The 61,981-nt window shown below is 40.7% G+C and overlaps 2 protein-coding genes across 2 annotated transcripts; both read right to left on the bottom strand.

The window, feature by feature from the left end:
- Positions 1 to 5,394: 5,394 nt before the first annotated feature.
- LOC141631015 (uncharacterized) lies at positions 5,395 to 30,490 on the bottom strand. The gene is made up of 5 exons (XM_074443743.1): positions 30,278 to 30,490; positions 29,237 to 30,185; positions 6,928 to 7,167; positions 6,194 to 6,663; positions 5,395 to 6,126 (listed from the first exon to the last, which is right to left on the bottom strand). Exons 1-5 carry the CDS (start codon positions 30,488 to 30,490, stop codon positions 5,395 to 5,397), a joined length of 2,604 nt encoding a protein of 867 aa, XP_074299844.1.
- Positions 30,491 to 31,142: 652 nt separating this feature from the next.
- LOC141626811 (metal transporter Nramp3.2-like) lies at positions 31,143 to 40,964 on the bottom strand. The gene is made up of 5 exons (XM_074440445.1): positions 40,598 to 40,964; positions 38,638 to 39,211; positions 37,345 to 37,481; positions 36,609 to 37,261; positions 31,143 to 31,753 (listed from the first exon to the last, which is right to left on the bottom strand). The coding sequence occupies exons 1-5, from the start codon at positions 40,614 to 40,616 to the stop codon at positions 31,532 to 31,534; spliced, it is 1,605 nt and encodes a 534-aa protein (XP_074296546.1). The 5' UTR covers positions 40,617 to 40,964; the 3' UTR covers positions 31,143 to 31,531.
- Positions 40,965 to 61,981: the final 21,017 nt, after the last annotated feature.

Genomic DNA, 61,981 nt, shown 5'->3' with positions numbered 1-61,981 from the left:
GAATCGCTCTGATTAACTCCACCGGAACACCTCAATTAAATGGTGTGTCCGAACGGAGAAATCGAACCTTACTTGATATGGTTCGATCCATGATGAGTCACACCATAGTGCCTGATTCATTATGGGGTTATGCTCTTTTGTCAGCTGGTCTTATACTTAACCGAAGTCCGTCTAAAGTCATCGACAAGACTCCATATGAAATGTGGAAGGAACAATACCTAACTTGTCCTTTATTCGTGTTTGGGGCTGCGAGGCTTATGTCAAGTGGAGACACGAGGATAAGCTCGGCCCGCGATCGGTCAAGACATACTTTATAGGTTATCCAAAAGGAACATTTGGTCATTACTTCTATTCGCCAACCGAACATCGAGTTTTTGTTGCGGCTAGTGCGACGTTCTTAGAGAAAGAATTTCTCGAGAACAAGTCGAGTAATAGAACCTTCGAGCTGTCGGAGATTCCAGAACCAACAAACGAGGAACAGATGGAGGAAGCTGTACCTCCAACTGATGATACGGTTAATATTCCTGAGGAACCTAGGAGGTCGGGTAGAGACTCTCATCCTCCGGACAGATACATTGGTATGGTCGAGGAGAATGACGTTTTACTTCTAGAAAGTAATGAACCCGCAACCTATAAAGGTGCTATGGCTTGTTCCGACTCAAAGCTATGGCTCGAAGCCATGCAATCCGAGATGGACTCCATGTATGAGAATAACGTATGGGATCTAGTTGATTTACCTAATAAGGTAAAACCTCTACAGTGCAAATGGCTTTACAAAATAAAGCGTTCTGTAGATGCGCAACCAGATATCTATAAGGCACGACTTGTGGCAAAAGGTTTCACTCAAGTGCAAGGATTGCATTATGATGAGATTTTTGCACCTGTAGTCATGCTACGTTCCATTCGGATAATCTTAGCGATTGCCGCATTTCATGATTATGAGATTTGGCAAATGGATGTGAAAACCGCCTTCTTAAACGGTTATTTGGAGGAAGAGTTGTACATGGTGCAACCCGAAGGTTTCATATATCCTAAACATCCTAAGAAGGTATGCAAGCTTAAGCGTTCCATTTATGGACTTAAGCAAGCTTCTCGGAGTTGGAATCATCGTTTCGACCAAGTGATAAAAGAGTATGGTTTCACTCGATCGGTCGAAGAACCATGCTTATATATCAAGTCGAGTGGGAGCAAGATTGTGTTCTTAATATTATATGTCGATGACATACTCTTGATTGGGAATGACATTCCTCTCCTATCTTCGATTAAAGAATGGTTGAAAAACCATTTCCAGATGAAAGATCTGGGTGAGGCACACAGCGTTTTTGGGAATCAGATCTACCGAGATAGATCACGACGGACGTTATCACTTAGTCTGGAGTCTTATCTAGATAAGGTTCTTGAGAGGTTCAACATGACCAACTCCAAGAAGGGGAACCTTCCTATGACGACCGGGATGCGATTGAGCAAGTCTCGATCACCCACGACGCCTGAAGGTATTGAGCGCATGAGTCGTGTTCCTTATGCTTCTGCAATAGGATCGATCATGTATGCCATGATATGCACACGTCCAGACGTGGCATATGCATTGAGTATGACGAGTCCGTACCAAAAGACTCCAGGTGAAACACACTGGATAGCAGTCAAAAATATCCTCAAGTACCTACGCAGGACTAAGGATTGGGTATTGACTTATGGAGGCGATACTAAGCTATGCGCAACCGGTTACGCAGATGCTAGCTTCCAAACGGATCGAGATGATTCAAAATCTCAGTCCGGGTTCGTCTTCACTCTTAATGGTGCTTTGCGGTCACCGGAAGAGTTCCAAACAGAGTGTTGTAGTCGATTCTACTACTGAATCCGAGTACTATGCCGCTTCGGAGGCAGCAAAGGAAGCGATATGGATGCGTCAATTCTTACAAGGGCTTTCGGTAGTTCCTAGTTCGAATGACCCGATCACCATCTATTGTTACAATAGAGGTGCCATCTTCCAGGCTAAGGAGCCAAAGTCTAGCAACAAATCTAGACATGTACTTCGGAAGGCTCACCTGATCCGTGATTACGTGGAGCAAGAAGAGATAGTGATTGACAAGATTGCGACGGATGATAACATCGCGGATCCTCTCACCAAACCGTTGAATTATGATAAGCATGTAGGGCATGTTAAATCCATGGGAATTAAACATGTTCCAGAGTTGTAGTACTTGATTATGGATTTGATACATTATCTTTTTCATATATTATTTATAACTTCATCGTTTTATATATATAATATTTTGTTTTTCATGTGGATTGTACTGACAACATTGAACGCCACAAAGTGAACTGAATTACATTATATTTGTTGTGGTCCGTAATCGCCAATGTGAGCTGATAACTCCGGCTATTATATTGTGCAGTCGATTGATGGTGGGTTCAACGAGCCATAAGTTAAATTGTTGACTAATCGATCACAGATACGAGATTATGACGATACCTCGTAGGACAATTTCTATTTGTGACAACGTAATGGAGTCCTAAATGTTTAATAACATTCGGTGCCAGGTCGTGGATAGGACATCCATTGTGTACCTAGAGTCGATTCTTTTGACTATCAACTGTCTCTTGAGATTAAGGCAGTCTTTGGGTGACTTTGGTTTCTTTCTCACGGTCTACCGTAACTAGGGCTAAGTAGATTTTTTCTAGGTCATTTCATACTGTGCTTATGTCTGCAGGATTCGAGTTGAGGAAAATATCCATCCCTTATCAGGTATAATTATTTCTCAGGGCCACTCGAGGAGTTGTAACTGAAATGCATGGCCATGCTCGAATGTTGATTCGCTAATCAGTTAAGTTACTATCTAGTCGGGAAAACCACTCTTGATACTGATCGCTTGTAAAATACGACCTTTGTGAATTCGGATTTCCAAATTGTTTTACATTGAGTGGGAGAAATTTTAAAGGATATGAGAATCGGTTATCGCACATACACTTGTGAGGACAAGTGGGAGTTTGTTGGAGCTTGTGTCCTCCACAAATTAGTGAGATAACATTTGTAAATCTCTTACAGGTTTACAAGGGTATAATTCGTATATTTAATCAGTTGATTAACGTTTACCTAATAACGGTTGGCTTGCTAGAAAGTTTGACGTTATTATCATACAGATGGCGGTGATCAACTGGTCCCTAAAGGTCACACTTATAGGATGTTTTTGAGAAATGTGGTTATAGAAATATAATTACATTGATGCCCAAAATGACTAAAAAGTTAGTCAATGTGTTGATGAGATAATTATTTAATGAAAATTAAATAATATTAAGTTGAGACGAATTAACTGTCAATTCGTAAATTAAATATAATAAGTTATATTTAATTAAATGTATATAATGTTAGCTTGGACGAATTAATCTGTTAATTCGTAATTAAATATAATCAGTTGTATTTAATATCAACAAGATGAATGTGTAATAGTGGTAATAGTGAGGGTACACAAACCAAGAGGTTATGGGTTCGATCCTCACTAGATGACAATTCAACATATCATATATTTTTGGAAAGACCAAAATAAGGAAATTTTATTCCTTATTTCGGTCAACATTGGCCGAAAATTAGGAGAGTAATATCTTTCCTAATTAATTTGGTAATTCGGTCTATATAAAAGAAAGGGAGAGAATTATTTCTACCCTAATGCTTTTTCTTGACCTTGCCTCCTCTTTCTCATCACAAGAACACAAAGACAATAAAATTTTACAGAAAATTTTAGATTGATTTCTAGCATAATCAAAGGGCATATCTCAGATTGTCTTGGGTGCAACTAATAGGCGAATATCAATTTTGATATTGTTCTTAGGCCAATTTTGCTAGGACCTGAGGTTAATTCTAAATCCTTTTACTTTTGTTTATGTATTTTATTTTATGACCTTAGATCATCTTTGTTAAATCGTTATAATCCTTCATGTTAAAGGGAAGTATACAGATTATTTCCCACAATTATTTCAAAAATGGACTCTAAAAACACACACTAGAAAACCAGAACGGTACATTTAAGTTTTTATTACAATGTATGGCCGACAAGAAGGTTGTTGGCCCATCATAACAGGTAGGATTCCTCCTGCAGTCCTGCCCCTTTGCCTTGTCTTGGCTTATCCGTTGTTCTTATAATCTTACTTAGACCATCCTCAAGCAAGGTCAATTGCTTGGTCATGATTAATGGGGTAATTAAGGTACTTAATTGGTGATCAAAGATGTTAGTTTGTGACCAAAGGTCAATTTGTGACCAAACTTGGTCACTTTGGTCACAAATTGACCACTTATGTGACCTCCTATGTGTCCAAATTTGATTGGTGGAACAATAAAAAAATCATAAAAAAAAAGTATATAATATGATAGTGGGGTATGATTGGGAATGTTGTGAAGTGGAAAATGATTGGGTTGATGACCTAGGTCGCGACCTTCTGCTTGGGAGGGTAAAAATAGGTCAAAGTTAATAAGGTGGAATTAAGAGTAAAATCGGGTCGTGACCTAGTTAGCGTGACCATTGCTTGGGGATGGTCTTAGACCTAATTCCTGCATTATAATATTAATATATATTTTTGAACCTACTTAGAAGATCTAGTTCCTAATTTTGTTGTTTTATTATCCGTTATTCCTGCTGCCCTTCCTTAACCTACTAACATCACATAATTTTTTAAAATATTTTATTTTGTTTTAAATGGTAATACTGTAATAGTATACAAAATAAGTAACATTAAAACACAAATTCTCATTTGTGACGGTCAGTTTCTGTAACGGATCAAACAATACCTACATGGGTAGATAAAGACTGATCATTTTTTACTCTTTAGGCACTTTGATTTTTGTCTTATCTATCCATGTGAGTGATATTTAACCCGTCATAATTTTGTGACGAATATATCCGTCACTATTCGTCACAAGGGCGACTTACTGAAATTAAAATGAGTTTCAATGTATATCAAATACGGTCACTATTTGTAGAAAATGAAAAGTTATGAATATTGATATAATTTTTTATTTATTTTTTATGTAAAAATAAAATTTGATTCATGTTTAGAGTATTTTTTTTTTTTTTGGCAACAGTAAAAGAAAGTCTACATTTTCATGGCCTGGCGAGCCAGACCATGCGCAATGTTATTAAGATGCCTAGGTATAAAACTAAAACTCACACAATAAAAGTAAACCTAGATACTTTTAAGATCTCCGAGTATTCCTCTGACACTATGGCTTTCCTTCTCAAGACCTGCAATCTGATTTACCAGCCTTAAGCAGTCCGTTGTAACCTCCAGGTGAAGCTCGCCCCTATCTCTCGCCCAAGCACAGACCTCCCATAATCCTAGAGCTTCCACCTGTAGCGCGGACTCCGCTTTCCACTTCCTTTTTCCTCTATGGATCTCCACCCCCTATCTATCATAAGCCACCCAACCACAAGCTGCTTCGAGATTTCTTTCCCAGCTTGCATCAACCTTTACTCTGGTACCCCTACACTGGCCCTGCTTCCCAATCACGAAGAACGGGCGTCCTGCCTGTAGCTCCTTAGCGTCCTTCCTCCTAGGCATAGACCCCAACACCTGGTTGTTCTGCATCTTTTCCCATCTTTCCTCCTCAAGATTTAGTCCTTTCAGGCAATCCTGAACACTCAAAGCAAGGGTTCTAAAGAGGGTCAAGGGATCAACCTTCACCCCATTAAACATAACATTATTTCTTAACAGCCAGATTTGCCAAAGTGTAGCCATGAAATTGAGAACCCTTTCCTCCCCCTCCTCAAGGTTTGACAAGAAACGAACCCAATTTATAATCCAATCGCCAATGTTCAGCCCCAAAGCACTCTCTACTCTAATACCCAGCTCTGATCCTGCCCATATCCTAGCGGAGATATGACAATCCCTGAAGAGATGTTCCGACGTCTCCAGGTAATCCTCACTACCAGCACACAGACCACACCTAAAAGTCTCCCCAATCTTCCGTCTTTCAAACTCCTTACCTATTGGAAGCGTGTTGGTGATGATCCTCCATAGCAGGATCTTCCACATGGATGGGCCCGGGAGCTTCCAGAGTTTCGACTTACAGAAGTCTTTTCCTTTCTCATTTATCCTTGACCTGTCTTTCCAGGTTCCTTTATCTTCCATATACTCCTAAAAAACGATACCATACCCACTTTTAACAGTATATGACCCATCATCAGTGAGCGGCCAAAAAAACCTCATCCTTTATCCTGGAGCGACAAAAAGGAGTTGCTAGGATTTGCCTTGCCCAGTCCTCATTAAACAAGAAATTAACCAGATGAGCGTTCCAGTTTCCACCCGGGGAAAGTAAATCCTTTACCCGTAGGTCCCCCAAATGAAAGAACCGAGGTTCCAGGATACAATCCCGTGGTTCAGGTCTATGCCCATTAACCCAATTTTCATTCCAAATGTTAAGATTCGACTCGACTCCTGGTTTCCACCCTATCTTATCCATAATAAGTTCCAACCCATACTTGATACTACGCACCCCCCAAGACCCATTATTCCTGGATAATGGATAAGCTCCTTCCTTTACCTCATCTTTTCCGAAAATTTTCTTACGGAAGATCTTACCAAAATATGACTTGTCTCCTGAGATAAGTCTCCATCCATGCTTTGCCAAAAGAGCCTTATTTAAGCACTCCACATTTCTAATCCCTAAGCCTCCTTTACACTTAGGCATACTCATAAAGTTCTTACTACACCAATGGACCTTCTTACCCAATTTACACCCAGCCCATCAAAAATGTGACAAAATGGAATTAATTTTCCTTGCCACACTTACCGGTATTCGAAACACCGATAGAAAGTAATTTGAGAGATTTGATAAGACTGAGGAAATGAGAGTCAGTCGCCCAGCTGTAGAAAAAAAAATGCCATTCCAAGATGAAATACGCCTTGTAACATACTCAATAAGCGACTTAAAAATACCTTGCTTCGAGTCCTGAAATTCAGCCGGTATACCCAAATAATTTTCAATACCCGTACCCTTTCTTACACCGAAAATTTCCATAGTCCTCTTAGCCTTGGCTAAAGTTGTACTAGGGCTGAACAGAATGCCTGATTTATCCGAGTTCAAAACCTGCCCTGAAGCCTCACAGTACTTATCCATGATGCTTTTTAGATGACTGGCAGCATTATCCTTATCATGAAAGAAGAAAATCGAGTCATCTGCAAAAAACAGATGTGAAAGAGGTTTAACACCCCTGCAAAGCTGAATGCCCCTAATCTTACCCATATCAGTAGCATTTTCCACATTCGCCGCCAGCACTTCCATACACAAGATGAACAGAAATGGGGAAAGTGGGTCACCCTGGCGTAGACCACAACGTGGCTTGGACTGGGGCATTGGTGATCCATTAATGAGCACTTCATAGCTTACCGTTGAAACACAATTCATAATTAAGGTCACCATATTTTCCGGGAACCCGAATTTCAGCAGAACCGCTTCCAAGAAATCCCATTTGATTCTGTGGACAACGCCCGCGGGTTCTGCGTCCGCGGGATCCACACTAGGCATAATCCACTCGAGGTTCTTTCGAATCGAATTAAGACAAATTAGAGTCGCCACCAAGTTTTTTGGGAACTTGGAACCGTTCAAGTCAACTTTACACCTTTCATCGAAAAGCATAAAGCCAATCGACTACGAGTGATTAAAGATAAAGACTTGTACCCTATATCACTCGATTTGAATGACTCTCGTAATCCAATGGTATTTAGACGGATCCACAAACCATAGATCTTGAGTAAGGGGTGAGGGTACGTGTTAGGAAGCCCATAAGGACACCTAACCCCGCCCGTCGATAACGGCCTCTACTAAGTCAAGTGTCGGATTTCAAACAAGGTCATAGCTACTACGATATATGATATGCAAACATCGTTTTTAAAACCCTAACATGTGAAGTTTCTATGTCGATTTAGATGCAACTAAACTACCTTTGTCAAAGTTGAAATTTAGCATGTGGGTTGATTGATCTAACAAAATATAAACGAAACAAACAAGGCTTGATGGGAATGGGGGAGCCGTTGGGATCTACCCTATTACAACCTAGGCATTTCATGCCGACACAACGAGAAATTAAAGATACAACTCGATCTAAAATACAACGCTATACACAAAACCACACACGACACACTACACGGCCAACTCGGCCTAGGGAAACGTGCACAAGGGGGTGGCCCACGGCTTACATGACTCACGGCCTTGGGTCACTCCTCGTAATGCGTGCTTTCACTTAATCTTATCAAATTAGACATGGGGCTACGCACCAAAGCATGCATTAGCATAAATCGGGCCATGTTGCTTTAAACAACATGCGATTTACTACGCTCTTACATGCATTGGGGCACAACCATCTAACCAAACAAGACTTGAAAATTACAACTCGATGAACAAACTATAACTTACAAGCTACAAAACGACAAAGAACAAATGATATAAAACAAATGAAACAAGAAGAGGCACGGCCACCCTCACGGCCTAAAGCCATGTCCACCCTAGTTCCTAGGTTAGATTCATTAGTTAGATAGATTTGCGAAGCGATGCGGGATGTATATTAGAAAACGATGATAAACGAGGTCAGAAAGCTTTGCTTAAAACCGGGTGCACTACACGGCATAAAGGGTCGAATTAGGTCAATTTCGCTAATTAATTTAACTCATCGAGTGTTAATAAGAAGGTTCTAATCACGCACTCTTATACTAGCGAGAAATTAGGTGAAAAGAGAGATGCATTCAATTAGGTTATAGAATTGTTGGTCGATTTTAATGCTTGTGTCGAAGCACCCTAACATGTCTAATTAGGTTATTAAGTTGATTTAATACCGTCTAATTAAGTCATATGTTAACAATCAGAGGTCGAACTAATATGCGAACGGTCCTAGGGTAGGTCGAATTGAACGAAACAAACGAGGGGTCAAAAGCGAGGAACGAAGTTAGAATTCGTTTTATTAATGCCCTACCTTGAACACGAGGATATGTAAATGAGACGGGGGATACGACCGACTGATGTGGCGGATTTCTTTCCCATCTCAAGTCAACGCAGGTGTTCATGGTGGTACTTTAACTCATACTCGGACTAAACTAGTTTCATAGTTAACGATGTCAAACGATAAACAAAACGATAAACAATGTAAAACGAAACAATAAAAAACAAACATAAAAAGAACGAAATAAAAGGGAGAAGAGGAGGATTTGATGCACCCTCAACCTACATGTCTCGTTTACACCGTCTTGGGTCGTAATCGATGGTAGATTTTATCTCGAGAGGCCGTCGTCGACGAAGGAACAAAGCAACAACACGTTTTTTGTAAATCTGGACAGCAACTTTCAAACTGCAATTTATCTCTCGTTTCACGGTGAAAATTCGATTTAAAAGATGTTTTGAAAACTAGAAAGAGAGAAGAGCAGAGATCTTAAAACAATCCCTGCTCGTTTTGAGTTATTGGGCACGAAAAACGAGCACAAATAGAACTGGACAGACAGGAAAAGCCGCGAAAACAGAGCGTATAACACTCTGTTTTTCGAGGGGATTCGTGTACTCTCAAGGGCAATTTGGCTCGTAAATCTTTGCCTAAGATGTATATGGATGTTGTGTGGTTAATTTGGAACAAGATACTCGAATTTTAATGGAGGTTTGATGGTTGAACGAACGGTTTCGAAGAGGACACACAAACTGATTCTCAGTTTGTAAGTCGGTTTTGTCGAGGGTTTTTGAGAGGCAATTAGGGTTTGTTTCTGGAGTTTAAAGCTTGTAAGTGACGTTAGTATGTATGGAGAACTTAGATAAATGAATGTATGGTAAAGGGGGGTATTTATAAGGAGTTTCGAAGGGTAGAAGTAGGGCAACAAGCAGTCGGGCCTGTTTCGTATAGCTGCTGTCCATCAGCTATTTCGTGGGGTTTTTAGGGTTTGTATGGGGGTTTTCCTTGGTGTTTAAGATAAGATAATATGGGTAGGATACTAGGGTATGGTTTAGGGTTAATGGGCACGGGTTTAGGTGGTGTTTGGAGCGGGTTTTGGACTCGGGTTTGAGCACGCAAAACAGGGGGCCGCTTGTCTTTGTTTCGTTTTGGGGCCTGTTTTGGATGGAATTGTGGAAGTGTTTCGAGGTGGTATAGGTGCTGGGTTGTTGTGGGTAATGTGGAGCACGGTTTGGTGGTGATGGGTTGCGGGTTTGGACCAAGTTTGAGTCGGTTTAGAAGGGTTTTCGATGGGCTATACAAACACGGGTAAAGGAAGGAATTGGGCTGTGTTGGGGGGATGTTTGGAACGAGATTTGGGTAGGTTAAACAAAGGGTTTGGGGTAGTCTTTGGCTAAGAATCGAACGCGGGTTATGGGAGAGGAAGTTGGGTCGAAAGTGCATCGAAAATCGAGTCCAAATCAAGCATAAAACGAGCTCACAAATCGTGTGATTAAAACGAGTTTTCAACTTTCGAAATCGATTTTTCAAATCAAATAACACACTAAAATAAATGATTTTTCAAATCAAAAAAAATATATTTTATTTTCAATAAAATAAATTTAAGAAAATAAATTCAAATTAAAACAATAAAATGAACTCACTTTAAAAAAACATTTAATTTAAATATAATTTAAATTAATACTTCATCGACAACGCTCATTCTACATCGTAAAACGAGCCCAAATAATGACAATGACAACTAAAGGATACATGTGTCCTATCATCATCGGGTGTTTGTCGGGTTCTCTATAAATTCCAATATCGACGGATACGGGTATCTACAGAGCCCCCACTTTGACTGAGGCTTGGACAAGGCGAAAGTCAAAGTATACCCCAGGTCCCTCTCGACCTGAGGATTCTGCGGGTCGTTTATAGTCCATTAGACTTGCGTATATAAGCTCACCAGCCATAAGAAGATATCATACCTGAAACTTCGTTGGGGATTAACTCTTACTTCTGTTGTGTCAAATTATCGTTGTTGGTCGTCGACCCACAAAGTTGCATATATGATGGATTGAGCCTTATCCTTAGGCGCCTACGTATCCGTTTCTGACGGAATCAAACCCGCTTCGTAGTTCGGCCAGTGCTGACGCATGCCCAACGTTTATCATCTGCTGGCGTTTGTCCAAAATTCATCATCTGCTGACCTTTGCCCAAAATTTATCATCTGCTGGCGTTTGTCCAAAATGGGATGGGACTTTCCGAGGAGGTTGCCTCCGCTTTCATCATTTGCTTTCAGCTACGGAATTCGTCCATTTATTACTCTTGTAATTGAATTGAATTCTTGGTGGATGTCATCCTTTACATCTTGATAATGGTCTCTGAAGCCAACGCCAGAGTCCCTGATTTGATGGCTCTAAAGTCGAAGACTTTAGAGCCCCCAATTGAAGCATATCCTGCTATATTTGAAACATAGAAAATGTACGAGCAATAATCATCACATAAGCACATTTGGATCATCGATCCTAAAATTAGATCATTTGAAAGATTGGGCCATCGACCCGAAAATTGAATTTGAAAATTTTGAATAATTGGGTCATCGACCCGAATTTTGAATTTATCATCACTTAGAAATGTTGGGCCATCGACCCGAGGTTTGAAGTTGAAGTGTTGGAATGCTGGGTTGTCGACCTGAAATTGAATTTGAAAGACTGGGTCATCGACCAAATTTGAACTCGTTGAAGATTTTGAATAATTGGGCCATCGCCCCAAATTTTGAATTTGACATCCCTTACGATGTTGGGCCATCGACCCGAAATTTGAATTTGAAACGAATCATTTGGATGTTGGGTCGTCGACCCAAAATTTGATTTTGAACTTTGAGATTTGAACCTTGACTTGAAATGTACCACTACTTGGATAATCTATCCATAATTCGCAAAAAGTTTTGAAATTTCGGAACTCTGAAATATTTGGCATTTTGAAATCGAACCTTGACGGTGAGCAGAAATACGACTCGGACATTCTCAGTATGACCCGTAAATAACGTGGCGTAGCCCGCTACCGCAAAACAAAAAAGAAAATAAAACCGTAAGTGTGCACGAGTTTAAATTCAATTATTGACTTGTTGGGGGTAGAAAAGTAAATTGGCCAATCCGGCGCACCAAAATGGGAAATGAGAATCACAAGGTCGTCAACTTGGGATTGAGACATCGTATAACGTAGGCGTTCTCCCGAGGGCACCCGGGAATCAAGATGATCACTTGGTATTGACAAGGTGGATTAAACCCACGGAGCAAAAACATTGGCTTCGCCCAGACACTAAACACAGACTGATTTTATGAGAACACTTAGACATCACACATCACTCTTGTTGGGAACATTTTGTCACTCTTCTCCTCGCCTCCTTTCTTTTCAAATGTAGTATTCATCATTTCTTGCCACCGCCTTCTTTCTTTTCAGCGGGCTTTTACTATTTTTCTTCCACGCCTTCTTTCTTTTCAGCGGGTTTTTCATATTTTCTGTTCCCAACACAAACCTACATCTATATGACTCGGCATCTTTGCCTAAACCGTTCGATAAAGCTCATTCTGAAACTTGATACTATTCATCTGAACCTATATCCTCATCCTAGCCTACATCGAGTGCTAAGACCGACTCAAACAAAGGTGGCTTCATTTGGACTTTGTTAGGACCCGTAAGAAACCGACAAGATGACAACTTGGTTGATGAGTGGATTGAATCCCTTATTCTGAAGGACTGCCTACGTATTCGCGTGGAGCGAAATCAAATCCGACGTAGTTCGATCTTGGTGCATAAACATGGCATTTTTATTGTGTGTACATACTCAAAGGTTTCACCTAAGGTATCATGTCGTATCCTATTCTAGCTTGTAAGGTACCGTTGTATCCCGTGTCTAGGGTTGGTACAAAAGGTTTTGATTCTTTGGGATGTGGAGCTTGGTAAAAATAGGTTCGTAAGTTAAACCATCATTCTGAAGGTTCGCTTTGTGGTGCTAAGGCCAACAGCTATGGCTTATAACGTGGTTGGAAATGGTGTCTCAGGTTTGATGAAACCCGAGTACAAATGGGTTGGGAATCGATGTGGGTTCAAATTTCCATATCTGGACCCTAAAGGTCAAAATGTAACAAAGACAAGCGGAATGATTCTCAAAATGCCTGACTATCCCCTTGTAACCGTCTCAGGAAGGACTTAGAGGGTAAAGAGGTCACTACTTATGCTTTTGGGCTTCGCCCATTGAACCTCAACTATGGGTACTTGACTTGAATTCTGGCTTCCGTAATTTCAACATCTTTTTTCCTTTTTTCTTTTTCTTTCATCTTTTTTTCATTTTTCTTTTTTGTTTTTTCATTTTTTTTTTTCATTTTTCCAATTTTTCTCTTTTCTCATTTTTCATTCTTTTTCATCTTTTTTCTCTCTTTGAAAATGATCTTCTATTCATTCTCTTAGTCATAAATGGATACACCTTGAAAACTGGGCTTCGCCAACTAATTTGGGTAGGAACTAACAATTCCTTGTTAGAACGGGTTTATATCTTCTCTCTTCAAGATGGGATGATTTTGTTGGGGAAAAGGCTTGCCTTCCATCATCGATAGGGAAACAAGGAGCTAGTCCTGGTTTGTCATAGAATCATCTAAAAGCTTGTCACAAACATTGGTTCGAGATGGAGATTTTCTACCACCGCAGACAGGGGAATAGGTAAAGGAAATGTACACGGGATCCTAAAGTATCCTTGCATTTTGAAACGGGACATATTTCTACCCCGAGATGCCTTTGAGTGTCAGTGCATTTTATCATGTTTTCGGAATGATTGAGGATTGAAAACAAGAGATATTTGGAATTGAAACTGTAACTTTTGATTGGAAAGGCAATTGCTTAACAGACTCAAAGGAATGATTCCTAGGACACACCCTAGGTCATCGCGGGACAAACGACTCAACTTCAAGAAAAGAAAGTCCTAGACTCGACTCGACTAAGAAAAGAAAACAGATCCCGACTCATAATTTTTCAAATCTGGTCTTGAGCTTTCCCTTGTTCAGCCGTCAGCTTAGATGCTCGGTTCTAGTCCTTGATCCCTTCGATGGTCTGCCTCCATCCCGAGGTAGTCCTCTGAGGATCTACGCCAATGATGAAGGTTGGTGAATCGAATTGTCTTTTATTAACTTCGTTAACGAGAGGAGTACATTCTAGAGCAAGACTCCCGACTTGAATTTCATTCTTCGGGTTTGGCAAGAATTCAAAGCAATCCATAAATATTTTCCCGATAAACACTCCTTTCAAGTGACATGGGTGGATAAGATGGGAATAATCGACATTGTCTTCGACAGAAACAAAGTTGGCGTGATCGCCAAATGGATTCGTGATGTTATTGGGTTTAACAGTTGGGATCGGGAGCGTTCCATTCTCAATCATGTCCTGGATTTCGTGCTTCAGTCGATAGCACCTTTCAGTATCATGGCCTTTCCCTTGATGAAAGGCACAGTAGGCATTTGGTTTATACCATTTACCTTGTTGATCAGCGGGAGGGTCCAGAGTTGGACCAATAGGCTTCAGCTTTCCTTGGGCTATGAGCCTTTGGAGAGCGTATGTATAAGTGTATCCGATATCGGTGAATGCCCTAGGTGTTTGGCGCTGCGGCTTCTTCGATTGCCTTTCTAAGAGATTGATGGCTTCATCAATATGGGTCGTTGCTGGGGCTTTTGTCTTAGATGACGAGGCCCCTTGGTACCCTTTTGGCTTTTCAGCCTCTGCCCTTATGACATCATCTTCTACCTTTATCCCGATTCTTATCAATTCTTTGAAAGAGCCAAAATTCTGGTATTTCAGAGCATTGCGGTAAACAGGTCGTAGATTCTTCACGAACTTATCTACCATTTCAACTTCATCAGGCTTCTTGGCTAATTTCACGCTTTCAGCGCGCCATCTCGCAAGGAATTCAGTAAAGCCTTCTTTTTCTTTCTGTGTCATCACCTCCAATGTTCTTATGTTGGTTTGAATCTCGACATTGTCAAAGATAGTGCTTACGTAACTCCACCGTAATATCTTCGAAAGTAGGGAAGTTCTTAAGGTCCAGATTGTAGAACCACGCCTTCGGGTGTTCATCCAGAGATTGAGCGAAAATTTCAGAGAGCATGTCATCAGGTACTCCCTTCAGTGCTAAGTACCCCTTATAGGCCTTAACATGGTGGACCGGATCTTCTGTGCCCTTAAACTTTGGGATATCAGTGAGTACCATGTTTGTGGGCAACTTATCTCGAATCGGGCATAGGCCCTAGCATTTTCATAGTGGATGTTCTTCCCCTGGGAGAGTTTCAGACGGTCTTCGATGAACTTGAACCGTTTCTCCAGATCAGTCAGAGGTGGGGTAGATGAAGAGGAATCTTCACCCAGCTTGGATTCGATCACATCCATTCTTGCCATCATAAGGTTCACGGCCTTAGTGAGTTTGTTAAAAGCATCTTCCATTGCTTGACGTCGGGTTTTTGGCGGCCTTTCTACAAGAAAACCCTGAACTGAGTCAATATTCGAATGTAAGAGCCCCTGCACACTTAAGGACACGACACCAACTTGACTCAAACAAAAACTCGACTTGAGACGGATTAACCAAAAGGTTCGACTCACGGTTGGATTTAGACCTTGATTCATTTTGGACTCGACAAACGACACGATCCGAACCATCATAATTCGGTTCTAACCCGGACTCGGTGTGACTAAACCCGTGATTGGACTAACATAGCCCATAGGTTCGCATGAAACGTCCACAATGGCCTAGCTTGGGCGTTTCTGTGGACTATCCTAGACAAAAAGGTGGACCAACATGACTCGAATCCCAAGAGGTGAGCTTGGGCGACCCAACAAGGTCGGGTTCTAGACTCTCGGGGTAAAACACGCCTAGCCTAACACGGCCAGGGCCCGGACACGACTCGACGCATTTCATGCTTGGTTAAGGTTCGAGAAATATTTTGGATTGAATTTGAAAAAAAAAAACGAATGATCGATTTGAAAATGAGATTTGAAATGGGCAAATCATGCTATATAAAAAGCTTATTTTGGGCCGAAAAATCTAGTCCTACTTGGGCAGCATTCCGCGTTTTTAAAACCATGCTATTTTGAAAGTAAGTTGTTCAAAAGTTCAGTTTTGAAATCGATACGGAAAATTTGAAAAGACTCGGGAAATTCATTTCGCACATTGTCATTCTCATGTTAGAAGGATGTATGCTCCTAGACATCTTTAAGTCTCGGCAAGTCTTCTACAAGAAGGTCTATGCCCTCCATCCTTTTTGGGTCTTATAGAGCAAGGGCCTTTAGGTAGAGTACCTAGAATAGCATCCCCACCATCAAGAACCACGGCGAGGAGGAGCGGAAGCAAGCAATGTGCAAGTTCCTGGCATAGTGGGACGTCGCCCCTCACGCATCACAAAGAAACGCTGGGACGGCCCGGGAAAGTCCTTAAGGGTTTATGCATGAATCGTAGCACTATGAGTAATGTTTTACTTTCCAATACTTTGTTTTCAAGTTTCACCTCGGAGGAAAAGACCCTAGAAACAAAGTGTAACTAGTCCTCTTTTCCCCAGCGGAGTCGTCAAACTGTGGACAAGGCCGCGGGATCTGCGTCCGCGGGATCCACACTAGGCATAATCGACTCGAGGTTCTTTCGAATCGAATTAAGACAAATTAGAGTCGCCACCAAGTTTTTTGGGAACTTGGAACCGTTCAAGTCAACTTTACACCTTTCATCGAAAAGCATAAAGCCAATCGACTACGAGTGATTAAAGATAAAGACTTGTACCCTATATCACTCAATTTGAATGACTCTCGTAATCCCATGGTATTTAGACGGATCCACAAACCATAGATCTTGAGTAAGGGGTGAGGGTACGTGTTAGGAAGCCCATAAGGACACCTAACCCCGCCCGTCGATAGCGGCCTCTACTAAGTCAAGTGTCGGATTTCAAACAAGGTCATAGCTACTACGATATATGATATGCAAACATCGTTTTTAAAACCCTAACATGTGAAGTTTCTATGTCGATTTAGATGCAACTAAACTAACTTTGTCAAAGTTGTAATTTAGCATGTGGGTTGATTGATCTAACAACATATAAACGAAACAAACAAAGCTTGATGGGAATGGGGGAGCCGTTGGGATCTACCCTATTACAACCCAGGCATTTCATGCCGACACAACGAGAAATTAAAGATACAACTCGATCTAAAATACAACGCTATACACAAAACCACACATGACACACTACACGGCCAACTCGGCCTAGGGAAACGTGCACAAGGGGGTGGCCCACGGCTTACATGACTCACGGCCTTGGGTCACTCCTCGTAATGCGTGCTTTCACTTAATCTTATCAAATTAGACATGGGGCTACGCACCAAAGCATGCATTAGCATAAATCGGGCCATGTTGCTTTAAACAACATGCGATTTACTACGCTCTTACATGCATTGGGGCACAACCATCTAACCAAACAAGACTAAGGTTTTTGAAGAAGTTTTGACTCGATAAAAGTAAAACAAAACTTGAAAATTACAACTCGATGAACAAACTATAACTTACAAGCTACAAAACGACAAAGAACAAATGATATAATGTTGGGGTTGGTGTCCTTAACAGTTAGTGCAAGGACTTATAAACCTCTAAAAGGATCAAAGGGTATACTTTGTATCATAATCAGTTGATCCACGTTTATCAATAACGGTTGGCTTGCTAGATAAGTTTGACGTTATTGTCATACAGATGGCGGTGATCAACTGGTCCCTAAAAGTCACACCTATAGGATACGTCTTGAGTGATGTGACGGTATGAAAATACAAATCATGTAGATGCCAAATCGACTAACCAGCTTAGTCCGAGTTATTTGATTAATAATTAGTCAAAATATGATGTTGAGATATTATATTTAATACGGATTAAATATCATGGGCTAAAGGCGAATTAACTATTAATTCAAAATTAAATATAAACGATTTATATTTAATTAAATGTATATTGAATATAATTATACAATATCGCTTTTTATCGGACACGAATTAATAATTCAGCTAACCCGTATTATTAGCCGATGCCTTAATTTCCGATAACCGATAATGCTTATAATATAAACCCGTCATATACATTTTAGCATTTGCGAATCGGACCTCGAGCTAAAATTAAGAGGAAGTGGAAGCCCACTTCCCCATGCATGCACTCGTCCTTGAACCAAACAAAAGGAGAGACTCCTCTCCTTTTGACCTAGACAATTTCATTTGCGAAAAAACTAGGGTTTTGAAGAGCATTCTCCTCTCGAAAACCCGAGATCTCTCATCTCGACAAAACTCACATCGCTTCTCCCTATATTGCAAGGCAATCGGAGAACACTGTTCTAGCACAAGGGCATATCTCGGACAAAGTCTTGGGTGTAACGATTAGGAGGAAATCGCTTTGATTTCTCGTTTTTACGCCGCAATTTAAAGGACCCGAGGTTATTTCTATACATTAATCATTTCATTGTGTTTATCGTTTTATGACTATAAATTGCATGTCTAAATTTACGTTATAGTCCTGCAATTAAAGGGTAGTATACGGATATTAACCTACAAGTGGTATCGTGAGCGAGGCCACGTGAATTTTTCATGTGTTTTTCATAAAACGTTTTTGAAACGATGATTTTCTGCTTTGAAAACCGTGCCTAGTATACACGGCAGTTTTTTTTCAAACCGTGTCATGTATTACACGGTAATTTCATGTTTTTTCGATTTGGTTTTTGCATATTGTTGTTTTATACCGAGATTATAACAATATGTCATGTTTTGTCAATTGTCAAATTTGTTTTAATGCGTTTTTGATCATATTTGCAATTGATTTTGTCTCAAATATGTTTTCACGAGGGTTTTGGATTTTCCCAGAGATTTTTGCACTGATCGACCATGTTTTTAATCGATCGAGTGGCTTTTCTCAGATAATTTTTGCTCGATCGAGTCCCTGCTGTACTCGATCGACCCTGTTCCAAATTTTTTGCTTGATCGAGTCCTTGCTGTACTCGATCGACCTGCTTTCAAAACCCCTCTGCTCGATCGAGTTGTCCTCGTACTCGATCGAGTAGTTTTGCTGATATAGGTACACGATCGACCTCCGCTTTAGTCGATCGAGCACCTCCTGGTTAGCATACCTCTCGATCGACTTGCGTTCGATCGATCGAGTTTCCCTCCCCGTCCCTCGATCGAGCACTTATGTCCCTGGATCGAGGGATTTCGTCTTTAACAGCTTTGAAAATTTGTTTCTTTTGATTTAAATTTTCTTTTGGCTTAAATATGTACTTTATACGGATATAGTACACTCGCTTAATAGTGAATTGATTCACTCACGTACCATATAGTTGTTTTAAAGCGTCTTTAAAATGACGGATTATAATGGATTAAAATTAAATGATAGAAGCGGTTTTATCACATGAATTTTAATCATTAAAAGGTGGTTTGGATAAATTTAACATAATTACGGAATTATGTCACGAATGAATTTTTTTTTAGTTGATGCTTTTTTATTTATCGTTAATTTATGAATGCCGTGAATGCCTTTTAATTACGTATTTAATTTTTACAATTGATTGTAACTTAGTGTGGCCTTAGTAGAACGTGTTACCGTAATGATGGAACACGGTCTTGGTTGTATTTTGAGATCTTGTATCTCCGTTTTGGATTTTTCACTTGTAATTACAGTTTTAATTAGAATGTAAATAGGTTTATATTTTGTAATTATAAATTTGTAATTTTTGAGAAGACCAAAGATGGAGACCGATGCTCACTCCCGCTACTTGGATCAAGATGGAACATCAAGACAAGCTTTTCGGGTCCAACGGTGGATTCCAAAGTTGTATTATGTTCTTTTACTAGGATAGGCCACACTAGGAAATTTTTTATTTACGTATTGCATTACTTTATTTATTCATTGTTACGATAATTTGCATCATTTTCCGCCTAAAACCAAACCACCTAATTATTACATGAAAACTGACACATATAGAGGTCACGAGTTAGTTTTCTTTGACATTCGTATGTCACACGATCATGTTAAGCCATCACCCAAATTAATTCATTCACGCAGACGCTAGTTATTCGTTCACTTAAAATGAATTATAATTTAGTTGATGGGATCTTCCTCGTATAAACAAAAATTGAGAACGATCTTTATAGGTCAAACTCCAATGAGTCCCTTCTTCGTCGGTAGGCATACTATGACCCCTTCTACGTCGGGTAAGTTGGAACCGATTGACCTATTTTATCTCAACACTATGGTCACTCGTACGATCCTGTGACTATGGTGGACTATAGATAGGATTTACGGAAATCTATCGACCAAGAGTTCTTCCTAAGAATTAGCTAAACAAATTGGCTTATCGCTTTACAGAAATTGAGTCTTGGGATCACTTGTATCATTCTTGAGGGAGATCAATTATGCAAGTGGGAGAGTCTACATGTTTAAAATGAATTTTAAAATAGACTTAAATCACCTCGATGAGTTGCTTATTTCGTTTTGTTTTTCCTTCTTTTTCGGTGTAGATCACGTATTAAACTCGCTAAACATCAAATGGTCGGTTCAAGTGATAACCCAATGCCAAGTGCCACATTGGACCGTGAGTCCTGGCTTAGGATCTTCATGAGTCGGATGAATCGCCTACTCGATCAAGAATGACGGATCCAACTTCGCGGACTGGGAGGCGGCATTACGGAATGCCGCCGCCGACGGAAAGCTCGGATATCTGCTTTAGCCCATGCCGTTAAACCCAGGCCCCACGGCCGAATAAACGAGATCGACAAGTATAACGATTTCGCTTTAGAAGCGGGTGCGGTAAAGAACGTACTTATTTTTGCAATGGAACCCAATTTGCCGAAACGCTTCATAGCCCATGGTGCAAACAAGATTTTCACCACGCTCACTAAGGAATTCTCGAAAGCACCGAGAATCGTGACCTATGAGCATACCACTCGCTTCTTTGATGCGAGACTCCGAAGGGCCAACCGGTTAGCCCACACATTCTCGATGATTGAGAATGTCGAGAAACTCGAGACCTTTAACTCGTAACATCGCAAAGAATATTGTTATCGACCGTATTCTTCACTCACTCCACGATGGTTATTCGCAATTCAGAGCGAATTACTATATGAATGATTTGAAGAAAACTCCCCATGAATTGCACTCCCTCCTCGTACAGACCGAGAAGGACATGAAGTTCAGTGGGAGTTCGAAACAAGATGTTCTCGTTGTGTCAAACAAAGGGAAAGGTAAGGGCAAAGCTCAAAAAACCTAACAAAGGGTAAGGCGAAGTTCAAGAAGTCGGGTTCAGGTAAGAGTGGTCCTGGTGAGGCGAGTAACTCATCGAGCACGACAAAGAGCAAGAGTGAAAACATGGAATGCCATCATTGCCACAAGACTGGGCATTGGAGACGCACATGTCCTGTTTATCATGAGGACTTAAAGGCAGGTCGTGTTAAGCCTGTTGGTATGTCTTCTCTCTCTTCTACTTTTATTCATATGATTGAGATTAACCACGCAAGTTACTTTAACTTGGGTACTTGATACTGGTTGTGGTTCTCATCTGTGTAATCATGTGCGGGGGCTCCGAAACATCGAACCCCTCGTAAAGGGTGAGGTGGACCTGCGTGTTGGGAATGGAGCAAGAGTAGCTGCCATCTCCAAGGGGACATATGTGATCCAGCTTCCAAGCGGATTTGAGTTATCATTATGTGATTGCTATTATGTTCCTAGTCTTTCAAAAACATTATTTCGGTTTAAACTTGATAAACTTGGTTTTTCATTTGTAATAGAAAACAATGCTTGCATTTTCTCATTACACGATATGATTTACTGACAAGGCGTCTCCATGAACGGAATTTATGTTTTAGATCAGACCAACGAAATATTACACGTAATGAATAAAAAGTTAAAGGTTGGTGACAAAGATCAAACGTATCTATGGCACCGCCGTATGGGACACATTAATGAGAAACGCGTAAAAACAGACTCATCAAACATGGAGCTATCTCGGCCTTTGATTTTCAATCATTTGGCACGTGTGAATCATGTCTCATCGGTAAGATGACTCGTATTTCCTTCAAAGGTGTTGGAATGCGCGCTGCTGACCTATTAGGACTCATACACACGGATGTATGTGGCCCTATGTCAATCACCGCACGAGAAGGCTATAGGTATTTCATCACTTTCACGGATGATTTAAGTAGATATGGCTATGTCTACTTAATGAAGCATAAAAGTGAATCCTTTGAGAAATTCAAAGAATACCAAAATAGGGTACAGAACCTACTTGGTAGAAAGATAAAAACACTACGTTCAGATCGTGGTGGCGAGTATCTTTCTCACGAGTTTGATCAACACCTTAAAGACTGGATCGCCCTACGCTTAACTCCACCGGAACACCTCACCTGAATGGTGTGTCCGAACGGAGAAATCGAACACTACTTGATATGGTTCGATCCATGATGAGTCACACGGTTTTACCCGATTCATTATGGGGTTATGCTCTTTGTCACCGCTCTAATACTTAACCGAAGTCCGTCTAAAGTCTGTTGACAAAACTCCATATGAACTATGGAAGGAACGGTCCCTAACTTGTCCTTTATACGGGTTTGGGGCTGCGAGGCTTATGTCAAGTGGAGACCTGAAGATAAGCTCGGCCCGCGATCGGTCAAGACATACTTTATAGGTTATCCTAAAGGATCACGTGGTCATTACTTCTATTCGCCAACCGAACAACGTGTTTTTGTTGCGGCTAGTGCGACATTCTTAGAGAAGGAATTTCTCGAGAATGCAAAGAGTGATAGAACCTTCGACCTGTCGGAGATTCCAGAACCAAATACCGAGCAACTATTGGAGGAACCTATTCCTTCAATCCCGGCTGCGGTGAACATTCCTGAGGAACCTAGGAGGTCGGGAAGAGTCTCTATTCCTCCGGACAGATACATCGGTATGGTCGAGGAACATGACATAGATGACGTTCTACTCTTAACGAGTAGTGAACCCGCAACCTATAAAGGTGCCATGACTAGTTCTGACTCGAAACTATGGCTTGAGGCCATGCAATCCGAGATGGACTCCATGTATGAGAACAACGTGTGGGATCTTGTTGACTTACCTGCTAAGGTTCGTCCCCTTCAATGCAAATGGCTTTACAAGATAAAGCATTCTGTGGAAGGTCAGCAAGATATCTACAAAGCACGACTAGTTGCAAAAGGTTTCACCCAAGTGCCAGGTTTGCACTACGATGAGATTTTTGCACCCGTAGTTATGCTGCGTTCCATTCGGATTATCTTAGCGATCGCTGCTTTTCATGACTATGAAATTTGGCAAATGGATGTGAAAACCGCCTTCTTAAACGGCTTTTTGGAGGAAGAGTTGTACATGGTACAACCCGAAGGTTTCATCGATCCTGAACATCCTAAGAAAGTGTGCAAGCTTAAGCGTTCCATTTATGGACTTAAGCAAGCATCTCGGAGTTGGAATCATCGGTTCGACCAAGTGATAAAAGAAAATGGATTTACTCGATCGGTCGAGGAACCATGTCTATATATCAAGTCGAGTGGGAGCAAGATTGTCTTCCTAATATTGTATGTTGACGACATACTCCTGATTGGGAATGACATACCTCTCTTAACTTCGGTGAAAGTATGGTTGAAGAACCATTTCCAGATGAAAGATCTGGGAGAGGCACAAAGAATTCTAGGCATCCGCATCTATCGAGATAGATCACGACGGATGTTATCTCTCGATCAGAGTCTTACATAGACAAAGTCCTAGAGAGATTCAAAGATGACTAACTCCAAGAAGGGGTTCCTTCCTATGTCTCCAGGGGTGCATTTGAGCAAGTCTCAGGCACCAGAGACACCGGAAGAGAAAGAGCGCATGGCACGGATACCTTATGCCTCGGCAATAGGATCTATCATGTATGCCATGATATGCACACGTCCGGACGTGGCATATGCATTGAGTATGACAAGTCGATTCCAACAGCAACCAGGTGAACCACATTGGTTGGCTGTCAAGAACATTCTTAAGTACCTCCGGAGGACTAAAGATTGGGCATTGACTTATGGAGGCTCTCAAACGCTATGCGCAACCTTCTGTGAGATGCTAGCTTCCAAACGGATCGTGATGACTCGAAATCTCGGTCGGGATTCGTTTTTACTCTTAATGGCGCTGCAGATCACCGAAGAGTTCGAAACAAATCATGTTACAAGAGATTCTACGATCGAGTCCGAGTACTATGCCGCGTCTGAAGCTACAAAGGAAGCGATATGGATGCGTCAATTCTTACATGGGCTATCTGTAGTGCCTAGTTCGAATGACCCGATCACCATCTATTGCGACAATAGTGGTGCCATCTTCCAAGCTAAGGAGCCAAAGTCTAGCAACAAGTCTAGACATGTACAACGGAAAGCTCATCTAATCCGGGATTACGTGGAGCAAAAGACAGTAGTGATAGAAAAGATTGCTACAGATGACAACATAGCAGATCCTCTCACTAAAGCATTACGACAAGATAAGCATGAAGGGCACGTTAATTCCATGGGAATCAAACGTGTTCCTAAGTTGTAGTACTCTTTTATGGATCAGATTCATTCTCCTTTGTACTCTATACGACATCATCGTTTTGATATTTTATATATATATATTTTGTTTTTCATGTGGAATTGTACGACGATTTTGAACACCACAAAGTGAACTGAACAAACATCATATATTGTTAGTCCTTAATTGCCCACATGAGCTGATAACTCTGGCAATTATTTTGTGACGTTGGTTGATGGTGGGTTCAACGAGCCATAAGTCAACCGGTTGACTGACCAATCACAGAGGCGATTTATACGGATATTTCGTAGGACACCATTGTGACATCGACGTGGAGTCCTAAATGTTTTATAACATTCGTTGCCCGGTCGTGGATAGGACTTCCATGGTGATCCTTAGAGTCGAATCTCTTGACTATCGACTGTCTCTTGAGACTAAGGCATTTTGGGTGACTTTGGTTTCTTTCTCACGGTCATCCGTAACAGGGGGCCAAGTAGATTTTTTTCTGGGTCATTTCATGCTGTGCTTAGATCGGAAGGAGTCGAGTTGAAGGAAATATTCAACCTTTATCGTACTCGATATTTCTCGGGGCCACTCGAGGAGTCAGAATCGAAATGCATGGCCATGCTCGGATACGGATTCGTTTTATCAGTTAAGTTACTCTCTAGTCGGGGAAACCACTCTAGATACAGATCGATTGTAAAATACGACCTTTGCGGATCCAGATCTGCAAATTGTTTTACATTGAGTGGGAGAAATTTTTAAATGAATATGAGAATCGGTTATCGCACATACACTTGTACGGACAAGTGGGAGTTTGTTGGAGCTTGTGTCCTCCAGTTAGTGCGGATAACGTCATTGCACATGCACTTGTACGGACAAGTGGGAGCTTGTTGGGGTTGGTGTCCTTAACAGTTAGTGCAAGGACTTATAAACCTCTAAAAGGATCAAAGGGTATACTTTGTATCATAATCAGTTGATCCACGTTTATCAATAACGGTTGGCTTGCTAGATAAGTTTGACGTTATTGTCATACAGATGGCGGTGATCAACTGGTCCCTAAAAGTCACACCTATAGGATACGTCTTGAGTGATGTGACGGTATGAAAATACAGTCATGTAGATGCCAAATCTGACTAACCAGTTAGTCTGAGTTATTTGATTAATAATTAGTCAAAATATGATGTTGAGATATTATATTTAATACGGATTAAATATCATGGGCTAAAGGCGAATTAACCAGTTAATTCGTAAAATTAAATATAAACGATTTATATTTAATTAAATGTATATTGAATATAATTATACAATACTGCTTTGTCGGACACGAATTAATAATTCAGCTAACCCGTATTATTAGCTGATGCCTTAATTTCCGATAACCGATAACAGTTTATAATATAAACCCGTCATATACATTTTAGCATTTGGCGAACTGGACCTCGAGCTAAAATTAAGAGGAAGTGGAAGCCCACTTCCCCATGCATGCACTCGGTCCGGCCGAACCAAACAAAAGGAGAGACTCCCTCTCCTTTTGACCTAGACAATTTCATTTGCAGAAAAACTAGGGTTTTGAAGAGCATTCTCCTCTCAAAACCCGAGATCTCTCATCTCGACAAAACTCACATCGCTTCTCCCTATATTGCAAGGCAATCGGAGAACACTGTTCTAGCACAAGGGCATATCTCGGACAAAGTCTTGGGTGTAACGATTAGGAGGAAATCGCTTTGATTTACTCGCCTTTACGCCGCAATTTAAAGGACCCGAGGTTATTTCTATACATTAATCATTTCATTGTGTTTATCGTTTTATGACTATAAATTGCATGTCTAAATTTACGTTATAGTCCTGCAATTAAAGGGTAGTATACGGATATTAACCTACAAGCAGTATTGTATAATTATATTCAATATACATTTAATTAAATATAAATCGTTTATATTTAATTTTACGAATTAACTGGTTAATTCGCCTTTAGCCCATGATATTTAATCCGTATTAAATATAATATCTCAACATCATATTTTGACTAATTATTAATCAAATAACTCAGACTAACTGGTTAGTCGATTTGGCATCTACATGATCAGTATTTTCATACCGTCACATCACTCAAGACGTATCCTATAGGTGTGACTTTTAGGGACCAGTTGATCACCGCCATCTGTATGACAATAACGTCAAACTTATCTAGCAAGCCAACCGTTATTGATAAACGTGGATCAACTGATTATGATACAAAGTATACCCTTTGATCCTTTTAGAGGTTTATAAGTCCTTGCACTAACTGTTAAGGACACCAACCCCAACAAGCTCCCACTTGTCCGTACAAGTGCATGTGCAATGACGTTATCCGCACTAACTGGAGGACACAAGCTCCAACATATAAAACAAATGAAACAATAAGAGGCACGGCCACCCTCACGGCCTAAAGCCACGTCCACCCTAGTTCCTAGGTTAGATTCATTAGTTAGATAGATTTGCGAAGCGATGCGGGATGTATATTAGAAAACGATGATAAACGAGGTCAGAAAGCTTTGCTTAAAACCGGGTGCTCTACACGGCCTAAAGGGTCGAATTAGGTCAAGTTCGCTAATTAATTTAACTCATCGAGTGTTAATAAGAAGGTGCTAATCACGCACTCTTATACTAGCGAGAAATTAGGTGAAAAGAGAGATGCATTCAATTAGGTTATAGAATTGTTGGTCGATTTTAATGCTTGTGTCGAAGCACCCTAACATGTCTAATTAGGTTATTAAGTTGATTTAATACCGTCTAAATAAGTCATATGTTAACAATCAGAGGTCGAACTAACATGCGAAGGGTCCTAGGGTAGGTCGAATTGAACGAAACAAACGAGGGGTCAAAAGCGAGGAACGAAGTTAGAATTCGTTTTATTAATGCCCTACCTTGAACACGAGGATATGTAAATGAGACGGGGGATACGACCGACCGATATGGCGGATTTCTTTCCCATCTCAAGTCAACGCGGGTGTTCATGGTGGTACTTTAACTCATACTCGGACTAAACTAGTTTCATAGTTAACGATGTCAAACGATAAACAAAACGATAAACAATGTAAAACGAAACAATAAAAAACAAACATAAAAAGAACGAAATAAAAGGGAGAAGAGGAGGATTTGATGCACCCTCAACCTACATGTATCGTTGACACCGTCTTGGGTCGTAATCGATGGTAGATTTTATCTCGAGAGGCCGTCGTCGACGAAGGAACAAAGCAACAACACGTTTTTTGCAAATCTGGACAGCAACTTTCAAACTGCGATTTCTCTCTCGTTTCACGGTGAAAATTCGATTTAAAAGATGTTTTGAAAACTAGAAAGATAGGAGAACAGAGATCTTAAAACAATCCCTGCTCGTTTTGAGTTATTGGGCACGAAAAACGAGCACAAACAGAACTGACAGACAGAAAGTAATAAAACGGCCCAGAGTGTATAACACTCTGTTTTTCGAGGGGATTCGTGTACTCTCAAGGGCAATTTGGCTCGTAAATCTTTATCTAAGATGTAGATGTATGTTGTGTGGTTAATTTGGAACAAGAAACTAGAATTTTAATGGAGATTTGATGGTTGAACGAACGGTTTCAAAGAGGACACACAAACTAATTCTCAGTTTGTAAGTCGGTTTTGTCGAGGGTTTTTGAGAGGCAATTAGGGTTTTTTTCTGGAGTTTAAAGCTTGTAAGTGACGGTAGTATGTATGGAGAACTTAGAGAAATGAATGTATGGTAAAGGGGGGTATTTATAAGGAGTTTCGAAGGGTAGAAGTAGGGCAACAAGCAGTCGGGCCTGTTTCGTATAGCTACTGTCCATCAGCTATTTCGTGGGATTTTTAGGGTTTGTATGGGGGGTTTGCTTGGTGGTTAAGCTAAGATAATATGGGTAGGATACTAGGGTATGGTTTAGGGTTAATGGGCACGGGTTTAGGTGGTGTTTGGAGCGGGTTTTAGACTCGGGTTTGAGCACGCAAAACAGGGGGGGCTGCTTGTGCTGTTTCGTTTTGGGGCCTGTTTTGGATGGACTTGTGGAAGTGTTTCGAGGTAGTATAGGTGTTGGGTTGTTGTGGGTAATGTGGAGCACGGGTTGGTGGTGATGGGTTGCGGGTTTGGACCAAGTTTAAGTCGGTTTAGAAGGGCTTTCGATGGGCTATACAAACACGGGTAAAGGAAGGAATTGGGCTGTGTTGGAGGGATGTTTGGAACGAGATTTGGGTGGGTTAAACAAAGGGTTTGGGGTAGGCTTTGGCTAAGAATCGAACGCGGGTTATGGGAGAGGAAGTTGGGTCGAAAGTGCATCGAAAATCGAGCCCAAATCAAGCATAAAACGAGCTCACAAATCGTGTGATTAAAACGAGTTTTCAACTTTCGAAATCGATTTTTCAAATCAAATAACACACTAAAATAAATGATTTTTCAAATCAAAAAAAATATATTTTATTTTCAATAAAATAAATTTAAGAAAATAAATTCAAATTAAAACAATAAAATGAACTCACTTTAAAAAAACATTTAATTTAAATATCATTTAAATTAATACTTAAATAACAACGCTCATTCTACATCGTAAAACGAGCTCAAATAATGACAATGACAACTAAAGGATACATGTGTCCTATCATCATCGGGTGTTTGTCGGGTTCTCTATAAATTCCAATATCGACGGATACGGGTATCTACAGATTCTATCATAAGCCTTACTCATATCAGCCTTGAAAGCACACTTACCATGTTTTCCTTTCTTATTACTTGTTATGTAATGAATCGCCTCATGAGCCAAGAGGATATTATCACTAATGAGTCTTCCTGGGAGGAAAGCATTTTGAAAGTCACTAACCAAAGAACTCATGACCTTTGAAATCCTGTTGGTGATACATTTAGACACAATGCGCATGAACACATTACAAAGACTTACAGGCCTGTAATCAAACACCACCTCCGGGTTTTCCAGCTTAGGGATTAGCGCAAAGAAAGTCCTATTCAACTCCCTTAAAGTCCTACCCGAATTTAAGGTAGATAACACCGCCGCAGTAAAGTCTTTTTTGATGAAAAACCAGCATTTTTGAAAGAAGCAAGCCGGGATACCATCGGGCCCAGGTGATTTCATACCCCCCATCTGGAACACAGCGCAACGTACTTCTTTAGCCGTGAAGGGTTTCTTTAAGAAGTCAATCTTATCTTGCGGGACTGCCTTCTTCACATGTTGCAAAATGTCATCATAGTCATGAACATCACAGCTCTCCCCCAAGTTTGTACCCTCCTTGTACAACCTCTTAAACGTGCATTGGAATTCATTGCCTATCATATCCGGGTCATAAATCCAAACCCCATTCGTCCCCTTAATACCATGGATATAATTTCTCCCAGCCCTTCCTTTAACCCAATTAAAGAAAAATCTTGTACACGTATCTCCATCCGCCATCCATTTCACTTTAGCCCTTTGTCTCCAAAAGATAGAGACCGCTTTTGCAAAATCCTTAACTTCATCATTTACCCTTGTATACATTTCATCCCCCTCCCCTGCAATAGCTATGTTCATACCCTCTTCAAGTCGCTTGTCAAAATCATCCCATTTTCCCATCCACTCATCTTGTTTATCGATGGCCCATTTTTTAACCGTAGAACGAACTCGTGTTAATTTCCTAGCAACTTGAAAGTTTGGAGAACCCACATCCCGCTGCCCCAAGCCGAACGCACCCGTTCCAGGCATTCCTCATTGTCTAATGCCCACGCGTCCAACTTATAGGGCCGTTTCCCTTCATTTTTTACAAGTTGTAAATTCACTTCAATTGGTGCATGGTCAGAAATCTGAATTGGGTAATGCTTAATACCAGAGTCTGGGAAAAAACTCAGCCAATCCCTAGACCCCAAAGCCTTATCAATCCTCTCATACACTCTTTCATCTCCTTTACGGTTGTTACACCAAGTAAATCTAGGACCTTTAAAGGGAATGTCCATCAACTCATTCCTTATCTTCCACATGTTAAAGAAACTAGCTCCTCTAATAGGTCCTTGAGATTTACTTACTTTGTCACACTCCATATCAACTTGATTAAAATCTGTTGGAAACTAATTCAAAGTTGACTACTATTATTTAGGATCATGTGGTAAATGGTAGTCATGGTCATCAGTTGTTAGAGTATTTTTAGGAGTCAATAAGTTGAGTGGGTAGTTCCTAAATTATAGATTAGTGGCCTAATGTTGTGGGTTAGTTCCTTATTTTCAGTTTAAGAAGTTGTGGTCTTATTAGTATAAATAAGACTTACTTTGTAATCATTTAATCATCTCAATACAAAATCTTCCTGTTTTGCTCTAATAAGTGGTAGATTCATGTTTAGAGTAGAGGTAAGTATACTCACAATTTCCACGTGGCCTGGATACCGCTGTGACTTGTGAGCCTGTGACCATATTGCATGTATATCTCTGCATTTTTAATTGTAGGAGTTCCTAAACACGGTTCACTAGGTCCATTTTGGACCGTTTGGAACGACTGAAGGTGCACTAGTTCCTGATGTTGATTTTACTTTACTTTTTTATTTTGATTATTTTTTTGTCCTTATTCAAGACCTAGCCCTTATTAGACCTACCTATAAACGTAGTCTTATAACCAAAAAAAGAGGGAGTGAAACGACAGAATCAGGAATTTGCTCATCTATTCTGTGGCTAACAAAGTTATAAGCAGCAAATTTTGCCAATATTCAGAACATCGTGCTGGGAAATTATTGGTATTGTACATTTTCAGCCGAGAAACTCAACGCTCAGCAGAAGGCACTAATTGATCTCCCTGTTCTAGTTTAGGGAGCGAATGTACTATAAATGCTACAAAATTTTCTAGTTACATATGGCACAAAGATGATAAATGACTGCATGCTGTGGACTCTGTACAAATCTGGGCTTCCTGAGAAGAACATAGAGCACGAGTATGGGCCAGGTTCTCAGTAATTTCTTGAGATTTTGGATGTTAAGCATAAATTTTCAGCCTTGTCTGATAAACTAATGTTCACTTAAGTCAATATAGACCAGTTACTTGATCAAAGTGAGGGAAGTCTTCTGGTCACTGAACCTCATCCATGATGGCAAGGTAATGCTCCTCGAGATTAGGTATAAAACAAAAAGGACATAGGCCACTGTGAAAACACAAACTATGGAGCCAAGTACTACCCCTCTTGCTTCACCGGAGAAGAATCCCACCATCAGATATCCGTTTATCACAATCACAAGGCCGGCTACAAGCCATGCCAGTGTCTGCATGCACAAAAAAAAACAGGTATCTAGTTAGTCTTTGGTCGAAAATCAAGTTTCCCAGCAGAACGTTCCTGCTATGACAGGTACTGCCTAATATTATTAGCACAGATGCCAGCTAGCTTAGGCTGGTAAAACAATTAAGTGGTGATGTTCACGACTAGCGTTTGAAATTCGTCATTATCGAAATTGTCCTTTCACTCAACTTCTGAGAAGCTGATATTGAACAGTACACATACTTATTGATTTCTCTATCCCTTATATTACATGTTGCGCACTTGGGAATTACACCACACTTGACAACCAGTACATGAAAGATTGAAAGTTTATCTCCTCAATCTGTATCACATATTGCTTCATGAATATGGTATGGAGAGAAGTATATGGTTCATACTGACATCCATGCTAACTGCTTAGGCATGGGTATGATGAACATAGATCCAAGATTTTTTGACGAGTGACTCTTTATACTTGAATCTAATACTGATAGCAGACTTAGTGAAAAGTTTGGTTTTATAAAAGAAGCTACAAATAGTTAGCTAGATGGATGCAGGAAAGGACATATGAAGACTAATGACTGTGCGAATGATAATAATTCAGTTTAACAAATGGAAGAAAAGCTAACTTGACCAAGTTCATTGTCAAATCAAATAAATAGGTCATAGAAATTTGTTCATCCATTAAATAGTAGCCCTTATAAATACAAGGACAACATCAGAGCTTTAATCCCAAAATAATTTGGAGTCGGCTGACATAAATCATCATTTAGAACCTTTTATGGGTGAGCGCACACCTTAAAATGCGAATAGAAAAGGGAAAATGAAAAACAAATGGAGAGCAAAAATGTAATGCAAAGTCAAGTTAAACTTACAGGTTTAAAAATCGAATTCCGGATTTCTTTTATAAAAACTTAAAATTTAAATCGAGAGAAAAAATTAAAACGACTTTGAAAACCGAAATATAATTAAGGATCCGGAATGCCTTAAAAATAAACCAAGTAAAATATATAAGAAAGTGGTTGGTAAAAAAGTGTAATAAAGGAGAGAAAAACAAATAATTTAATTTTTTTAAATTAAATAAAAACACTAAATATGTCGGAAAAACAACAAATACTAAAAATCCACATGTATCCTTTCCCTCCAGTGTGCCCTCTCCGTCACCATACTCTCCTCAAACCCCAGAAATCTCATATCGTGCTCTATCACTCTCAACCATGTCTGTCTTGGTCTTCCTCTACCTCTAGGGACCTTTTTTGTTCTCCAAGTCTCCAGCCTCCTAACGGGTGCGTCCATAGGTCTCCTTCTCACATGGCCAAACCATCTTAGTCGGTTTTTCATCATCTTGTCCTCTATTGGGGCCATTTTTACCTTTTCCCTAATCACCTCATTCCTTAATCGATCTTTCCTTGTATGTCCGCACATCCACCTCCAACATACGCAACTCCGCCACACTCATCTTTTGAATGTGACAATGTTTCACAGCCCAACACTTGAACCGTAAAGTAAGGCAGGCTTAATTGTCGTGCGATAAAATTTTCCCTTTAATCTTTGGGGCATATCTTTGTCGCATAAAAACCCTAAAGCACTCTTCCATTTCAACCATCCCGCTTTAATTCTGTGAGCCACATCTCCGTCTAACTCCCCATCTTTTTGAATAATAGATCCTAGATATCTGAAGAAATCTGACCCCTAACCACATTCCCATCGAAAATAATACTACCTGCATCTGTCGATCTCAACCCCGCCACCTTAGTGAACTGACACTTCAGTCTTACTCCTACTCAGCCTAAACCCACGAGTCTCCAAAGTCTACCTCCAGAATTACAACTTTCTCTCCACTCCTCTTTCGTCTCATCAATCAACACAATATAATCAGCAAACATCATACACCAAGGGATGTCGTCCTGAATATCCCTTGTCAACTCATCCATAACTATAGCAAAGAGAAAAGGACTGAGTGCAGAATCTTAATGCACCCCGATGGTAATGGGAAATTCTTCCGTTCTCCCAACATTAGTGCGGACACTTGCACTAGTCCCCTCATACATGTCCTTTATGAGGTCAATATATTTTTGAGACACGCCCTTTCTCGCCAAAGCCCACCAAAGTACTTCTCTTGGTACCCTATCATATGCCTTTTTCAAGTCCATATGCAAGTCCTTCTTCTTGTCCCGATGGTGTTCCATCAACTGTCTCATGATAAAAATCGCATCCATAGTCTATCTCCCGGGCATAAATCCAAATTGGTTATCCGAGATGTCTACACATCTCCTAAGCCTTTGCTCGATTATCCGCTCCCATAACTTCATCGTATGACTCATAAGTTTAATTCCCCGATAGTTGGAACACTCTTGAACATCACCTTTGTTCTTGTACAAAGGGACAAGAGTGCTTCTCCTCCAAGCTGATGCCATCTTGTTGCTCCTCCAAATCTTGTTGAAGAGCATGGTTACCCATTCGATCCCTTTCTCCCTGAATCACCTCCAAACTTCTATGGGTATACCATCCGGTCCCTCTGCTTTCTTTGACCCCATCTTCCTTAACGCCTTTCTAACTTCACTCTTTTGTATTCTACGCACAAATTCCCGATTAGCCATGCTTGGTGTTACTTCTACATCCCCAAAACCTTGTTCCTGATGTCCATTGAATAAAATATCAAAGTAAGAACTCCATCTTGCCTTTATTTCGTTATCCTGAACCAGAACCTTGTCGTCCATATCTTTCACACACCTAACTCTCCCAATATCTCTCGTCTTTCGGTCTCTTATGCGAGCCAGTTTATAGATATCCTTCTCTCCTTCTCTCGTGTCCAACCTGGCATACACTTCTTAGTTAACTTTTGCCCTCGCATCTCGTACTGCCTTTTTATCTCGTACTGCCTTTTTAGCTGCTCGTCTAGCCTCCTTGTACTTTTCAAAGTTCTCATCACTAATGCATTTCCCCAAAACCTTATAGCATTCACGTTTTGTCTTTATCGCTTGTCTCACCTCATCGTTCCACCAAGATGTGTCCTTACTTATGGTCTATTCCCTTTAGATTCCCTTAACACCTCCCTCGCCAAATTCTTTACAACATGCTCCAATTTATCCCACGTTGCATCAATATCTTTCTCCTTGCAATCCGACCAAATATCGCTACTTCCAACCTTATCCAAAAACACTTGTTGGTTTTCCCCTTGTAGCTTCCACCACTTGATTCGTGCCTCACCGATTATCTTTTTCTTCCTCAAGTCTCTCTTACCCCGAAAATCAAGCACCACTAGTCTATGTTAGTCTATGTTGTGTTGCGGTACTTTCCCCGGGTATGACCTTGCAATCGGTGTACTCTTTCCTCCACACATTCCTTACCAAAAGGAAGTCAATTTGACTAGCATTTCCTCCACTCCTATAAGTCACCAAATGAGAGTGTCTTTTCTCGAACCATGTGTTCATTACACCCAAGTCATATACAACAACAACATCCGAGCCTTAATCCCAAAAAATGATTTGGGGTCGGCTGACATGAATCATCCTTTCGAACCGTCCATCGGTGAACGCACGCCTCAAAATGCGAATAAAAAGGGAAAATGAAAAACAAAAAGGAAGAACGAAAATGTAATGGAAAGTCAAGGTTAACTTAGGGGTTTTAAAATCGAATTCCTGATTTCTTTTATAAAAACTTAAAATTTAAATCGAGAGAAAAGATTAAAACGATTTTTAAAAACCGAAATAGAATTAAGGATCCGGAATGAACCAAGTAAAAACTATAAGAAGGTGGTTGGTAAAAAAGTGTAATAAAGGAGAGAAGAATAAATAATTTAATTTCTTTAAATTAAATAAAAAACACTAAATATGTAAAAAAACATCAAATACTAAAAATCCACATGTATCATTTCCCTCCATTGTGCCCTCTCCGTCACCATACTTTCCTCAAGCCCCAGAAATCTCATATCGTGCTCTATCACTCTCAACCATGTCTTTCTCGATCTTCCTCTATCTTTAGGGACCTTTTCTGTTCTCCAAGTCTCCGGCCTCCTAACTGGCGCGTCCATAGGTCTCCTTCTCACATGGCCAAACCATCTTAGTCGGTTTTCCATCATCTTGTCCTCTATTGGCGCCACTTTTACCTTTTCCCTAATCACCTCATTTCACCCAAGTCATATGCCAAAGCAAAATCTAATATGTCACTTCCTGCTTCATTTCTCTCCCCGAACCCAAAACCCCCATGAATGCTCTTGAAGCCAACTCGACTAGTACCCACATGCCCATTAAGGTCACCACCAATGATCAATTTCTCTCCAATAGGGACTCGTTCTACAACCTCTTCCAGATCTTCCCAGACGAAAAGAAGCATCCAAACCTACTTGAGGTGCGTAAGCACTTATAACAGTCACCACCTCATCCCCGACTACAAGCTTAATGCTCATGATCCTATCACTCTTTCTTGATACTTCTACCACATCATCGAAGTAATCTTTATCAATGACAATACCCACTCTATTACGACTTTTGTCTTTACCCGTGTACCAAAGCTTATAACCCCAATACGCTATCACCCTTGCTTTATCTCCGACCCACTTTGTCTCTTGTAGACACATTATATGCACTCTCCTCCTTTTCATAACCTCCCCTACCTCGGCTAATCTCCCTGTCAAAGAGCCGACATTCCAAGTACCAAAACGTAACCTACTACCCTTCCTAAAGTCATGTCCTGATTTCTTTACCCGCTCTTGAGCATGATTCCTAAATCCAAACCTATTTGACACCACACCCATACTTCGAGGTGGCGCGCCGCTTTTGGGCGACGACCAATTTTGGGCCTTATAAATGACAAATAATAATTCCAGCAAGCAGACGGCACAGTCAATGAAGTTAGCATACCTTGAGTACATGGCCAATTTTGAAATCACCCATAATCTCTTCCTTGGAAACCAAGTAGAGGAGGGGAATGAGAGCGAAGGGAATCTGGATGGACTGAAGAACATTTAGCCATTCATTAAGCGAGTCTAGCATATCATCTGACGTATCAAAGAGGAGGGCAACAATAATAGTTGGGATAATTGCACAACTTCGTGTGATTAGTGACCGTATCCATTTCTTCACCCTGAGGTTCAGGAAACCTCCCATAATAAATTGTCCGGCATAAGTACCGGTTAAAGTACTGCTTTGACCAGCAGCCAACAAACCAATGCCCCATATGTACAAAATTGGGAACAAACCTTCTCCGTACTTCTCTTGAAGGTAATGCCCAGCATTAGCGAGTCCTATACTGTTAGCTTCCGGTGTTCCATAAAACGATTTTGCAAAAACAGTAGTCACAAAGAGATTAATGATGAAAGAGACAACTAGGGCAAACGTCGACTCAATCGAGTAATAATTAAGAGCCTCTTGAACCCGACCTCGCTTTTTGTGGTCAATATCTCTTGACTGTACCAAAGCAGAATGTAAGAACACGTTATGAGGCATGATTATGCAGCCCACAACTCCCACAGCTTGTTGTATTGTCTTTGAACTCAATTTTGGAACCACAACCCCTGAAATAATATGCACACGTTAAAACTCTTTGTGACTGGCATAATGTCTGTTTTCAAGGGAGGAAAGGTTTGAGGGGACTCACCAACAAGGAGCTCGGAACCACTCGGCTTTGTGTCATCAACCATCCAAGCAAAAGAAAGAGCCATCGTTGCGATAAAGACTGCAAAAACTGCTTCCAGTTTCCTCACACCATAATTTTCAAGAAATAGAAACAGGAAACTGCAAGAGAACCACAAAAGCCCCAAGGTCAGTATTCAGCAGCCTAAACCATATACTTAGCCACTTTAGATCATTGTTCATCAAGAAGCTATCATGACAAAACTACATATGAAATGTCCTATTAATTTTATGTGTCTACTGTTCATAATATTTTGACAGCTAGCCAGCATACGGTCAATGGTTTAATACAGTATGAAATTCGTACTATCAACAATCAAGTAGAAATCATTTCATTTTATTTATATTCTCAGATGAATGGAAAGACTCTCATCAGACGGTCAAAGTGCTTCTTAATGAAAATGCCTCAAAAGGATCCTGCTCCAGCAGGAATAAGGGGAATCCACGTGTGCACCTCCTGGCATAAACTAACCAAGAGACTGTTTGCCTTTATCATTGCAATAGCAATGAATTTTTGTTTTCACACAGGACGTCAATGAAGCCGCAACATTTTTCATATAAACAAATTTCTCTTCATCATGTAATCCAACCAACAAGATTCGTAGTCTGACTTTTTCTTTTCTTGATTTAGAAGGAGGGGTCTTGTTGCAATATTATGGTACTGACAATTAACATGTGTAAGACATTTTGCACCTCACATCTAGTGAAACACATGCTCTAACCTGGGTGCCAGATAGTGGAGGTATTCCAATTCCCAACACTTATCTTTCTTTTCTACTTTAAACATCATAGAGAATCAAATACTTTATACACATAAGATATAACCATATAGAGCAAGCCTAAAAAACTACAACGACCACTGCTGTGATTCTATCCACCAAACAAAAGTAATACACATGCCATCAAAGAATTAGTTATGATCAAACACGCAACTAAGAAGAACTCCAGTAAAATTTCTGCGAATAATTAGATATTAACTGACACCACAATTCCCAAATAATACTAGAAGTATCTCGTCTAAAAAATAACAAACAAACATCAACAAATACAATCTGTACATACAATATAAGTGCTTAGTAAGCATTTTGAATGAAAATTTTACCAACTACAAAGCAAATCAAACAGCTAAATGGGACTAGACAAACAATATCAGCTTGCTCAGTCATCATAATCTGTTTACATCAAGTAGGATTAATCGCAAATCTACTTTATTTGAATAATATAAAAATATAGAAGTACGACTAGAAAAAGGAAGTACCAGTCAAGGGCTGTGATGAGAACCCCAGACCAAAGAGGCAAAACCCCACGGCTCAAAATATTGATAGCAATAGCACTTCCAATAACCTCCTGAATATCTGACCCGATTAGGGCAAGCTCAGCCATGACCCACAACAACAACCTGGCCCAATTCGGGTACTCATCCCGGCAATGCTCTGCCAAGTGACGACCCGTGGCAACACCAAGCCGGGCTGAGAGAAGCTGGATAAGCAAGCCCATAGCTGTGGCCCACATCAGCAGCCACAACAGAGAGTAGCCAGCTATAGCCCCAGCTTGCAAGTCTCCCTCCAAGTTTCCTGGATCTAAGAACCCTATGCTCATTAGAAGCCCAGGTCCTGTGAAAAACCACAGTTTCTTCCATGAAAATGGTAGTGGTTCGACATCATATAATGAAGGGTGGTTGTATGTGGAGTTGTTTAAATCTACCATGTGGACCTTCTCACTTTCTTCTTCTTCATTGTGGCTTAAAAGCGGAATTTCCTGAGTGTCCTTCCCCTTTTTATCGGGGGGGGGGGGGCTTTCGACTTCAAAGCTGGAAATCTTCTCCATCTCTCCTAAAGGTTAACACATTTTGTCAAGAGATGTAATTTGGTTGTCAATCAGGCAAACCTTCGTACTCGTAAAAGTTAAAACTATACTAGCAATGCTAAACCACGTATGCTAGAGCCTATATACAAAATATAATATATTCCCTGCATCCCAAAATTCGAATTTATACTTGAATACTGTTCTCAAAGCGCTGTCTGACTTTAACCAATGACTTTTTTTCTCATAATTATAAATCATAACTAGCAATACAAAAGCTGCAGTCTCAAATAATTACCAGACAAGAAAAAGAAAGGCCTATGCTCATTCGAGTATAGACATCAACCAAGCCTATATGATTTTGGGTGACAAAAACCATGTATAGCGTAGTTCATTGATTCATTGAATCATTGAATAATGAAGTTTGCCTTACTCGCAAAATGAATATTATCTGCCACCCTCTACATTTCCAATTTCACAAATTGCGTTCACGAATTAGCTTAGGCCTCTTAAACAAGAATTCCAGAACACCCATTCCACTTACTTTTCTGGTATGGTTTACTCAAAATATCTGGTTGAGCACGATTTTTAGGTTTTGGCTTTTGTGGCAAGCTTTCACAAATCCATATTCTTACCCACCACCCTAACCGTTAAAACTTAGCATATCTTCATTTCTCATCGTCAGTTTAAATCGCATGCCCAAGCTTAAAAATCAGTGAGACATTAGCCAAAATGCGCTCAGGGTGCCTCATGTAGTCATGTGCGACATGTTGCACCCTTGTTATAAGGTTCATCACTAAGCAAAGTCGATATTTTTCATATAAATCTATAACTCGTTCCCTTCATGTTGCCTCTTTATCCCCACTTTCCATGTTCGCACTCTTTAAAATCCAAAAAGAGTATTGCCATACAATATCTTAATTCAAAAATACAAATTTGCCGGCAAAAACAGTGTCTCTCACACACATGAGGCACACGCCTTGATTTCACCCCGTCGCCTTAAAATCTAAATTATCATCCAAATTTTCACGTTTTAAACATGATATCCTACATAACAACTAACTTCCCTCTCAAAAACCCCACCACATAACCCGATTTCAGCTTCGTTTTTTCGTGTGATACTCTGTATCACTATTTGATGCATTCAAGAGTGGCTCTAATCCTTCGAAAACTCTAACTTTCGACTCGTAATTCTCTAAAATTTGTTTTCATTTAGCTTAAAGCTGTTTTTTTTCTAACATTGATCCAATTTCTGATGCCAAAGTTGACTCTAAAAAGAAAATAGATAACTATTGACGGGGTATGAAATAAATTAGCTCAAATTCCATTAAACTAATCCAGAAAAACGATGGAACAAAGGAACATTAATTACACAGATCAACGATAATGAATTGAGATTTAGATTGAAATCATACCTGGAGAAGACGACAGCATTAATTCTAGGTTTAATACAATTGATTTCCGATAATGACGAACTGAAAATAAGGTGACTAAAAATTTATAATTGATCTGATTTCTGAGAATAACAAATACAAATTGTAGATTCCAAACTGATTCTGGATTAATCAGGGCAATGAAATTGTGGGATTGAATTGCCGACGTTTAGATTAGGGTCAAATTAATTGAATTAAAAGTGACTTAATATGAGGATAATAGTAGCTAATTGAGGGAAAGGAAGTACTCTATCTGGGAAGGTTGATAACAAAAGTTCCTCCCCTCGAAGTGCGTACTCCGTATCTCTCAGATCAACGACGTATTAACGAGATATGGGCAGTGTAACTTGTTAATAAAGCCAACAAACATCAATATCAATACGGCCAAATTACCAAATTGGTTCCCTTCAAAAAAAAAAATACCAAATTGGTAAAAAAGTAAGGGTTGTTGGACGGATTGGTAAAAAAAGTCTCAGTTGGGACAAATTGGTAAAAAAGAAATTGAGTGTAGGACGAATTGGTAAAAAAACTAATTAAATGATATTTAGACCAAATAAAAAAATAGATGATAATATTAAATATTTTTAATGAATAAATAATTGGTCAATAGTATATGTAAACAATTTTTCCAATACCTAATATATATCTTCAATTTGAATTTCTATTCACTTGAAACTACATTTACTACATTGTACTCTAATTCAACTTGCATAATCATATATCGAGCTAAATCGATCAAACCGGGCTAATTATTACGAGTGTTAGCGGTGGAAAATAATATACAACGGTTTTGATATAACTTCGATTTATACAAGTTTTCGTACATAAGAATTAAGAGTTTTTTTTTCCTTAAAATCTTATCGGGACCTAGTAGGACACAGTCGAAAATGTTTTTTTTTTCCAAAAAAAAAAAGGTAATCGAAATTAGAAAAACAAGTAATCAAAAGTTAGAAAACAGTAAGATACTACATACCAAGAAATTGTGTACGCAATTTAACCGGGTACTTGTAAACTATATTCCAATTAAACAGGGTTGGATCTGTACAGTAACATTTAAGATTTTAGGATTTTAAAACCGTATAATTAAGTAAACCGTATTTGTTCACCACAACGAGTGGTGGCCTAGCGTAATATGAATCAATTCAGAATATAGATTGTCCATCTAGATGTAGAACAAGTATTGTTGATTATAGTTCAATATTGAACTTTGGTCGAGAAATAATAGGTAAAACAAAATTAGCACATATTGATTAAGAACACTTACTTTGATTTTTTATTTAAATTTTGACTTAAATATTACTTAAAATCATTTTTTAATCAATATGGAACAAAACCTTAATTTTTTTTACCAATTTGTCTTATACCCAACTTTTTATTTACCAATTCCTCCCAACTAAGACTTTTTTTACCAATTTGTCCAACTAACCCTACTTTTTTTTACCAATTTGGTGGTTTAGCCATATCAATACCAATCAATCAATATCAATATCAATATCAATAGGAAGCTTTTTTCGAGCGCGCTTACAGAGAGTCCAACTTTTACGAACTTCCTAAAATTAAAATAAATATAAAATTTAACAAAAAAATGTATGGTTATAGTAGTCGTATCCTATTAGACGTTGGGCATTAAAGAATTTCAATGTGAGTCTACTTCCAAATGCTAATCATATAGTTTCAGTGGGAGTCTATTTCAAAAAAGCTATGAAGCTATGACTCTGTTTGGTAAATGGCATATTGGCCAAATTTCAGCATATTGGAGAGGTTTAGCATGTTTGACTTACGAATATGTTATTTAAAGCGTTTGATTAATGGCATATTGAAATAGCATATTGGGGTCAAATATGCTATTTTGCAATATGCTGCTCCTACTAGCATATTGGGTTAGCGGATTAGAAAAGAAAAAAAATGTCTTCTTTACCCTCTTAAAAATTACTAACCTTCCTTTTATATATTTAATAAATAATTTGTTTATATCCTTATTTGTCATTTTACAAAGAATCGAAATAATCTGCTAATCTAAAACTGTCAATTACCAAACACCTCTAAAATAATTCTGCTAAATAAATCTGCTCGTCAAACCTGTTAAATCATTCTGCTAGACAAATATGCTTTCTAAATATGCTTCTACTAATATTAATCCGCTATTTACCAAACAGGGCAGAATGATTTATAACCAAATTTATACATGTTTCCTATATTGTTATTTTACGTTAATTTATAACCACTACTCATGTTATTTTTATATTGTTTATGAAAGTGGTTGATGGGTTTTGGTAATCATATTTTCAAATTTAAATGTTGTTGAGGAAGCAAATAGTGGCAATGCATGTACCAAACTAGATGGAGAATAAACGTTATGGAAATCAAATAGACAAGTTTGCACGAGTCCGTTATAGATTCGTTTGGTTTATTTTATGAACGAGTAAGTCTCATCCTATATTGAAAATAATTTTAATGGATAAAAAATAAGATTTATAGGTGATGACTTAATTTAATATCATCAGAACAATTAATTCAGGGATTTGTCTCGGTGATTTTCGAGCAAAAGCCTTCCGGAGCAGCCACCAATACCATTCATTGCTTGGCCTTTGTCTCAGTTCCGAAACCAAAAAAACGAAGCTGCCAAGTCGCACCACAGCCGAACCAGCAACAACATTGCTTCAGTCTTCATCAATTCGCACCACCTGCTGTTCTCCTTCTACCCTGTTCTCGTCTCTCGCATCTCCGACGGCCTGCCACCGCCAGCCATAGAAGCTCAAAGATGAAACACGGCTCCTTTATTGGTGCGTACCTGTTGCACCACCATGCACCAATACGCCCACAATTTGCTTCAACACGGGGCTCCACGACAACAAGCAGCAACATCACTGTAACACCCCCTCATACCAAGGTACCTTAACAAGGACTACCCTAGCATGAAAGGCTGTTACAATCTCAGTTTGCCCGAGGTTAGTATATCAAAAGCAACAATCCAAAACACATTTATTAAAGTATAAAAGAACAATGTTTAAATCGTCTCAAAGAAGCTCCAAACCAAAGTGCTGTTATAAATCAACAACTATAAAAGACAACTAAAACTCTTGACAGCGAAAGCTAAGCTTGTGTGGTGATTCCCCATGACTGCCCCAAAGCTAAACGACTGCATCACCTGTCACAATCTGCTCACCATCCCCGAATGGATCACCACAGATTTTTTAAAACAATAACGGGGTCAGTTACTGAATAATTAAAGTAAGACAGGTACAATAAGCAACCAGCTGATCATCCTCCTCCTCCGGTCTCCCGATCTCACACAGTAACCGATTACACACCGAAGTGTGTAGCCCTACCAGATTACCCATCGCAACAGATAATCCTCGCCGCCATTAGGGGACCGCAGCCAATCTCCACCTAAGTCCCGCTCATCAACGAGCGATATCCCTATCCCTTAATGTGCACATCCCCTCCCGTGGCGGGTTCCACGGAGGGCGAACTAGGGTGTGAAGCCACTCCCGCAAGTGACTCCACAACAATCGTCACAACATCAACACTATCACCGAACCAACACTCCAACGATGATCAGCAGACAAACAATCGTATGCAAAACAACATAATCTCAAATCAATTAAACAGGAACTGAGTTGGGAAACCCTACCTTTTCGCAATCCGCTATGCTGCAATCAATCATACAATATGCATAACAAATACCACATCGTCACCTACAACAATGATAATCAACAATCAACACACATATGATGACCAAACCCTTAAACCCCCAAATTAACCCAAACTAGGGTTATTAACTTATAAGAACGACAATAGATCAATAAGGATAAGACACTTACTACGACGATTGACACGGAATAAGATGCTAGAACCCACAATCGACGACCTTTGCCTTGGAATTGATGAAGATGATTAGAGGAGAATGAAACGTGGTTTATGTTTTGGAAGAAATGACTTTAGAAATTGACGAACGATTATATATAATCTCTAATCATTTTAATCAAAACCGCGGAAATAACACCCGTCAGACCGGATACTAGGTCGAGTATAGACTATACTCGGCCGAGTACCCTCTACTCGGTCGAGTATTTCACATACTCGGCCGAGTGTTCCTGGGTAGTAGCCAAATCCGGATACACGACACACTTTACTCGCCGAGTAGGCCATACTCGGACGAGTACCAACTTAGGAAAACCGTACTATTACAGTCTTCCCTCCTTAAAAAGAACTTCATCCCCGAAGTTCCAACCCAACTTATAAAACCTAGACACCTAACACTAAGTCTACCAACCACACTTACTTCCACAACATGACTCACGATATCGTCCCAACTACACCATAGACTCTCAATACTAACTCCATAGTACTATCAAATAACCATAACATAAGTGTTGCCAACTCTATCATACTTCCATACGCTCACTAGCAAACTCGATACCAAGACAATCCATGAGACAAGATCAATCACCAAAACAGAATGTTACATTCTACCACCCTTAAAATGAACTTCGTCCTCGAAGTTTACTCACACACATAAACATCATCACACAATCCGTTAACACTATCGAAGTTTACTCACACTCCTAAACATCATACTACTACGAGCACTGCCATTAACTGTAATAAAATCAACCACAACACGAATGCATCCTTTACTCTACACCAACACTCAAACTTCTAATTGTACTATAACATGTACAACCATCATACTCTCTTTTCCCCTTCTACTCCTCTTAAGATAAATGTTACGTCCTCGTAACTCACTAATACTAGGTCCTTTGCTATACCTCCCATAAATCTCATTACCACCGCATGTCAACGATAACCCACTATAACCTCAAGACCTACAACCATTCCTATATCCAGGGATCTCTTTCTCTAACAGTTCTCGTGCCTCCAATTATTCTGTATTCACATAACATATATCATAAAATCCTCAGTATAACCACCACTCCATCTCTTCCACATTACCGCAAAACAACATACTTCTATATACTTATACAATCATCCCCACGATCTTAGCTTACAATCCACAAAATATTACACATACTCACATTAGCTTCTCAAGTTCATCTCTTTTATTACCACAAAACTCACCCTTAACTTGACATGATACTAAGTCCCAAAACTCCGTACTCACTTTCCCAAGAAAAGGTGCTAAACCACCTGTAGTTTCCAGTTCATACCACACATGTTCCACAATTCTCTTGCCACAACTATGTCCACCAACGCCTTATCTAAAACAAGATTAAAAGTACTCTAACAGCCTCTTACAACTGTGTCCCATTAACAGAATATTACTATACCATGACAACAACATAACCATACCCAACTCTCTTTCATATCATACTCTATTCTCACTCCCAAGCCGACACTGGTAAGAAACATCGGGAAACAAAACAACGGTCTATATGCCCCGACCGACACTGACAGGAAATAGCAGTAAACAAACAACAATCTATGACAACACGAAAAATACTCGTATCACAACACGAATTACCGTGCCCAGTGCATAACAACCACATCGATTGTCATCGCAACTTTTACAATCTCATAACACTGACCCAGTACAACTTCCTTGACCGCAGGACTTTCTTAAAACTATTCTACTAGATCACGACGCAACATATTACACGGAATTACAGATACCAACCTTATGAATATTATCCATACCATGACTCGTGAGGTCAGAACCTCACACAAACATTTACACATATCGTGGACCCATAATCGAATGTAACTAGCCAATCCTGATCACGTAAGTTACCACCTGATAAAGGTTACCTCTCGCCCATGCTTAACTCGTATGCCCCTCCTATCTCATTCTCCCATTCACATAACTACCACTTCCTGACAAACGTAACCATACCGTTAATACTCAACTACTAACACCCGCCTCCTATAACCATATTTCATACCCCCTCACATCCATACATATCAATCCGGCCTCTACAAAAAATTAACCTCTTTAGAATGACTATCTTTCCTATTTATCATCACCCTTAACCACTAGTGATAATACCACAACACCACCATTGTTCATGTGACTAGTCTCTTACTATCACTTCCTAATGTAACAATCGTTTCCTCTCTTTGGTTGTCATCCCAATAACGAATATCAAATCCACCAACAAAATTTACCTCAACATTATTTCCAATTATATCCTTTATCGTATCGTCACCTAACTCTCCACCAAAATCTCCGATCGTGCAAACACTCTACAAGCTTCTTATTCCCTTAATACCTCGAAACTCACTGCTAACATGTCGTCATGTTCTCCTATATAACCATTAACTCACACCCTCTCATGATGCTATCGTACATTTCCATGATTTCCTACTTTCATACTCCTTAACCCCGGTCAACGTTCTCTCAGCTTACTTCCATCCAATAATACCAACTAATAATTCATCTCTTTCCTTCTTCTACCCTCTTTGTTAACCGATTACCTTCTTGTTGCTTCACAACTCAAATTCCATTAATTCATATAAATATCTTCTCATTCTTCCTTATCACCGATCCTCTCTCATCTTGCTTCTCACTCACCCTTAACACCATCAAGTCCACACACTAACGGTTACTCTTCAATTAGTCGTATCTCCCTTTCGTATCTCTAGAAAACAAAAAAAAAAAAAAAATTAACCTCATACCGCTATTTGCCCACAGAATTACACACTAGGCTCACCTCTTGATATTCCAAATTCCCAAACTCGACCATTATCTACCCATCGCGGCATAACTCGATCTCACTATACACCATTTGTTTCCATCCCTCTATAACGGCCTTTCATCACATATATCCTTAACCAACACAATCCTACCCGTCTCCCTCCATAAACCCTTACACATCCCAATTTAACACTATCCGCATCCCTAATCCTTAATCTCAACCTTTGCATTCTCACATTTCCTTACACTTATGTCACTCTTGCCCATAAACACTTACTTTTATATTACTCAACACACGACTATATCACTCACCATATCTCACAAAACATGCTCTTTACCTCGATTAGCTCATCATTCTTCCCTTTCGCTTTTCCACTATCCCTCACAACCACATATAACTCATGTCCTTCCTATCCAACACATATCCCTCATAAGCCGGCATTCTCCCTATCATAGCATTTGGTAACTTACGTATCAAGACCATCACATAAATAAAACAACGCTTTAAGACCCAAAACATACATGTGCACATACCCTACGACTCAAAATAAATGTAAGAACATAACCATCGACTCAAAATGACCGCCCAAAGAATTACTCGGTCGAGTATATGGCATACTAGGTCGAGTACATGATACTCGGTCGAGTAACTATATTACTCGGCCGAGTTTTCAACTTAAGAAGCGAACGCAATTATCACAGAGGATTACTCGGTCGAGTATTGGGAATACTCGGCCGAGTAGCCCTTACTCGGTCGAGTATTACCTTACTCGGCCGAGTACCGACACAGTTCTCAACAACGTCCGCCAAAAGCAGTCATATCTCACTCGTTACTTGGTCATTTTGGGCGTGTGACCTATCGTTAGAATCGTAAGAGGACAAGCTATCACTCCAATTGGAATTACAGCAATATCATTTCTAGAACTCGACTTATGACAGTTTTAAGACAACCCTTCCAAAATCGGTTTTTATACAAATCAATTTTTCTAAACCAAAACAACTTGAACATGCATAAGGCAACAATAACAACTCAATACTTCTAAAAACCAGTACATAGCTAAACCTTTATCATACCCACATGAAAATTAAACACGACATTCATGTACATAGACGCATGACCGTAACCATATGCTACAACCAACAACCAAGCACTAACATCATTATGTTCATATGCACATGTACCACTACCATACTTCATGCTCAAGATCGTATTAAACAAGTAACATGATCACATTCTTCATGCTCAAGATCTATCAAATACGAATTCACAATCCACCTCTCATATACTATCATGTTCAATCACTTTCACCATTTCATCCAATCATTTCATCCAACCATTTCACAAAATTCAAGTTACAAGTACTACACATACATGACTCGACATATAACAGTTTCCAAGACTCCTCCATGTGACCGGTTAGAAATCGTAAGAGCTTTAGTGCGACTTCGGGATATCTCCCAAGTCTTTGCGGTAGCTCCAAATAGATCTCCCCGGGTTCATTTTATTTAGACTCCCTAAGGTCATTGGGTTCATTAGTTTTAGGTGCCGGAATCGTCGGCTCTGATACCACTTTGTAACACCCCCTCATACCAAGGTACCTTACCAAGGACTACCCTGACATGAAAGGCTATTACCATCTCGGTTGCCCGAGGTTAGTATATCAAAAGCAACAATCCAAGACACATTTATTAAAGTATGAAATAACAATGTTTACATCATCTCGAAGAAGTTCCAAACCAAAGTGCTGTTATAAATCAACAACTATAAAAGACAACTAAAACTCTTGACAGCGAAAGCTAAGCTTGAGTGGTGACTCCCCATGACTGCCCCAAATCTAAACGACTGTATCACCTGTCACAATCTGCTCACCATCCCCAAATGGATCACCACAGATTTTTTAAAACAACAACGGGGTCAGTTACTGAATAATTAAAGTAAGACAGGTACAATAAGCAACCAGCTGATCATCCTCCTCCTCCGGTCTCCCGATCTCACACAGTAACCGACTACACACCGAAGTGTGTAGCCTGCCAGATTACCCATCGCAACAGGTAATCCTCGCCGCCAGTGGGGGACCGCAACCAATCCCCACCTAAGTCCCGCTCATCAACGAGCGATATCCATGTCTCTTAATATGCACATTGTAATACTACGGTTTTATGAGTCTCTGGGTACTCTATCGAGTAGGCCTTACTCTGTCGAGTAAGGGTGTATTGCGTTTTAAAATAGTTTCTGACCTGTTGGGTACTCGATCGAGTAACGTAGATACTCGATCGAGTAAGGGGGCACTCGATCGAGTACCTTAGCTACTCGATCGAGTAGCCATTCTGAGGAATGATTTGACGGGTTTTGCTAATAACGCGAGTTTAATATAAAAGGTTTCCGTCATTTTATTTAATCACTTTTAACCTTTCTAAACCCTTCAAAAGAAAAAGGAGTTACGTAGTTCTCTCTCGTCGCGTTGTTGGCAAATCCCCAAGGCTAGGAGTGTCGGATCATCTTGTTCTTTGCATCATAGTGTTCCTTGCGTCAAGGGTAAGATCTACATACCAATTTTATACTGTTTCTTTGAGTTTGTTTAAAACCCTAATTGAGTAGATTTGGGGGTTTTGGGAGGGTTATGTTGATTAGGTGATAATTGTATGATTATGTGTATAGGAGAAGGGTTCGTAGAGGAAAGGTTTTGAGACAGCTGCTAGATCGTCTGATGTTTGTGTTGCATTCCAGGTAGGTTTCCCTACTCAGTATTAATTACATAATGTTTGGTGATTGTGGTGTAATTAGTGCTTGTTGATTGGTTTCGTGACGGTTGTTGATTGATTGTTGTTGATGGATGTGATTGTTTGTCTCTGGTTCTCGAGATGCGTTCTCGGCTGAGTGGAGTCACTTGTGGGAGTGGCTTCACGCCCTAGTTTCGCCCTTCGTGGAACCCGCCACGGAAGGGGATGTGCACATTAATGGGACAGGGTTATCGCTCGGTATGATGAGCGAGGCTTAGGTGGGAACGGCTGCGGTCCCCCACTGGCAGGGCTGGTCCAGTGGACAGTCGTTGACGGAGATTGATTGGAGTGGGTGTGATTGTGTGTGTGACTGTTTGAACTATGTTGTTTGTTGTATTGTTGGATCATATAAATTGTGTGATTAGTACTGACCCCGTTTAAATGTTTTAAAAACTGTGGTGATCCATTCGGGGGTGGTGAGCAGTTATTGAGCAGGTATGAGACGATGCGTATGGGATAGCTGGGATGAATCACCACGTTGCAGTTTAGAAGTCTTCCGCTGTGTCTGACGCTTGATAGTATTTTAAAAGTAGATAGTTTTGAGAACTTGTATTTCCTTTTATCAGTTTTGGTTTTGAACATGTAATCACTTAAACTATAATTACTTTTAAAGTACGTTTCTTTATTGTCTTATGATATTCATTGCCTCTGGCAACCGGGATGGTAGCATCCTTATAACTGAGTGGTCCTGGTAAGGCACTTGGAATATGAGGGTGTCACACACATCCCCTCCCGTGGCGGGTTCCACGGAGGGCGAACTAGGGTGTGAAGCCACTCCCGCAAGTTACTCCACCACAATCGTCACAACACCAACACTCCAACGATGATCAGCAGACAAACAATCGTACGCAAAATAACATAATCTCAAATCAATTAAACAGGAACTGAGTAGGGAAACTGTAACACCCCCATATTCAGAGGAGCCTTAACTAGGCCTTCCTTAGCATATAAGGGCATTAACATCTCGGTTGCCCGAGGTAAGTAATCATCAAAAGTCAATAAAAGAACATTTATAGTTATATTACAAGCGTTACAACCAACTTAACACAAATAAAGATACAACTCGTGAGCTACACACTATCTCTATCAAAACTCGTGAGGACTCATCCAGCCAGAACTCCAGCTATCAACGCTATCAACACTGCTAAGACCGATCGCTCACCATAAGGGATCACGGCGGACACATAAAACAACAAGACAACCACACAAGGTCGATCGAGATAAGACATGACAAAACCAACATCATCTATCAACACAACACAAAGACAATCGGTCCACACACACAATCACACCCACTCCAATCAATCTCCGTCACCGATCGTCCACTGGACCAGCCGCCAGTGGGGGACCGCAGCCGTACCCAAAATCCCCGCTCATCAAACCGAGCGATAACCCCGTCCCCATTAATGTGCACATCCCCTCCCGTGGCGGGTTCCACGGAGGGCGAAACTAGGCGTGAAGCCACTCCCGCAAGTGACTCCACTCACCGAGGACGCACCTCGAGAACCGTAGACAACCAATCACGGGCATACTGCAATACAACGACAACCAACAAACTGTAAACACCAACCGATTACCACATATACGCTGCCACGCAAACATAACTACAACACAACAACCACGACACAACAATCAACACACTAGACCATCCACAGAAATTGAGTAGGCGAACCTACCTTTAAGCAACTGCAACCATTCCATGTCCACAGATGCAAAACCCAGCAATCAAGCAACACCTATACACACAATACAACCATCTATCACCACCAAGCAAACCCTAACATAAAACACAAGGCACAGATGATGATGACGACATACCTACAAGAGGAAAACTGGCAAAGGACCGCTACCCGAGTCAAGTTATGCACTCCTAAGGCACAAGGACCTTCAAAGGCTTCCATGGAGGTTATATGGTAAAGGGAAGGGAAGGAGGCAACCTAAGGATCTGAAGAAATGAGGCGGAAATGATTTGCAGATTTAACAAAACACGATTATAAACCCTCGCTGAAAACCCATTACTCGATCGAGTGGCCCACCTACTCGATCGAGTGGCCTCTACTCGATCGAGTATCTAAGCTACTCGATCGAGTAGCCTCTACTCTGTCGAGTACCACCCCTAACTCAAAGCACATGATGACTTTCGTACGCACTCCTAAGGACTATTACCGCTCCCAAGGTCAGTCAACGCTGGTCAACGGGTCCCTAAAAGGGCGGGTATTACAGTCTTCCCCCCTTAAAAAGAACTTCGTCCCGAAGTTCAACTCACCTATCTCAAAGCACAAGACACGGGAACACAACGACATCACTACTCTTTCGACACAGGTCACTACTCCCCGGAAATACCATCCCTCATGTCATCATCATCAACTGTCTAACGCTCCATATAGATCGACCTCGACAAACTACTACTTGAAATACCAACCTCACAGCACGAACCGGCACAACTAACGATTACCCAACACATTACGAGATTACACTTTCATTAACAACAACCATCAACACGAAATAAATCACATTAACACCACTATGTTATCCAACGATACGATTCTATTCCAACATATGGCATCATAACTTGTCCCTTTATGACCGTCTTTTAAAGCACACTATCAATTTTACTTCAACACACAAATTTCCCAACGAACAAATGCAAACAATTATAACTTCATACAAGAAATGTAACCAAAGTAATAGAAAACCTTATAAACAAACAACAAAATAACTGCAATATCGGCCTTTTTATTTTGCGACATTACTCTTCCCCTCTAAAAGGAACTTCGTCCCCGAAGTTCACCACCAAATCACTACACATGTTATGTACTACCTACGTCTTGACACATATATCTAACCCATAGCATTCATTATGGACATTACTCATTAATCAGACAACCCTTAAACCATAAAACACACGCAAGCATATTCGAATAACTAGCCGCCGTCAAGAATGCATGTATATATCAATTGTACATTTAGATAGGAAATACACCATTCCGGTGAATTATAAATAGCAGACATTACGGATGTAAAATGAATGCAATAAGAAACAATTACTACTTCACTATTTGTTACAGATACGCATCTAAAATCCTAACACGACCTCTAACATATGAAATTAACGGTTCCGATATGTTACTAATCATCAATAACCATGTTAAACACCAAACATGTAATTATAGAACCATTAAACAATTTTAATTTTACGAAAAGTTCCTGTAACAGTAGGTTGATCAGAGTGACAGATTATAAATAAATAAATAAATAAATGGAACCCACAAAACATTTTACCTGTTTTTATCGGTTAAAACTAAGTCAAGTTCCTTACGTGAAGGTAGGGGCGATAGTATGTTTTATGTGAGTTAAAATAAAATTCAGATTATAATAAGAAGACGCATCAATCCTAATAGTTCGAATTTTATTGTTAAATAATCTTTTTTTATTTGCCTCATCCGGTAGGTATTCCTTTGCGTTTTATTATTATTTTTCCTCCACGGTTCATTATAAATTGAAATTTGTAGTACACTAAAACTACCTTATGCGTATTAAGATTTTGTTGTTGTTATTGAAAGATTCAATATGCTATATTGAGCCTAGATAGAAACTTTGATATTAATATAATTTTATTTATTTGTTGTTTTTACAACTTTGCTCTATATATATTTCTGAAGTATTTTCTCCCTAAGAATTTATATTGAAAGTTGCAATTTGACAAAATATAAGACCATATTTGATGAATACTCCGGAACATATTAAGTAAAATTAGTAGATTCCAATTTAAATAGTAGGTTGATCAGAGTGAACAATCATATAGTAGGGGTAGAACAATCAGTGACGAGTTTAATTTCTAACAAAAAAAAATTTATGAAATTGCTCAGCCTTTGTTTTGATTTTAATTTTAACGAAAATTATACACTTTATGAAGTTGTTGTAATTTGACTGTCCGAGTGTATGACAACCTCAGATCATTTAAGAAAATAGCTTTAACGTATACAATTAAATCATAGACTATTGGAATTCTAACCGCCTAGGAAAACCCCAGAAAATATCCTCCACCGCCTTCGCTCTTTCCTCTCCTCTTCTCGCCGGCGGCCTCACCGCACCTCCTTAGGTCGCCCCACCGTACTTTCTTAGGTCGTCGGCGAGAGGTTTGTTTCTCTTTTTCCTCTCTTTTGTGAGTCTTTCCCTCTTTTTCTTTATCAAATCATTGGCTCCGATTGATCGTCCGATCGAATGATCAAAGGAACCATCTGATCCTTTGTTGTTAGTGCTGTGGAGTTCTTTGTTTGGGTTTTTCTTGCTTTAATTTGTTTCGACCATGTCTTCCGAGTCTAGTGTCGATTTTCTTCGATGCTTTGTTTTTGTTCATGGTTCTAGTCAGTTGGTGGATGATGATGCTGATTTTCATAAAGCTCTTTCGCAAGTGGATTTTCCCCCTCTTTCTAAGATTAATGCCCTTAAAGACTTTGGTAATAATCTTTTTAGACAAAGATGAGTTTGATTTTGCGGGTGATTGTTACAATGAAGGCATGTCGCCTCGTGTTCTCGCTCTCAATGACAAAATCGATCATGATTTGCAACCGTCGTTTTACTTGCTTTTTCTTTATCGCTTAATTTAGCGCTTGTGCTAATAAGCTTTTCACGATGAAGGAGCTCTATCAATCTGTTCAATGGTTTTAAATTTCTTCCCTCACAATGCTAAGGCGCTTTTCCGTTCAGCTGTAGCTTTTAGAGGATTGAATAGATTTTCAGAGGCAAAGTGCGCTTTGGAGGCGGCTCGTTTGATAGAACCGCATAATAAGGATATTATTGAAGAGTTGAAAGAAGTTAAAAAATCTCTCGTCTTTAATCAAAACGCTCAAATGAGTTGTCGTGGATTGTTTAGATATAAGTGATGTTCAACAAGGTGAAAAGTTAGTTTCTTCTCCCCGTATACAAGAAGTTGATGTGCTGCCAAATTCTGCAGTTGGCGCTACAAGCTGTACATCAGTGAAGTCGGATTCTAGAACTGACGTTGCATCGTCTTCAGATACTATGGTGTTGGATAGTACCGGTTGTGTTAGTAATGAAGTGTGCTGTAACTCCGAAATAAATGTTGCTAAGGCTCCTTACTCCAATCAGGATCAAAGGGATGGGCTGTTCACCTTCAAGAAACAAGGCAGAGGTCATTCCAACCTTAGGATCGATGCCAACTCTTATAAAAACTTGCTTGAAGGTAAGACAATTTATGTTCACCAGCAAAATCTTTTAACTTCTATGTCAGTGCGTGTTCACAACCTTCCTCAAAAGAAAACTTTGACGGGAACTCCCCATGAAGAATTTTCAAGGGAAGCAGTGGTTCCCTCTTTCGGTCCTTCGGCTGAGAAGCATAATATGATTTCAAGTCTTGCGATATCGGATAATGTCGACCTGTTGAACAAGGAGGCTATATTTCATATTAATAAGAAGAAACGTCTAACGTCCGATTCATATTCTTTTAGCAAGGTTTCCATGACTCAGTTTGAATTTACGGCAGTTAAAGAGCATTTAAGCAAGAAATGTAGCTGCAAGGTGGATCAGACCAATTGTCGAGGTCATATGTCACGGCCTACTGCTGGTTTGAAGAAACGATCTTTGGTTTCTGTCGAGTTTTTATCTTCTTTTTGCAGGTACACTAAACAGGTTGCAGAAGGCAAGGGGAATAAAAGAAAGGACGCTCAAATGATTCAGTTTGATAACCTTTATCATCCACCAGTCAAAAAACGTCGTATATCGTCTTGTTCCTTTCATAGTTTTAAAGAGGTCTCATGGGTTTCTAGTAGCTTAGGGCCCTTCAGTGCCCCTGTTTTCGTACTCTAGTTGGTTTTGTACTGGAACGTAATGTAGTTTCCTTTTATGTTTATAATAGTACACCGTTGTCTAAAAAAAAAAAATCATAGACTATTGACCTAATGTCCAAAGCATAATTCTTGACATCATCCAAGTTCTAAAGTGAAATTTTGACAAGTTGCGGGAAAAATCGTTATTAATATTAACAATAGGAGTGAAAATAAGAGAGTGATTTTATTATGTTATACGCATAGGACATATAGAAGTAATAATAAAAATGAATTAAATATTAAAAAAATAATAATACATTCACGAGTTAAATTACAAAATTTTTCTTGAAAAGAGGTGAGTTAATTTAATGTAATTATAATGAGGAATAAGGTAAGTTATAACCTAAAGTGTTCAATTTATTTGATATTGAACAGAAGATCAATTTCTTTACGAGTAGAACATCGTCTAAAATAACAACTATTTTGGATCATAGACACTAATCTAGCAAGAGAGAGTCTCTATAAGTTTTTAAAACTACTTAACATAAATTATAACTATTAATAAAGTAATCATATTTAAACTACTTAAGATAAACTATATTATAAGTAATCATAAAGAATTCAAGGATATAGTTATATAAATGTTAAAATTACCTACATATTTAATTCAAACGGTAGGGTTATATTAATGTTAAAACTATCGTGAGATTCATCTAATCTTTCACTATTTATTGTGTATACCACTATGTTGAGGATTAATGTATTTAGCTAAATTTTTATACCATTAGTTGTGTATATAAGCTTAAGTATTCCAATGCCGCCAATTTTAGAAATGTGTTTGAGATATCTTCTCTTTTGGAGTTTCTATCGAGCCTCTTTATAGACGAGAGTTGGCATTTGTAAAGATTATTATTTTATTGCTTGATATTCAACAGTGGTTCGTGAGATAGCATATTACAATTGGTCCGCACATCGCACTGGCATTAAATCTAGTATATATATTTAAAAGAGGAACTTTTGGAGCGATTTCATTGGCCATTGCTTGGAGCTGATTTCATTGGTTATTTGTTTGAGCCAAATTCTGCGCATTGGGCCAGCAAGGAGTTAGGTTTATTAAGAAAATGCAATAAACGTGAATGCAAAACAAATGCAAATGCAGACTCAAAGGATGCATTACCCTCCCCAAACCAAAACGGACAATGCCCTCATTGTCCTTCAGCATACACTAGCAGAATAATAGGGGACAAGAAAATACAACTGATGGGGCATATTCTGCACCCGCTGACCGAGTCAACATATTGAGCAAGGTCAAAGATATCCACAGCTAGTCAACGACTTAGACAGCCTAACCGACGCAGCCTGTCGGCCTGTCTCTTGTGCCTCGGCTAGGACAACTTCCCAGCCGGGGCACATATCCGCGTACTCATATCCAAGACCCCTCGGCATGGAGTCAACTGGGCCCGCCGGCCTGCCATGGGTCCCTCGGCCGAGGGTAGATCAGTCTTTCCACCTGCTAGCCACTTGGCCACTTGGCCACTACGTGACAAAAGGTGAAAGTCTATAAATACTCCTCAACCCTCATTGAGGAAAGGATCCAGAATTTAACCTAAACACCTCATAATCTGGTAACATCTTCCTTATCTCTCTACAACATATACTTCGCCAAGTAACACGCAACTTATCCCTTTAAGTTCACTGACTTGAGCGTCGGAGTGAGTACGCTCGGCCAAAGCCGAGCCCTCAGTTTGTTCATTGTTTCAGGAGAGGCCGAAAGAAGGATTCAACCAAAGACGTCATTCTACAAGCCACGAGTGGTAACAAATAATCGCTTTTAATTACACCCGAACAATTGGCGCCGTCAGAGGAAAACAGATACTAGAAGCTAGTCAAATCCCTTACAAAAAAAAAAAACACAAAACAAAACCCACCCAACGAGCTAAGAAGATGTCGAAACAAAACCGGAAACGGTGCTTGTGGAAACCGAATTCGCCAAGATGACACATTCCATAACTCAAATCGGGCAGTCCCACCTACCGCCGTATCACCGATACGACGTACGGGATGCCAATAGAACAAAATACGCACAAGCGCGCCGACCAAGTCACTATCATGGGACATGTGGTTGATGCAAACTAAACCGAAGCTACTCCTGGAACTAATGGGTAGCACGCCGACTCACACTGTCACAACGACAAGAGCGGCGGCACCCCCACAAGAGACCAAGACCCAAAAAGTGACTCCGAGAAACTTGAACGAAGCCTTGGAGGAAGCCGACCATGTCAAGACGCCGGGAGCCCAGTGCAAGTGGTAGACTGAGCCCTTCCCGCACTCGCGGGAGGACAAGATGTCGCCGCAGACCGACGAGGTCCGCCCCGGGGAGTGAAAGAAGTCCGACTCACCAGAGTCGGAGAAGGAGTCCGACTCACCAGAGTCGGAGAAGAAGCCCTTCCCGCCACGGGGAGGGGAGCCGGACTAAAGATGCGAGGAGCCGATCGCCGCGTGTCATTCGACACGTGGTCAGACAGCCCCTCGATGCCTATGTCCTAGAGGTCCCGGTGCCGACTAAGCTAAAGTTGCCACCCATATCATACAAAGGAGAAGGCGAGCCAACCGACCACGCTGAGGCTTTCGAGTCTTACATGTCGGTATGGGAGCAACCTGATGAGGTTTGGTGCCGAGTCTTCCCAACGACTCTGCATGGGATGGCACAAAGTTGGTACAAGGGGCTACCCGATGGGTCGGTATACTGTTATGCCGACCTAAGGGACACATTTTTGGCCCAGTATTCTTGCAATAAGAGGAGGACCGTCGAGACATCGGACCTCCTGACTATCAGACAGGAGGGAGGCGAGTCTCTCCGGAGTTATGTGAAGAGGTTCGATGCCAAGGTTCAGCAGATTCGTGAGCCGAACAATGAATCGGCGGCCTTCGCACGATGAAAGGCCTCCCGAGAGGAGACTTAAAAAACGAGCTCATCAAGTGCGGGGGCCTGAACCTAGACTCCGCCAGGAAGATGGCCGACCAAGCCATAAAGGTGGAGGACTACCACAAAACCTGGGTAGGCCCCAGTGAGGCCGGGCACTCAGAGAGAAAGAGCCGCCGGGAGGACAACCCGGATGAAGGATGCCGTGACAATAATAGGTCACGGTCTGACAAGTCCGCCAGGAAACAGAACTCGGCGGGCGCCGGGGGGAGTTCAGGACCGTACTACCAAAAGCGGTTCAACGGTCACACCCCCTTGGTCGTATCTGCTGCCGAGGTCTTCGCCCTGAGCAAGAACGAGGGTCAGAAGTGAGAAAGGCCTCCCAAGGCGAGGGGGGACGGTGACACGAGCCAGTACTGTGAGTACCACGGCCACACCGGTCACTTAACTGACAACTGCCGGCATCTGAAGAATGCCATTGAAGAGCTGATCCGGAAGGGGAGCCTCAGCAAATATGTTGCTGGAGGCCAAAAGACTAATACCGCCGGCTCGAATAAAAAATCCGTCTTTGAACGGATAGGAGTGATCCATGTTGTCATCGGGGGCAACGAGAACGGTGGGTCCGCTCATGGGCACAAACGGCACCTGAACGAGCTATATCAGGCCATCAACTTTGTGCCCAAAACAGCGATCCCCGCTTCCAACATCCCCGACATGACTATTGGGAAGAAGGACTACGAGGGAGTCATCGCCCGCACAAATGACCCACTCGTAGTCCACTTGGACATAGCCAACCACCTGGTCAAGAGGTGCCCGATTGACACAGCGCCTACACGAACATCATGTTCGGGAGTGCTTTCTCAACCTCGGTCTGAAGGTTGAGGACTTGAGCCCCTGCACCAATCCGTTGTACAGTTTTTCCGGGGCCGGCCTGGTACCCCTGGGGTCAATCAGGCTGCCGGTGATGTTCGGCGAGGGGAATGCGGCTAAGAATGTCCTATCTGAGTTCGTGGTCATTAACGGCTCATCCGCCTATAACGTTCTCATAGGCCGAGTCACTCTGAGCGAGGCCGATGCAGTAATATCCATCCGGGCCCTGACACTGATGTATGTCTCGGACCGGGGGGAAGCGCATAAGCTCGTTTCAAAGGACGAAAAAGACGAAGTAGTCAACGTCCAGATATCCGCCAGAGGGTGCAACATGCAATCCCTCAAAGTGGCGAAGAAGTCAGAGAAGGGGAAAAGCCCATCCTTACAACAGGAGGGCGACCTCATGGATGCCACTGTCGGCATGGTCGAAGGAGCGGAGACCGAAGAAGTGGAGATTGACCCAGGGCGCACCGTAATTGTCGTGTCAACCAGGAGCCAAAATTCAGGGCCACTCTCCTAGACCTGCTGAGGAAGAACAAAGACGTCTTCGCTTACTCAGCAGCCGAGATGCCAGGGGTGAGCCGGGAGGTAATTGTTCACAAGCTGAACGTACTCTCTACCGCTCGCCCACAAGCGTAAGATGAGGAACTCCTCAGCCGAGAAAGATGAGGCCATCAAAGCCGAGGTAGATAAATTACTAGCGGCGGGCTTTATCATGCCTTGTACTTATCCTGAGTGGTTAGCTAATGTTGTAATGGTGAAGAAATCATCGGGGGCGTGGAGAATGTGTGTAGATTTTACCAATCTTAATAAAGCGTGCCCCAAAGATTGCTATCCCTTGCCTCGAATAGATAGTTTAATCGACGCCACGGCAGCTACACTATCTTGAGCACGCTGGACGCCTTCTCGGGTATCATCGGTATTCATGGCCGAGGAAGACATGCCTAAATGCGCATTCATCACCGGTAACGGCACATACATGTATAAAATGATGCCGTTCGGTTTGAAGAACGCCGGCGCAACTTACACAAGACTGGTGGACAAAGTGTTCCAAAATCAAAAAGGGCGAAACATCGAGGCTTACGTCGACGATGCTATGTAAAAAGCAAGTCCGACAATGAGCACCTAGCCGATTTACACGAGACATTTTGTTCATCGAGGGAATACAAGATGAAGCTTAACCCAATGAAATGCAACTTCGGTGTCCGGTCAGGTAAGTTCCTCGGCGTGCTTGTCAGCGCCAGGGGAATTGATGCCAACCCAGAGAAAGTTCAAGCAATCCTGGACCCGCCGGAGCCGAGGAATCGAAAAGAGGTTATGATGTTGACCGGGAGGATGGCGGCTCTGGTCCGTTTTATCTCTCGGTCAGCCGACAAGAGCACCCCATTCTTCAAAGTGTTGAAGGGAAATAAGGACTTCAAATGGGGGAGGAACAGAGCACGGCTTTCAAGCAATCGAAAGCTCATCTTCAAACTCTCCCAACCCCGTCCGTGCCGATCTTTGGGGAGACGCTATATCTATACATAGCGATTACCTCGGCCACGGTCGATGCGTGATCATCGAGAGAAGAAGACAAACAAAGAACACCCAATCTACTTTGTCACCATACATTGTTGCCCGCCGAAAGAAATTACCCATCGATTGAAAAAGCGCCTTTCTTTGCCGTCGTCGCCGCAAGGAAATCAAGCCTTACTTCGACGCACATCCCGTGACGGTCTTGACCGACCAACCATTGGAGAAAGCATTGGAAAAATTTGAGCAATCCGGCAGGCTCATCAAATGGGCGGTAGAGCTATCCGGCCGGCATTCAATACAAGCCGAGGCCCTCGATAAAGGGACAGCACTTGCATATTTCTGGCCGAGTGCACATATCAAGAAGAGCAAAACCCCGGAGTATGGGAAGTGTACACCGACGGGTCCTCCACGGCGAACAGCTCGAGCCGATACTTATCATCGGCCAAACGGGACGAGTTTGAGTACGCCTTGAAATTTACCTTCTCGGCCTCAAACAACGAATCCGAATACGAGGCGGTGATAACTGGAGTCGAGCTAGCTAGAGCTGCCGGGGCGGAGCACATCATTTTGAAAACAGATTCACTTTTAGTGGCTAATCAAATTAGAGGAGAGTACGAGACTCGAGACGACGGGATGGTAAGATACCTGGAAAGGGTAAAAGCTGACACTTCAAAATTGAAATCTTTTCAGATACAATGCATTCCCAGGTCTGAGAACAACCGAGCCGACGCTCTCTCAAAGTTTGCCAGTTCAACCATCAAGAATGTCAGTCGAACCGTGCTGGTGGACATCAGGAATGCCAAAAGCATTACTGAGACCGTCGGCATGGTGGG

The sequence above is a fragment of the Silene latifolia genome, chromosome Y (genome assembly GCF_048544455.1).
Source record: "Silene latifolia isolate original U9 population chromosome Y, ASM4854445v1, whole genome shotgun sequence".
Classification (NCBI taxonomy): domain Eukaryota; kingdom Viridiplantae; phylum Streptophyta; class Magnoliopsida; order Caryophyllales; family Caryophyllaceae; genus Silene; species Silene latifolia.
Note: the sequence above shows the minus strand (reverse complement) of the source record. Positions and strands in the feature narration are given on the sequence as shown.

What these genes read in the sequence shown, in the direction of transcription:
- LOC141631015 (XM_074443743.1), bottom strand. Translation starts at nt 30,490, where the DNA reads ATGTGGAAGATAAGGAATGAGTTGATGGACATTCCCTTTAAAGGTCCT. An exon ending in TAATAAGAAAGGAAAACATG is followed by an intron (nt 7,168 to 29,236) that starts GTAAGTGTGCTT and finishes TGTTTTTTGCAG; the next exon opens with ATGACTCGATTTTCTTCTTT. An exon ending in GCTCCAGGATAAAGGATGAG is followed by an intron (nt 6,127 to 6,193) that starts GTTTTTTTGGCC and finishes ATCGTTTTTTAG; the next exon opens with GAGTATATGGAAGATAAAGG.
- LOC141626811 (XM_074440445.1), bottom strand. An exon ending in TGGTTCCGAGCTCCTTGTTG is followed by an intron (nt 37,262 to 37,344) that starts GTGAGTCCCCTC and finishes ATATTATTTCAG; the next exon opens with GGGTTGTGGTTCCAAAATTG. An exon ending in AAATTGGCCATGTACTCAAG is followed by an intron (nt 31,754 to 36,608) that starts GTATGCTAACTT and finishes TTGTGCATGCAG; the next exon opens with ACACTGGCATGGCTTGTAGC.